Source organism: Rhipicephalus sanguineus, chromosome 10 (genome assembly GCF_013339695.2).
Source record: "Rhipicephalus sanguineus isolate Rsan-2018 chromosome 10, BIME_Rsan_1.4, whole genome shotgun sequence".
Taxonomy (NCBI): domain Eukaryota; kingdom Metazoa; phylum Arthropoda; class Arachnida; order Ixodida; family Ixodidae; genus Rhipicephalus; species Rhipicephalus sanguineus.
Window position 1 is genome coordinate 57,798,885 of NC_051185.1, and position 65,750 is coordinate 57,864,634.

The 65,750-nt window shown below is 43.8% G+C and overlaps 1 protein-coding gene across 1 annotated transcript; it reads right to left on the bottom strand.

The window, feature by feature from the left end:
* Nucleotides 1–24,566: 24,566 nt before the first annotated feature.
* On the bottom strand, nt 24,567–46,927 carry LOC119406403 (zinc finger protein ZFP2). The gene is made up of 3 exons (XM_049420081.1): nt 46,504–46,927; nt 35,134–35,423; nt 24,567–27,635 (listed from the first exon to the last, which is right to left on the bottom strand). The coding sequence occupies exons 1-3, from the start codon at nt 46,673–46,675 to the stop codon at nt 27,318–27,320; spliced, it is 780 nt and encodes a 259-aa protein (XP_049276038.1). The 5' UTR covers nt 46,676–46,927; the 3' UTR covers nt 24,567–27,317.
* Nucleotides 46,928–65,750: the final 18,823 nt, after the last annotated feature.

Consider the following 65,750-nt stretch of genomic DNA (forward strand, 5'->3'; position numbering starts at 1 on the left):
AACAACGAAGATGTATTTCAGGTTTAAAATTTTTTGTGCTTCACTCACAGTATATACGCCACATTCAACTGATTTATGCAGCTGCACTTTGTACAGACCCTACTAATGCTTCCCCTTTGATCATTTCCATTTTACACTTTTCCTAGGCTCAGAAACTCAGGACTGGCGTATGTGTGTTATGTACAGCTAAGCATTAGCCTTTTGTTTTTTACAGAATGTGCTTTCTTAATACTTCAGGGGAATAAGAGAAATGTTAGCTGTGCATCAAAAAAATGTGCAATAGATGATGCAGACAAAGAAGGTGCAGACACTTTGTGCGTTCTGTAACTAGTATTTCTTTGTTCATCAAGTGGTGGAAATTTTATGCGTAACCAACTTTCCCAAATTGCTGCTTTTACTGTCTGCAGTACGTTTTCCCAATGGCAAACTGCAAAATTTCAGAATGTCAAGATATTTATACTGTGTGTATAAAAATATGGTACATTGCAGCCATTTCTTACAAAAAGATCTGTGAATTGTTGCTGTTGTTTAATACGAGTCTCTGTGATAGTAAACGTATTACAAGAATTTTACCAACCTAGGATTTTCTCAAGATGCATCTAAACGAAATCACGCAGGCATCTCTGTGTTTATAACCTGTTACCATGCAGGTCATGAGCTGCTGAAAACGGCAGCCATTAAGCCACGATAGCAGGTTTGGAAGTTGAGAGATGTACAAGCTTCAACAATTTGTTAACATGTTAATGCATAGACTGCCCTATAAAAATTTATTGTTGCATGTTCTCTGCATTGCTATTGTATTTGTCTTTGGCTTAAACCTCTCTTTATGCTTAATCAAACTCTTATTCTTTGCAGACGGCTCAACCACTCTATAGGCAAACAGAAGGAGGATGGCACTTAAGGAACAAAGCCAACAATTACAGAAAAACAATGTAGACATCAGTGTATTAATGAACAACTCTACTGGCTGTAGAAACTTTGCAATTTCTTCTATGGGCTTCTTTTGCATTTTTACCACAGTGCTGAAGCGAGCAGTTTGAACTGATCTGTGAGACCTAGGCATTGTGGCAGTGAAAAAGATGTTAAACATGTTTCCAAAATTGTCACAGCGAACCTCAACACAGAATTGCCATTCGCAGCCTTTGCCAAACTTCCTGGTAGTGCATAGTTTATGGCCCACTAACAGGTAATACGAGAACTTTTAAAGAAGAGTGAACACATTAAAATTGTTGAATATGACATTGTAAAGGCTTGGACCCCTTTCAGCTTTCTCACAATACTGATAGCTGTGAAACTTTGTTGATGTGGGAAATGCAGCACAACCTGGTATCACCTTATGTTATGTTACGGTACTTTTGAGTGGTTGTTTCAGAGGCTCTGAAAAATTGATGTAGAAGAGCAACTAAGCATTACCATTAGAATAAACAGGTCAATACATGATAAGGAAAGAGGAACATGACTTGCATACCTCCTTGTTCTCGTTGTAGATCTTAAAGCTGTTGAATTCACCAATTGCAAACACGATCACAGACCACCCGACCACCCGGCTCAAACAGCCAACTGAACGTACCACTGACGGAGCCAAATGAATCAAGCAGACAGTAAGACTGAGGAAAGTTATGTTATAGTTTGTTATGCTGTGTTGTGTTGTGTTATGTCATGTTATGTCATGTTGTGTAGATTCTTCCCCTTTCCTCAAAAGTAGACATTTACGTATTTTTCTTTGTTACAGTTTATTGTATAGTTATGTGTGTGCATCATTGTATAATTTGCTTCCAACACTTTTTGTGGTACAGTTCACTGCACGGTGTAGAAAATGTTAGATGAAAGACTGGTGGATAACATGTAGCATGGTGGCACAGGACACAAATAAGCAGACATGCATGTCTCCATTGCCTGTCGGCTTATTCGAACATGGTGTACCATGCTTTAGCATCATTTATTAACTTTCCCGTTAATCTGGAGTGCTCATAGCTTTTTTTCTCAATTCATTTTTCCGATTATGTAAAGGAGTAAAACTAAATAGGCATAGCTCACACAAGTAACAACTGTTTATCATAAACAGTGTACCTCTTGCAGCTTTATTCTTTTAATTGATATTGTATTTTGGTTAGAGCTGTGCGAATAGCAAAATTTTGAGTGCGAAGCGAATTCGAATAATAAAGATTGAGTTTGAATTGAATCTAATATTTTCGAATAATTTTCAAATATTTCTCAAATATTTTTCAAATAATTCGAAGTGAAATTACAGAAAAAGTTGCAGAGAATCCCTAAGTATGTTCTTGTGAGATAGCAACATGAAAGTGTTTCTTTTCGCTAGGTTGATGAAGCGCTGGTGGGGTCATATTTCATAGTTGTCTTTCTTATCAAGAGTGAGGCAATGTAGAGGCCGAATTGTATTCATGTACATGATTTGGTGCAACCAAAGTGTTGCCTACAACACTTTACACGTGATAGGCAGGGATGCCATTTCCTCAGCCTCTTCTCCTCTTTCAACTGCTGTGGAAGGCCAACTGATGTGGCGGACAAGGGTGTGCTCCCTTCAAGTCCAGAGTTCCCAAATCTGCCTCGTAGACATCGATATATAAGAACATCTGAAATTTTGGATGCTAAAAAGCTTTGGCGTCCGAGTTTTCGGACTTCCTGCCCAAATTTCAGGTCCAAAACAGCATTAATTGAGCCCCCAACTCTGCCACATCTTTCATCTCCATATTGGAACCAGCGTTTTCTTGAGTTAATACATTTGCGACCGTAGCGGAGCTTGAAAGGCAGCTTTGCCGCAATACGGGAGTGTGAGGAGGTGAAGCATATTGAACATCTAGGGACCACTTCTAATCAGACGTTGACTGTCTCTTGCCTAAGTTCAACCGTAACGGAGCTTGAAAGGCTGTAATGAGGTGAAGCATATTAAAAATCTGAAGGGGTCACTTTCAACCAGACGTTGACTGCATTTGTCTTTGGGAAGTTCGAATAGTTCGAATAGTAAAATTTCAGTGCGAATCGAATCGAATAGCAAACACTATTCGAAAAATATTCGAAATTTTGAATATTCGCACACCCCTAATTTTGGTCCCAATTATGGCCCTGCTTGGTAACATTTAGTTTATGGACACAACTTGTTTTATTCATTCACTCATCATCTATGTATGTTATGCTCCATATATTTTAAAGATGATTCAGGCAATGAGTGGTCGTTGGAAACGATATAGGTGAATTCGCTACAGAAAGCTCTCCTGTCTGTATTTGGCTTCCCTCTGAATCACAGAAAAGCTGTGCATGTTGTAAATCCCATGTAACACACAAAGGAATTTTAAGGGCTTGTTTCTTTGTTGATACATTTCTTGTTGACACGATTTGTTATTCCTTTATATGTTGATTCATTATCTGTTTGTTTTCATTGAACATGTAACACATATAACAGGTTTGCCTGCAGAGGTAAACTCTACCAGCGTCTTTTGTAGTTGCTTTTACTACATTTATGGTCGTGCTAAAGGACACCTGTAGAGTTGCCCCCATTAACAGAAATCATTCTGGCATGTACGTGCAGATATATATGTGCAAAAAAGCCAATAAGTGCATCACCACTGCTCTTTCTTGAAAGTGTACTGCATCGCAGGTTATAAGCATTGTGCACTTCCTCACATTTATGTGCAAGTCCCTTTCATAATCCCATCCCTCTCCCTATTCCATTGCATAGAGTAGCATGCTGCACCTTTTGCTGGCTTTTTCTCTTTCCCTTCAATTTCACCCCGTCCTTTGCTGAGAATGTTGCGATTTTACTTATGCAGGCTGGGTAGCTGTGCCTCGCCGCCCACGCCAACCACATCCTCAGCGCTCTCGCATGGGGAAGCACCTGAAGCGGTGTCTTCTATGTGGCTACACCACACCTTACACGCATTCCATGCAGCATCACCAAAGGATACATACGGGCGAGCGCCCATACAAGTGCGAACACTGCAACATGGCCTTCAAGCAAATGGGCCACCTGAACAGGCATGTTCGCACCCACACTGGCGAGAGACCTTTCCAGTGCCACCTCTGTCCCATGGATTTTATGCGAAAGTACCAACTAACGAGCCACTTGGAAACTCACATGATTTTGCCTGATGGTGTTCGCAAGAGCAGTGTGTGAGAAGGAAGTAATGTGTGTGTATCATTTTGTGGCCTAAAGTGGCAGGCTAGAGGGGCTAATGTTGGGACTTGATGGTGGGGACTTGGCGGGACAAGTGAAATGCGCCACCGAGCGACTAAAACAAACTTTAGTGACGAATCTACTACCAGGAAGCGTACAAAATGGATGCAGATCTTCTTAGAGCTTATTATAAAGACTGTTGAAACATGGCTACGTATGCATGTTGGTCTGTGTGGTGTGTATGGTATGTGCAAGCGATGACGTATTCTTGTCCTAAAGTTCTCTTGAATGAATTGATTTCTGAAGTATTTTTTCATTGATGTGTAGGATTTATAGCCCCTTAAGAACAAGCCATCTTATGCCTTGCTTTAAAACCCAATTCGCATTGTTCCGCCTGTATACCTTGTTCCTGAGAATTACTACCGTATATAGCCTATTATAAGTCGACTTCGATTGTAAGTCGACCCCCCAACTTGCAACCCCTTCTAGGGGAAAAAAAAGTTGACTCCGAACACAGGCTCATGCTGTGGCCATAGCTCACCAATAAGTTTTTCAGAAGAGGGAGTGATGCAAAGAAACATTTATTTGCCCATGAAACATTGCTTACAACTTGTCGTCGCTTGAGAGAAGGATGCAGTCATGGTCATTGCCATCGTGTGAGCCACTGCTGCTGCTCGCCGTCGGAACGGGTGCCGGTGGTACTAAGATGCCGCATGTGACAGTACATGCTTTTGCTTCAATATCATCGTAGCAAACACTCAGGCTCTTGCTTCTCTGGTCGTGAACCCAATCTCGAACCACCTCCTCAATGGCAGGGTATCGTCCAGACTTCGGTCCGCGAAAGGAACGGCGTGTAGCAGCGCACACAAAGATCTTGGTCCTTTGTTTTCTCCATTCCCTCATGCACTTTTCCGACACATCGAACTTGCGCTCTGCTTCAACGTTGCTTTCCGACTCTGCATAGAGGATCGCTTGCCTCTTGAAAGCAGCGCTGTACTGTTGCTGGCGTAGCAGTGGCATCTTGGCGTCCGTTTGGCAGCTCGCAAGCGAAGCGAAATGCCAAAACGGCGAACAGGCGTGAGTGCAAAAAGACGCGAAGAGGCGAAGACACTTGTGGGCACATGTGACTGGCCATGTGGTTTAGTTCCCCGCGAAGTGTTGCCAGCCCACACAGCGCTGCCAGCTTTTCTGTGGAACGCTGATGGTTTGTCAACGAATCGTTTCTATTGTATGAAAACAAAACTGCAGGGTGCATCGCAAGATAAATTCCCTTTTATTCATAGAGCATCATTCGCCCTTTATCAAAGGGTCGAAATGCTGCTTTCGAGACCATGTTTCCCAAGCAGTTCGCATTAATGCCGCGTGGCAGTGATTTTTTAAATGCGCTCCGTAGTTTCACCTCGCATGGTTTCGCTATAGTTTTGCGATTGTCGTGACAGATCGCAAAAATGTCCGGCTCCGGAAGCAGCGTGCGCGCGTTGGGAGATAGCAGTTGCCACGACTCTGCTGCTTCTGCGGCTGATGTTATTGATGCGTCGAATAGCAGGAAATCAGAGGACGACGACCTTTCGCCGGACCCCACAGATAAGTCGACTTTACGATTCCGTGTATAGGTCGACTCCGATTATAGGTCGACCCCCAAACTTTGGAAGGTCATTTTATGAAAAAAAAAACGTCATAATCGGCAATATACGGTAGTTTTACGACTTCATTCGAGAGCCCATGCCCACTTGTTTTTCTGTGATTTGTTCCCTGAAGCGATGAGCATAGTTATAGTTTGCTTTAGGTGTTGGCATATGCTTTTTTATGGTTCACTTTTTTCTTTCTTTGTGATCAAGTAGCTCACGGAGGGTTTTAAGATGAAATGCCCCGTCTTTTTCTCTTCTTGAGTTGTAGTGTGCCTTGCTAACATCTCAAATGCGATGCTATCAAAACACCTGTTGTTATATTGAAAGCAAAAGGCTGTAAGTATGGCACACCATTTGCTATTGTCCATGCCAAGTACAGTTTATCTCTTTACTGTGATTGAAGCACTTGCTTGATTATACTGCAAATTTTCACAGCCTTAATCTAAGCTTCGCGATTTGAGGCACAGGTAACTTTTAAGTGTTGCAGCAGTTGTTTCTCTCTTTATTGTTACCGTGATTACGTGTTATTGACATTGTTGTATTTTCACAGTTGCGTACACCTTGCAGTAAAGATATTTTGGTACCATTCATGGTTTTGGTGTGTTATTGCTATGAGAACAATACAGTACAGAAGTGAGTTCACCAATGTTTAATGCAACACAGTGTGTTCTCTTGCTGGTGTTGTCACTACCCTTTGGAACTCACATTTTGTGTACCTAGGAAAGGTATGTTGTATCAAAATGAAAACCGATTCTATCGCACTTTTTCTTGACTGAACAAATTGCTCTGAGAATGAAATGTGGGGGCTTGGACATCGCCTAGGTTGAAGGGAATTCTTAGGGACAAACCTCTTACAATGTTTACACCACTAACTAGGACACTGGGGCTACCGAGTCAGAATTATCGTACTTTGCGAGAGTAACGTTCTGCCGGCCACTGTGCACTTGCACTGGTTATCCACGACATATCGCAGGCAAAAAAGAGATGTTCATTGGCTGCCATTTCTTTTTATTGCGATAGCAATTATATGGACAGTCTCGGCTGGATTTTGCCGTCGCCGTCGCCGTCATGCACCGTATATGTATAAGTATGTATATATCTATAAAGTCCCCACAGAAAAATAACTCAGAAAAATGCTTCCGAAGCGCGGAATCGAACCAGGGACCTCTTGTTCCGCAGCGAGCGGCGCTATCCACTACGCCACGAAACGCCGATCCTCCACGTAGCTAACGGCGAGCGTTATATACACACCATTTAGCGCTGGACGAACTCAGAGACAGCAGGCGATAATAAGCGTTTCTTCAATACCAGCGAGGTGGCGCTAGGAGCCCCACGGGCGCATTTAAAAGTAGTCGGCGAGCTCGCTCGCTTCTTCTTATATTTGCGCATGGGAGAAGCTTGCCCTTCCGCCGTCTGCTCGCGCGGTTTTCTCGTGGCGAGGGGTAGAGGAATGTTTCACCCTTTCACCGTGATGTACGCGCTCATGTTACGGCGCGTACGAATGTCACGCGAGCTCAGGGACGCCGCTAAACGAACAAACAGAAGATGAGCGCGAACTATCAAGTGTCACAGCTCGACACTTGAAGCACGCTAGTTTCCTTCGCTGCTTCGGCCGCCTGTTGCAAGGCGGCCGCCTTCGGCCGCCTTGCAACAGAAGCGCTGTTCAAACTGAGAGTATCCATTGGCGAGCCTCACTTCGTATAGCATTAGTTCCTTGCTATCGCATTCATTGCTTCGCCCTTGCGGCGAAACTGTGACTTTTTTTTACTCTCACTGTAGTTAAAGCACCATACATACGTGGAGATAACCATTAATTAATTGAAAATACGTGCACAATGGCTTCTCGTACCTTCAATAAACTTTTAGCAGCACTCATTTAATGCTCAATTGTTTGTCGCAACTGTGGTTTGCTACCCCACAATTCCAAGCTGTGACTACAGTTCAAGCCATGTGTTGCAAGAACAAGTATCAACAAGAATTATCGCTCATATTTCAGGTACAATTCTTTTTGCTTTGCTCACAGGACACGTACTACACCCAACAAATTTCAGCAGCTGCACCAGATTTAGGCCTCCTTAGTACTTTCCCCTTTCATGCTTTTTTCTTTTTGTATGCTCAGAAACTCAAGGCTGGCTAATGTGGGTTACATATTGTTAAGTTTTTTTTTTACGCAACAAGCTTTCTTAAAACTTTGGGGGAACAAGAAAGAGAAATCTCGTCTGCTGGGTATTGAAAAAATGGCCAGCAGATAATGTGGACTATAATGTGGAGCAGGACACACTTCATGCGTTTTGTACCTAGACTTTGTCCATGTCAAGTGATGAAAATTTTGTGCATGCATAACCAACTCTCCCAAACTGCCACTCTGACTGTCCCCATTGTGTTTTGCCAACTAGAGTTGCTGTACGTAAGAATTTCGCAGATCACAGTAATTTACTTTGTAAAGAGTATTGTTACTGTGGTCTAGCATGCGTCACTGGGTTATCAGAGGCATTACAATAATTTTAGCAACATGATACTTTCTCGAGATGTAGATAAATGATGGCTTAGCGATGCGCTTATATAAGGGTAACACTACAAAGAACATACGGGACACAGTTTGACAGGACGAACTTCGAGCTGTGTCCTTTGTGTTCTTTGTAGTGTGACCCTACCATAAGCCTATTGCTAAGCCATCATGAACCAACTACCCCGCAGGGGCGTCTGCGCATGCAGGCGTTTGGTGTGCAGCGACACCACGGACCCGAGCTAATGGGGGGTTTCGACCCCTCCCACGCTCAGCCGTGCGTGGAATTGCCGTGTCCGGGGAAAAGGGGATCCTGGGGGTTGAGCAGACGCCGGGTGTTTGAACCTTTAAGGCAGAGGCAACACACCCCTTTGGCCCTGGCTTCACGTAAACGGCACCCCTGGGCTGACCCACCCAGGGGAAATCGGCGGTCGCCCTTTCCTATCCCCCTCTCTTGTCTGTTTCTTTCCTATCTTCTGTCCTTACTGTCCTGTCTCCTTTTTCTTCAGTTACTTCCCTGTTTTCATAGGCGGCTTGGGTTAACCGTGTATATGCGTCCTCTCTTGGATGTGGTATATTAGGTTATAGCGGCATTGCACTGCCGGCGTCTGCAGTCTAACATGTTAAGTGCTGCAACGTCCCCTAGTTGGACTCCATGGTGGGTGGCCACCACTGCTGCCGGAACACACACATTTATCATGGAAACAACTCCATTCCCCCGCCTCCTTGATCGTTACCCTCACAAGAGGGTGCGCACCGACGAAATACTTCATTCTTTGACCCGACCAACAGACACGTTCCCTAAATTCCATGTACTCCACAGCCAGAACCCTGAAAAACTCGCAAGAACTATTTCCCCTTTCATAGTTGCCATATCCTTGACCGAAGCCTTTGGGCCAGGCTACAGGGTAACCAAAATGGCAAGAGGTGACCTTCTCGAGGTCCCAGCGAAACTAAAGTACCAGAAACTCAGCAGTCTCGTAACACTTGGAAACATACCCATTTCAGTGTCACCCCACAGGTCCATTAACAGGTCACACAGAGTCGTTTCAGAAGTCGGCCTCATTGACCTGCCTGAAGCTGAACTGCTAGAGGGATGGAGGAACCAAAACATAACCTATGTAAAACGGATCATTATTAGGAGAGGAGGCAAGGAAATCCCAACGAAACATCTCATTCTTACAATTGCATCCAGTGTTCTTACCCAAACCATCGAAACAGTCTACATTAAATTAACTGTCAGACCATACAGTCCTAATCCCAGACGTTTTCAATGCCAGAGGTTTGGCCACGGATCACTGAGCAGCCGTGGTCATCAAACTTGTGCTAAATGCGGTGTACAGGGCCACCGACAACTGTGCTGGCACACTGCACTTTGTCAACTGTAATGGCAATCATCTGGCATACTCACATGCATGTTCAAACTGCCAAAAAGAAAGAGAGATCATCACACTAAAGTACAAGGCAACATATCTTTCCACGAAGCCCGTAAAGGGTGCCCGTCATTCCACACCACACCCTACGCTGATGCGGCGCCCCGGGGGCCACACCGCATCGGCCTCCGCCACTCCCTCGGTCTGCGCAGAGCGAACCATCAGCTGTGGTGCCTGCCCCCAAGGCAGCAGTAGTTCAATCTACTCCGCCAACTCGCAAAGAGAGGCCGTCGACTACAGGGTCATCGGGTCTCAAGACCTTGTCTTGCCAGGCGAGGCCCGAAATTCAAACCACCAGCCCGCACGTGCAGGCATACAGTGCTTCCAGTGAGGCAATGGACACTACTTCGGAACCCCTGGTGCCGAAAGATCGGTGCCAGAAGAGTTACTCATCTATGGATCTTAGTATTGCTTCACCCATCCTTTTACTTTATTTTAACTGGGACGTCATTAAAAACCCCTACGGGAGCGATGACTTTCTTATACTGTTAAGCACGCCAAAAGAAAACGAATCTCCATCGCAGGCTCCCCAGTCGAAGGCTGATGCAGCAGATTGGGAGTGGTTTGGAACTCTTACGCCTACCTCGTGTGTTGAAATCTCATCCTTAGACATTGGTGCTGCTGTTCAGTTTTTTACTGCTTTTATTATTGATGCCGCTTTGAAATTCATTCCTCAATCAAGTGGCATTGCTTCCGAATGTCATGTCCCATGGTGGAACGACGATTGCCAGAATGCTCGCAAAAAGCAAAGCATGGGGGGTTACTGCGCGACTCCCCCACTGCCGAGAATCTTATCAATTTTAAACAGATCAAGTCCCAAGGCAGGCGAACATGCCGACAGGCAAGAAGAGAGAGCTGGCAGAAGTTTTTATCAGGTGTTAACTCCTACACAGATGAGGCTAAGACGTGGAACAGGGTAAATAGGATAAGAGGCCGACAAACACATTCACTTCCTTTAGTCAACACAGAAGGCAACAATCTGGAAGATCAAGCAAACTCTCTTGGCACACATTTTGAACATGTGTCCAGCTCTACGCACTACTCCGACACGTTCAAAGGATGCAAATGAAGTATAGAAAGACAGAAATTAGAAAGAAGGTGAGCAAAAATTGAGGCATTCAGCGAACCATTCAACTTAGCTCAGCGCTTAACTGCTGCAATGAATCTGCCCCAGGATCTGACCGTGTTATATACCAAATGCCTAAACGCTCTGTATTCCTCTTGAACCTCTCTATTCCTTAATATGGAAAAGGCCTATGATACCACGTGGTGGTTTGGAATACTGAGAGACCTGTCACACTTAGGCATACGTGGCCAGATGTTAAATATAATTGTCAAACCACACATTCCGTGTTCAGGTTGGGAATGCTCTGTCACGATCCTTCGTGCAGGAAACCGGAGTACCACAAGGTGGTGTACTCAGCTGTATGCTTTTCATTATAGAAATGAACTCGTTGCATCTTTGCATCCCACCAATTATGTTTTATTGCACATATGTTGACGACATCCAAATAGCATTTAAATCGTGCAGTCTCGCGATTTGTGAGCGGCAGGTCCAGTTCGGCCTGAACAAGGTGTCCCAATGGGCAGATGAGAATGGGTTCCGGTTAAATCCACAAAAGAGCACCTGTGTTCTCTTTTCTAGAAAGAGAGGCCTCCACCCCAATTCCGAAATTGACCTGCATGGCCAGCGGTTACCTGTAGAGGCGGAGCATAAGTTTCTAGGCGTAATTCTGGACTCTAAACTCACCTTTATATCGCACATTAAGTGTACAAAAAACACATGCATGAAGACTATAAATATCCTAAAACTGCTGTCACACACTTCATGGGGCAGTGACAGGAAATGCCTAATCAATCTATATAAAAGCCCCATTCGAACGCGCCTAGATTACGGCACCCTTGTCTATCAGTCTGCAACACTAAGCCCCTTGAAGATGCTTGACCCTGTCCAACATTTGGGCATTAGTCTTTCTACGGGTGCTTTTCAAATGAGCCTTGTAGAAAGCCTCTACATTGAATCCAACAAGTGGTCGCTCCACCTGCAGAGATCCTACACGTCCTTCACATATTTTCTCAAGGTGAACGCAAACAACGAACACCCCTCACACTCTACTGTCAATGATTTGTCAGTTCAGCCCTCTAATAATTGCTTGAGGGGCCTAGCTCAGGAAGCGGGTGTGCCAACTTCTTGAACGCTCTCTAATGGCTCCCTCTGCACGTCTCCTGTTGTGGCAGTGGACGCTTATAGATTGCAATATTCCTTTCACGGAAGTTACAAAACATTCATTGATTGCACATATCCGTACATACTTCCTCGAACTCCAGTACAAATACACTTGTCCAGAATTCTTTACAGATGCCTCAAAGTCCAATACTTCTGTGTCCTATGCAGCGGTTGGCCCATCCTTTGGCATTCTACACCCAAGTACAAGCATCTTCACAGCAGAGGCATACGCAATATTTGTGGACGTCAAACACATCAAACAAATAAAACTACAAAGTGCAGTAATATACACCAATTCGCTAAGCGTGGTAAAAGCCCTCAAAACTCTAAAAAAAACACGAAAACCCTGTACTCGTCACCCTCTACTCACTCCTATGCACGGTCTGCACACTCAAACAGCATGTCGTAGTGTGCTGGGTGCCAGGGCACTGCGAGATCCAAGGCAACGTGTTGACGGACCAGCTAGCTGCATCCGCCCATGAAAACAGTCCCAATACATCCATAACTATCCCTGCACAAGACTTAAAACCCATCCTCAAGAGAAAGCTCAGGGCCTTTTGGCAGAGCACATGGGATAGGCACACACAAAATAAGCTACACGCCATCAAGCCATACCTTGGTAGTTGGCCACCAGTATCAGTCATGCCACACAGACGTAATACAAGGCTAAGAACAGGACACACACACAGTACACACTCACACCTTCTGTCCGGTGCTGATCCACCCATGTGTGAGAAATGTGGTGAACTACTACTCGCCATGCTTCACATTTTAAAAAATCTAATGCAAAGAATGAGACGTTATTAGAAGAAAACACTTTCCATTTCCCTACCGAAGACAAATACCACTACATCCATCGATGTTCTGAGATAGGGAACCGCTTTTTAAAGCTTTCACGTCATCTTTCCAGGCAATCCGTAGCACGACCTCTGAAGAGAGTTTGCTGCTGCGGTAGCTACACTATAGAATGCACCTGTCTCCCGGCCTTTGGGCTCAAAGGCCTTGAGGAAGCATTCGTGCTCACATCATATCCCCATTATTTTATTATCACGACCACTTGTCATTGATCCGCACTGCACACATTTCACGTCACTCTCATGATTTTAATACCTATATGTTTTACCCGCCTTTAGCGCGTGGAATTTTAAGGCCCTTATACAGCCACTTACCATAATCATTGTTCACATCTTTCGTCCTAAGACCTGGCACTCTTTGGCCATCAAATGGCCCTTGCGCCATGAAACACCATATATCGTCATCATTATGAACCAACTAGCCCCATTCGTTGCATTACTGACATTAACAGCTAAATGAAATCGCACAAGCGTCTTTGTATTCATAGCCCATCACAGTGCGATTCGTGAACAGTTAAAAACCATAGCCATTGGGCCACCATAGAAGGAATGGCAATCAGTGGTACAAGCCTCAACAACATGCGTAGCATGTTAACGCATAGTCTACATTATAAAATCTATTTTTGCATGTGCCCTGCCTTTCTATTGCAGTTATTTTTGGCTTGAATCGCTGTTTAAGCTTCACACTCTTCTTCTTTGCAGATGACTCGACCATTTTGTAGACCAGCTGAAGGAAGACTGCATGATGGGAACAAAGCCAACAATTACAGAAATACTCTTTAGGCCTTGGTGTTTCAATGAATATCTCTACTGACTGTAAAGCGTTGCAGTTCTTTCTGTCGGCTTCTTTTATATTTTTGCCGAGGTGCTGAAATGAGCAGTTTAGACTGATCTGTGAAACGTCGACAATGCGATAGTAAAAAAAATGTTTATGCTTGGAGTTATTAGCATGGAAAAACTGGAGACTGAGAACTGCGCAATATTGCAGTCCTTGGCAAACCTTCTGGTAGTAGTTGCCTGGTTCGTGGCTGGCTGACAGGTTATATCACGACTTTAGGAAGAGGGGTCACGTTAAAATTGTGAAACGTGAAGTTGGTTTACCTACGACTAGGTGGAGCTCCGTTTACCATTGTCACGATACCGAGTAGCTGTGAAAATTTGTTGGTGTGCAAAATGCAACACAATTTGGTAAGACTTGAATTATGTCGTGTATATTTTCCCCCTTTCCTTAAAGGCAGACTTTTAGATATGTTTTAACATTTTTCACCTTTGACGCTCATCTGTCTCGACTTGGATATGTTTTTGTGGTACAGTTGTACAGTACAGTAGGTACAGTGGGACAGTATGGAAAATGCAGCATGAAGGACAAAGCATTTTGGCACAGGATAAAAATAAGCAGACATGGGATGCCTGTGTTGCCTGTCGGCTTATTCAAACATGGTGTACCATGCTTTAGCATTATTTATCAACTTTCTGGTGAATCTGAAGTGGTCACAGCTTTTTTTTAAATTTTCTTTCAATTATGTATACGAGCAAAACTAAATAGGCATAGTTCATAGAACTAGCAGTTCTTTGTCATAATAATTGTTAGTTCATGCTGTTTGCGGTGTACCTCAACCAGCTTCGTTCTGTTAACAGTGTCTTTATCCAAACATGGATTAACAATTGGTCACACATGTGACCCTGCTTGGTGACACTTAGTTTACGGACACAACTCTTCTTAATCAGTTGCTTATGATGCAGAGTTGTTAGCCTTTCTATGCTTATACATGACATTGGCAACAATTGCTCACTGTGAATGATGTAGATGGATCTGCTACAATTATTGAACGACTAGCAATCAGCTGTCTGTTCTATGTTTGGCTTCCCTCTTCGTCTCTGACTCACGCATGTTCTCAATCACGTGTAACACGGGCTGCAAAAATCCCTTGTAGTTGCCTTTGCTATGTTGTTAGCTGTGCTAAAGGACATCTTTAGAGTTGCCCCCATTTATGAAAACCGTTCTTGCACATCTGTTCAGGCATTTAAAGAGGAAGGAGTCATTTAAGTGCATCCCCACTCTGTTTCTTGCATGTGGAGTGAATTGCAGGTGATAAGCATTGCGCACTTTCTCATGTTTATGTGCGAGTTTTTTTCGTAATCAAATCACTGTCCACGTTTCACTTTCTAGAGTGCAACGTCACCCGAGTGTAGAGTAGTGAGTTGTACCCTGTACTAGCTATATCTGTGTCTTTCCCTACACTTTTTCTCTCTCTCTTGCTGAGACTGGCAATTTTGCTTATGCAGATCTGGTTGGTGTGCCTCGCCTCCCAGGCCAAGCACATCCTCTGCGCTCTCGCGAGGTGAACTTCTTGAAGCGATGTCTCGTATGTGGCTACACCACATCTTACAAGCGGGTCATGGAGCTACACCAGAGGTCACACGACATAGACGCACGCCCACACAAGTGCAACCAATGTGACGTCGCCTTCAGGCAAGCGAGCGACCTGAACAGGCACGCCCGCATCCACACTGGCAAGAGACCTTTCCAGTGCAACCTTTGTCCCGCGAGCTTTAATCAAAAGGGCGGCCTTACGCGCCATTTGAAAACCCACAGTGGCGGGACGCTTTTGCCTGCTCGGACATGCCCTGAGAATAATAAAAATGTCTGAGAAGGCAATTGATACGTGTATCTCACTTTGTGGCACGAGGCTAGAGGGGCTAATGTTTGGAGCATATGAGAAAAATAGGTTTGCCACAAAAAGGACGGGGACGAAGTGAAGACGCGAACTGACAAACACAGGTGCCAACTTCCAACTGTTTATTAACAGAAACCACGCTGATTTATACATGCTGCCGAACAAGGTAATCTCATTACAGATATAGTAACATGGTTGAACTAAAAAATCATAATGAGCCACTGATCTAACACAGTTGAAAGGCATGCACCAGAAACTGCATTGACCCAAGCTGTAGAATCATGCCAGCACACAAGAACAAATGTCCATTACAGGATCAATGCGAGTGATAGCCAAAAAAGGCAGCACACAACCTAAACTTGACACGTCTACAGGCTATCTTTCAAGAACATCACTTCTTCGCCACTTAAATCTAGTGATGGCACACTAACTCACTGACTGCCTGCCCTTTTTATTAGGAACACCTTAATAGTCTCCTTTTCAGTGTGGCTGCTTGCTCTCCTTAGAAATGTGGTTTGGCTGAAGTGTGGTGCTGATCGTCCCTTTTGCGTCATACCTATTTTTCTCAAGTAATGAACCAACTAGCTCAGCAACAAGACTTGTTGGGAATATACTCGTGTACAACTTTACAAGGCAGCCACATTTTCACCCTAAAGGCTGATGCATGCAAGCCTGCACAGATGGGAGAACACTCCAGAGTGATGTCATAAGATGAACAGCCGGTGACCCTACTGTCAGAGCATATCGCTGAATACATGAGTGAGACTGTTTGAAGTCGTGGAAGCAATTGGCAGCTGTGTTTCAGTCATCAGGGTAAGGCCTTTCCTGCGTTTTACGGTGAAAGCTGTTGTGAGATTGCAACAACAGCTGATTTTGGTGGCGTAGTTGTCCGCCGGTGTTCGTTAACGTTATTGCACAGAATGAGAAAGAAATCAAGGATTGAGTGAGATTTGAACTGAGGTCCTCTACGTGGGTGTCCAGTATTCTGCCACTGAGCCACGCCAGTGCTTGAAATTTCTTCACAGCAAGACCCTATACAGACATCATGTCAGGCAAGATGCAATATAGCACATGGCAGAAGAGTAAAATAACCAGGCGTAATTGCATAATGAGTGGGTGGCTGAATGTTTCCCACCCATTACAGAGTGCTCGGCCATAATTCTTTATCGTCATCAGCCACAGCATCAACAAAGTGCACATAATGCCTTAAAGATGTGTAGTGGGTACCTCGCTTCTGTGCAGGATGATGAATAATGTCACAGTAGATACTTCCCTACTTCGCAAAATTGGGATCATTTATGGCATAGTGGGTACCTTGCAAGTGCATTTGTAGTAGTAGCCCTAAAAGAGTTTCAATGGGCTCTAGAAAGGCCGCTCCTTCAGCTTTTGCTGTGACAGTGTTTGAGTGTTCTGCACAAGCCCGGCGTTTTTTTATTTCTTCAGAAGCACAGCGCAATTAAAACAGGACAAAAAAAAGAAACTCGCAAGAACATCACAAGACCCGACTAATGAGTGTTGTTAGTCAGTGCTTGTGATGTCATGCGGTTCTTCTTCCTGTGCTGGTTTATTTGTGCTACACTTTTCAAAACTTTTGAACGAAGTCACCCAAATGAAAGTCCTACTGCCTTCATAAGTTGTATCCAGTGCTGGGCAGTATCGAAGATACATGTATCTTAGATACTATCTTAGATACACTTTGGGTATCTTGTATCTGTATCGCGATACGTCTCGAAAGACGAGTATCTGTATCTGTATTTCCGATACATTCGATAATGTATCGTGTATTTTAAGATACAAGATACTTCCATCGCAACACAGCCGTGCGAAACAATCATCGCTGGCCAAACTCCGCTTCTCAAGCTGGTACTGGTGCCACTAAGCAATCTGAATAAGTCTAAGGGCAGTGACGTTATTTTTACGCCAGAGTCGTCCAGTGAGGGTAGATCAGGAAGACAAGCAAGCGGACGTCTACGCCCAGCCCACGTACCTTTTGTTTTCTCGATTTCTTTTCTTTTTAGTTGCTCCAATGCCGCTACACTTGCTCATAACCACTGTCCTGCGCCGCGTACTCCACTGCGTGCGGTGTCTATCGCGCAAATTCTGATGTTGTTACAGTGTCGTTATTGCAGATTCTTTTGCGTCTTGATCCGTAACGAAATGTGATGCGTGCAAGAATCGGGTTGCTTTGCGTCACGTGGATTTTACATATTAGCGATTTAAAAGATCTCGAGGATATAAGTTTGACTTGCATGCAATGAAATAACTTATATTTGCAAATAAGATTCTAACAACTTTAGCACCACAGGTACTGATGCTAGATCTAATAGAGCAAGCGTTTATCTAACAGAAAATATCTTGGCGTACGGTATTTTTCACTTCCATCTGCATTTATTCAAAGAATTTATGAAATCATAATTTGATTACTAGCACAAGGCACAAGTGCTTTCTTAGCTGTAAATTTGCGTCACATGCATTACCTAGGTCTCTGCACTGTTTTTTCCGGTGTGGTATCTGCAGTATGTCTTTTGTAACGCGCGCCCAAAAAAAGATTGCTGCTTTTATTCTTCTGTGTGCTTTATTTCTACTACTGTTTACACATTTACATGTTGCCAAGGCGATTTTGAAAACAAATATATTATTATGTGGGCGTTGCTTGAGTATACAGTACAAAATATTCTACTTACCGCTTAAGAAAATAGCGAAATTGAGTTTGCATTATAAAAATGAAGAGCCATCTTAAAGATGTTAGGAAGGGGATTCGAGAAATGTATTACTGAATGCTCCGTTTTACTCATGAGCGTCCCAACGAGCCGTTTCAGGCAATTTTCCATAGGCACTGAATTTCACATTGTCTCAACCAAGCCCTTAGCCGGGAGGGCGGGGCGGCTAAGGGCTTGGTTGGGATTGGGGGGGGGGGGGGGGGGGGGGGGGGGGAGTGGCCCGGGCCACTCCACCCCCACCCGAAATTTTGGTGAAGTAGGTGGTTATACCAAAAATAAATAATGAAAATAGGTGTTTTTCTCAAATAATCAAGGTTTTCAGCAAGTGCCCCCCAACCCCCGAAAAAAATTTTTGGCTATGAGCCTGGTCTCAACAGGTAAGTTGACGATAATTCGTGATCATAGCTGTTAAGGGCGCCGTCTGTATCGTGTTTCTGTACTCATTCAATGTGAATGTTTGATAAACAACCACCTCTCTATTTAACTTATATTTGTTGTCCGGTTTTAGGCCTTCTTAAATATTTTTCTTATTACTAATCGCTACGTAAAGCGAGCTATAAGCGGCAATAGCGCGAATAGCGGCGGTGTCCTGCGATGCTTCGTGCAGCTACGCAATACGTCTGAGACATTTCTGTGTTGCACATGTTCTCTCGTTCAAGAAAAATTGCTATAAACTTGCACGTTAGTGAGTATATCAACAAAGAATCCCTTACGCCAGCAGCTAAGGAGAACATGGACATTCATTGCAGGTTTACGTCATCTACATATACAACAGGGGTCTCAAACTCAGCTTATAGCCGGCGGGCCGCAGTCGCGAAATTTAGCTCCAAAGGCCCGGGGACAGTGAAGATGGTGGGGTCGGAGAGAGTTTAAACAAAAAGACGTTGCCATTTGAAAGGAGGCCTTTGACATATCTCATATATAGGTCATTTCTGAAGGGGATTTTGAGTCCGGATTCCAGAAACAACGATACGGATGTACATAACGAGTGAAATCTGGACGCGGATTGAAATATAGAGTTTTTGTTCCACGGCTATGTTTCAGCACATGGTGACCACGTGCTTCCCACGAAAGAAATGCTTGAGACCAGTCATGTCTGTGTAGCTCACTAACATACTTATTTAGAGAACAAAAACAAATGGAACGGAGACGGTCATGTGTGCCGGCCGGGCCGCTAGCAAACGGTCGCAAGCCCCGTATACACCATGCGTTCCCATTGCCACTCCCCCCCCCCCAGGAAGAAAAAAAGTCGCTATTAGCGTTTTTGCTGCTTTACACCTGTCCGGATATACGGTATTGTGCAAACTGTCTTTTACGGACAAGGTAAAAGTCCACACCGGTATTTGCGCCGTCGTGCGAAGGCTTCTTATTGACGTTATTGTGATTACATGGCAACCCCCTAGCTGGTCGGCAATCAATTACTCCCATCAATTACAAAAATGACAAGCAAGAACCGCTGTCAGCGAAGTGGATAAAGAGTTGTCCTGTGAACAAGCTAAAACAAGCCCCAATAAGTTGTTTTGGAAGGAAACTAATGTACTTTGAGCAAGAAGGGCAAATCTTTTGAGATACTAACAGACATTTCATGCAAGTGAAACTAAATAGGTCACACTTCAGAAATTTTCAAGTAGACATCTTTGTGTATAGGTGTTTGCTGCTACATTGTACGAATCTATAATAACAAATTTGAGAATGTATCGAAGTATCTTAAGATACAATTGCCAAGTATCGTATCGGATACAATTAGTGAGGCAGTATCTTGTATCTGTATCTCCAATACTTTTTGCCTGAGTATCTTGTATCGCATCGCGATACAATTTCAAAGTATCTTTGCCCAGCCCTGGTTGTATCTGACTGTACGTGGTTGCAGATGCTGTGGTGAAATATGCCACTAAAACAAAGAACTGAAGGAACAAACATATTACCAGAAAATGTAAGAAAAAGGATGCAAAGCTTTTTGGAGTTCATTATGGAGACCTAAAACATTCATTCATAATGTATGTATACCTTATAATGTATGTATGAATATGGCTAAGCATGTGGTATGTGCAAGTGATTGTGTATTCTTATCCCAAAACTGCAGCGAATTAAGAATTTTGTGCAGTACCATTTCACTGATGCATCGGATTGCATCACTAAGCACTTCAAGAACATGCACCCTTACGTTTTGCTTTAAAACTTAATTCATGTCTTTAATGACGTATACCTTGTTCCTGTGAATTATTAGCTTTAAGACTTTATTTGAGAGCCCACACCCATATTTTTCTGTTTTTTCCCTTAAGCAGCGAGTTTAGTTATGGTTTGCTTTAAGTGTTGGCACATGTTCCTTGGTAACCTTTTTTTTCTTAATATGAGTGCAGCTTGGTAATATCTTAACTGAGATGCTGTCAGAAGACCTATTTTTATGTCGAAAGTTGGAGGATGTACTTCATATTTGTAAGTACAGAGCACGTCAGTTGCTATTGTCCTAGCTATGCACAATCCATCTCTGTAATGTATAATTAAAGTGCAGCTTGATTTTACTGTGTTGAATATGTCTGGCCTTGCTTCACACCCTTAATCAAAGCTTTGAGCTTTGAGGCACAGCTAACAATGAGTGTTGCAGCAGTTGTTTCTTGATGCATTGTTATCGGGATGATGTGTTAGATTGACATTATTGTATTTTCACAGTATCTTCCAGTAAGGATATTTCAGTACCATTCATTATTTCACTGCATTATTATAATGAGATCATACTGGTGCAGAAGCGAGTTCACTGATGTTTAATACGACACAGTGTGCTCTTTTGCTGGTGTTTCCACTCCCCTAAATACTCGCATTGTATGTGTGTACAAAGTGTATGTTGTGTTGCATAAAGATGAAGCGCATCCCGAACATATTTTCTCGCAACTGCCAAATCGCTTTGAGAAGCATATGTGGGGAATTGAAGCATATTGTCTAGGGTGATGGGAGTTCTTAGGCACAAACCGTTTATGAAGTTTGTGGCTCGCACATTGGTGTTGACTGTGTCAGAATGCTTATACTTTATCTGATTAAGGCTCAGTGAGCCTAGAAACAGTGTTATCTTTCATGTAGGAAAACTGTGCACTGCGCTGTTTCTCTGCAACATTGTGAAGCTTCATTGGTTTCATTCATTTGACTTGCCTTGCTTGTAGTCGTGGTTGACAACCTTTGCAGTCTAGATTACAAGGCTGAGAACATTTTGGGGGTGGGGGGGGGGGGGGCACTATGGTTAAGCCTTTCTTACAGATCAAGCTTTCTTCATATACTTTAGGGGAATAAAATAGAGAAACCTTGTCAACTGCATATAAAAAAAATGTGCACTACACAACGGGGACGAAGAAGGTAGACTCACTTCATGTGTTCTGTTCCTAGTCCTTTGTTCACATGACCAGATGGACATTTTCTTTATGTGTAACCAACTCTCCCAAATTGTCACTTTGACTGTTGGCATTATGTTTTACCCATAAGAATTACTGTACCTAAGAATTTCGTAGATTGCAGCCATTTCTTTTGTAGAGGGCTATGAATTGTCAAAGGCATTGCAATAATCGTACCAACCTGGGATTTTCTCAAGATGTAGCTAAATAGTATCCTTGTGTTTACAGCCCATCAGATTATGAATCATAAGCAGGTGAAAACTGTAGCCATGAAGCCACCATAGCAGGTTTGGCAGTTGGGAGGGTTACAAGCTTCAACAATATGGCTAGTATGTTATTGCATAGTCTACATTATATAATCGATTGCATGTGCTGTACATTTCTGTATTTAAGCTGTATTAAAACAGATTAAAAAATACTTCTTTCATATAAAATGATGAAGGATGTTACAATTACATGTTTGTCCCGCTTTTACATGCTTAGTATGAGTGAAGAAAGACATGCATTGCCTTTTGCAGCAATACATCGTGTCGCTTGTTTTCAAAGGTGCTGAACTGGGGCGACCCGTCATGTAGATGATTAAGCACTTCATAGAGCACTTTATTCAACACAATGTTGGGATATGCATAAATGCACAAGCATGTAAGCATACACATTTTTATGTACAAAATGAATACAGCTGAATTCCAACATAAGCATAGGCTTCCAACATTTGGTTGTAAACTCAAAGAATCCTTGCCTCTTGTTTGCACTTGTGCAGGTGTCAAGCAAGTCATGTACATCATTTTTTTTCTACTGACATGGTGGCATATTTCACCACATCATGCGCAACCAACTAGCCCCAGCCCTTAAAGCCCAGCACTCGATGCCACAGAATGAGCAGCACACATTTGCTCAGCCTATTTGTGTTGTAGTACTACTTCACGTGAGAAACACCATCAGACAAACGTTTCCCGCCTTAGTGAGTCCGCATGTGGCGCTTGAGGCTGCTCCGCTGCGTAAAAGCCGTGGGGCAAAGGTGGCACTGGAAAGGTCTCTCGCCGGTGTGGGTGCGAATATGCTTGACCAAGTTACACTTCTGATTGAAGGCCTTGTGGCAGTGGTCGCACTTGTATGGGCGCTCGCCCGTGTGTCTTCTCTGGTGGTTCTCCATGTTGGTGCGGAAACGTGTGGTGTAGCCGCACACGGGACACTGGTAAAGACGCTTTCTAATGTGATGGCCCTGAGCATGTGGTTGGCCAGGATGGATGCGCACAGCAGCCAAGTCTGCACAAGTCAAATTGAGACAGTAAAAGACGGGGAAGCTAGCCAGTATAGCTACTCTACACTGGGATGAGAGGGTGGAAACAGCGAAACATGCAATGGGATAATGTAATACAATACAATAACTCAAACCTCAATATAGCGAACACGGATATAACGAATTATCGGTTATAACGAAGTAAATGAAGAATAGTCTTGTCACAGAAAGTGTTACATTAAACGTCTATAACGAAGTTTCGGATATAACGAAGTTATTTTCATGGCAGCTGTGACTGTTATAATGAGATTTGAGTGTAGATCAATACAATAGATCAGTACAATAGTTGAGAATAAAAAGAAGAAGATTAAGAAGATGGCTTTTGCCTTCAAGTCATCTTAGGTGAACGCATAAGAGATCGTGTGAAATTTTAAAATGATTTCACATAAACAAGCTAGAGCTTCCCTTGCTGATACTTGTTGTGCAGCTTCAGTGGCAAAGCAAGTAGCATTTCTAGTGCTTGAGGCTTTTGAGAAGACCCAAAGTACCAGTGCGAATCGACAGATGGAAACACACAGTGCTATGGAGGTTGTCTGAACAAGAATGAGTGCCTCAGACAGGTTGGCCGACGTTTTGATAGATGGTCCTACCTCCATCAAAGGCATCTCATCATCCTCAGTGTGTTAGTTTTCAAAGGGTTAGTCGTTCACTTCGCATCGTGGTGTGCCTGTTGGTACTGGTCATTTATGACAAGTACCATCAAGTACCTATCAAAACGTCAGCGTCCAGCCTGTCCGAGGCATTTATTCCTGTTCAGACCTCTATAGCACATTGAGAAGACTTAACAGGCATTCTTGAATGCAAATTCTATTCTTTCGTACTGGTGCTTACTGTTCAAAATCATATTCAAACAGTGTTGCATAATTAGGTTCAAAGGTTGATGTCGGTGACATCCAAGAGAATTCTGTATTGGCACATGTCATGTATACTTTTTACACACTATGCAAATGTTAGTTTGACTGCATCTTTTGCCTGCCAGTGTTTTGTTCAGAAGACGAATAACCATCAACCATGGCACAGCAGAGAAATGATACACGTGAACTCCGAGGCAGCTCGCTAGCACCAACTCGTCAACAATGCTCTATTACAGACACTTGTAAACGCAATACACCATCATGAAATGTAGTCTGGCATTTGCTCATTGGACAAGTAGCAACCTGCGACAAGCGAGAACAGCATTGTAATGACTGGGGTGTTCTTATTACACACAGACTTCTGATTCTGTGAGAAAAATCTAATCAATACACAACGTCAGTTGACCCGCCATGGTAGCCCAGCAGGTAAGGTGTTGTGCTGCTCAGATCAAGGACACGTGTTTGATTGCTGGCCATGGCAGATACATTTGAATGAGAGCAAAATGCAAGAACACCAGTGGACTAGGATCTATAGAAGCATGAAAAAGAAGCCCAAGTGATTAATATTACTCCAGAATGCCCTATTACAGCATGCCTCATAATCATATGGTGGTTTTTGCACAAGAAACCTCACAAATCCTCTTACTTTCCATTTAAGAACAGGTGTTTCGATAGCATCTCGGTAAACATGTTGCCAAGGCTCACTCTTTTTTAGGGTAGAAGGATAAGTGGGGCATTTTATGTTGAAATGTCCTGTGAACTACTTCATTGCACAGAACAAAGAGGGCCACCAAATATGTGTCAACTCTTAAAGAAAACTATAACTCATTGCTTCAAAAAAAAAGGGGGGGGATAAAAAGCTGGAAGGCATTGGATGGATGGATGAAAGAACTTTATTGGTCTCAAATGAATTCGTTAAGCGAGTAATTAACAGGAAGAAGGCATAACGTGAAGAACAATGTGCATCAATTTCTAAAGCAAAACATAGGTGGTTCATCCTCAAAGAACAATACCGAGGCAATCCTACATATCGGTGAAACAGAACTTCACAAATCACTTCATACAATAGAGCTTAGGGATAGGCATAAACTCCTGGGTAAGAATACATGATCGCTTGTAGATACCACACACTTAGCCAAATGCATAGATAGCCCAAGGCTTCAACAGTCCTTATAAACTCCAGGAAGCTGCACATCCTGTTTGCACTTCTGGCAGCGTGTGTGTTCCTTCAGTTTATTTTTAGTAGCACATTTTGCTAAAGCATGTGCCACCTAGAGGTCGAAATTCAGTTGTGGTGTTGCAGTTGTGCGCGAGTCTACAACAAACACGTAGCCATGAGAATTTTTCGAAACGGTGCCATAATGGCAGAGTTACACGCATTTGATGATCCAAAAGAGGCCCTCGCTCGTCTCGCTCTTTCCTTTGCTATGCTCCGTTCGTCGGCTCGTCTCTCCTGCCCAAGTGCTCCTGCTCACCGGGCGAGGAGGAAGAGCGGTGAGGGCACATACCTGCGAGCAGATAAGCAGGTTCTCTTTATAGACGACATGGGCAGACACGAACGTTGAGATGACGGCGAACGCTGGGGATTAATGATAGGCCCAAAGAGGAGAAGGGATTGTTTCTTGGAATTTGTGGTGCGCCGATGGCTCGTAGCTCCGCTGTGTTTGCCATTGTTGATTGTGACTGCGTCCTGAACTCAATGCACACATTTACTTCAAATGTCAAAAAATTAGCAGAGGTTGTTTAGGGGCCCTTTAACACAAAAAGAAGGCCACATACATAAATAGTTACGACCCGTTGGGTTAGAATGTCTCACTTCTGTGAACCCTATCATTGTCCTGTTTCGGACATGTTTGTACCCATTCAAAATGACGTGCGATGTTGTAGCCTCTATCTCTACAGGCACTGGACACCACACCAGATACATTTATGATGTACTGCTCATTGTTTAGCCTTATTTCAATGTGACTGTACACCAGATGTAATCCTGCCGATGAACATGTGCTGTGCATGTACCAAAGTATGTAAAAGAAATTTGTTGCTGAACAGCCTTTACGAAACTTTTCATTCTAAATCATTTCGACCGATACTCAACAGTCACTTTTTTCTGACCTTCCTATTCGTCTCTACTAAAAAAAACCTCACTACTTGAATATCCTTCTAAACTTCTACTGTCTTAGATGTAATCAGTGTGGTTAGCAGCAGAAAAAAATGCTGGAAATGGAAAGCTTAGGGATGGATGCAGTGAAAGGTTTCGCCCGCCCACCTTGCCAAGCCAAGCTCATGTGATGGCTAAGTTTATGAGTCTGCCTGATGTACCTATTTTCACTAAGCTTCACAGATATATAATATGTAAAAATGTTGATCTCCATTTCCAGTCTAGCAAGTGGCATTTATTTCACCTACTGACAAAACTTGTGCATGTATGAAAGCATGGCACACGTCATGTGCTCAGTACATGATTGGAAACGAAAATGAAATAAATGTAAAATTGAAGATACCACACACTTCGTGATGAACGTGTGAGTGCATTCACACGACCAATGCTGCCATGAGTGTTTAAGCTTACCATATTTAAGTCAATAGCACTGCACAAGTGAACTTGTTGAAGATAAAGTTTATTGTGCCAAAGCAATTCGTCACCTGGTTCACAGTGTTGCAAAACTCTCCAAGAATTGCTAAACTCTCTTATTCATCCAAACTGGAACTGAACCATCGTAAATTGGAGCACATTGTTGCTGAACTGAGCTCGTATTTTTTTTTTTCAGTGCGTCAACCCGGTTTATACATCGTAAGAATATGTCCTCTTTCCATAAAACAACAGTTGTTTTGCTAGCATCCCTGCAAAAATGTGACAGTTCATGCCCTAGTTAAGGCACAAAATGAAAGGTGGCATACGATGTCAAAATGTGCTGGAATCCACTAGATAACAAGGTAATTGAAGGACTATTTATTTATTGATTGATTGATTGATTGATTGATTGATTGATTGATTGATTGATTGATTGATTGATTGATTGATTGATTGAATGAATGAATGAATGCGCATCAACTTTTGAAGCAAACGGTAAGACAATTCATCGTTACAGACAAGGCATCTCAGAAAAAAGAGAGGGCCTTGGCTCTTAAATGAAATAATAAAGCAGCAACACTGTATAAAAGGACAATGTGAACTGGGTTTTAAATCAAAACGTAACATGGAGTGGCTTGTTCTCAAAGGAGCATGCTGAGGCAATCGTATGAATTAGTGAAGCAGTGCTTCAAAAATAGATTTATTCAATACAAGTTTGGGATATGTCCAAACGTGTAATACATATTGCCTTACACACAGTCAAGTGCATACATAACTGTAGGTATAAACATTTATTATAAGCTCCGAAAATCTTTGCGGCCTGTTCTCACTTCTCACAGTGCCGCATACCTTTTCCGTCATTTCTTCTGGCCGCTTGGCGGCACATGTGACTACAGAATGCACAACTAATTAGCCCTAAGCTCGGCGCCTCCAGCCTTGGACTCGATGGCATAGAATAGGCAGCACACATCATGCGTCTTCTCAGCCCTTTCTGTTACAGCTTACTTTTTAACACCGTTAGTCGAAAAATGTCCTACGTCTTGTGATTTTTCAGGTGCCACTTAAGTTTGCTTTTCTGCACAAATTTCATGGGACAAAGGTGACACTGGAAAGGTCTCTCGCCGGTGTGGATGTGGACGTGCTCGTTCAGGTGGGCCACCTGCCTGAAGGCCTTGTTGCAGTATTGGCACTTGTACGGACGCTCGCCCGTGTGTATTCTTTGGTGGTACTCCATGCGCTGGCTGAAAGGCGTGGTGTAGCCACACACGAGACAACGCTTCAGGTTCGGCCCCTTGCGAGGGCCCCGAGGATGCGTTTGGCCATGCACAGCAACTAGCTCTGCACCAAGTAAGATTTACACATTCTCAACAGAAGACCAAGTGAAATTGAAGGGAAAGACGCAAAGCTGTAGTCGGCTACAACCCAAGAAAACACAAGCTCAGCGAAAACGTTGCGCGCCTGCTGTTTACCTGTGAAAGACGGTCGTACTAGCTGGTTTCCGCTCGAACCAGCAGTATTTTTTCAAGGCTAATGTAAATACTACGCATATTAAGAGTTAAAGGTTCGTCATTACTACCTAAACATCATGCATGGCTGAGCAGCGATGTCAGAATGTGTCTGTTTGGGAAACAACTATATGAAACACTCGAGAAGTGCTTCACATCACAATAATGTGTACCTTAAAATCCCGAGCAAGTGCCCCCCCCCCCCTCCCCCCTACGGTCAAAGATAATCAGACAAGGTTTGAAGGGGGGAGCCCTTGCTTGGTTGTGGACCAAAATTCAAGATTGTGGGAAAGAGCCTCTAAGAAGAATGCACACCTGTGCTTCTAATGAAATGCTTTATTGAATACGCATGCATTTACTGTTTTTACTGAACCAGAGGGAATCGTCGTGTCGTGTGAAATTTCATGTGTTATGACGAGGGGGGAAAGACGTTCTTCAAACATTCTGACTGTTCGTGACAACTCAGAATGCAACCCTGAGACACCACACCGTAAAAGTACTAAGAAATCGTGCACATATCTAAGGATACTCAGAAGTTGGGTTTCTAGGAACCGCTGCTGCAAGATTCTGTAGCGGAGAACAGGTTGAAAAAAAAAAAACAATGGCAGAAGAGGAGCAAGGGGGGGTGGGGCTTGCTCCGTCATCGGCGCATAGTATTTCAAATTTCCCGGAAAGGGGAAAAGGGCGCTTGCTCGGGGCTTTACGGTAGGTGTTATTGGATAGAGTGTTTATGCAAATTATCTATGGGAGGGACAGCAATGGCTCTGGGCAGAATTGACATTTTTTCTTGTAACGCGACAATTTTACAAGGTGCAACTAGCTACTGTATGTAATGAAACATGGAGAGGGATGGGATTATGAAAGGAACTGGCATATAAACAGGAGACATTTCCCAATGCTTATGACCTGCAATGCAGTCCACATGCAAGAAAGAAAGCAGTGACGTATTTGAAAGCCTTTTTGCTTATAAACATTAGCACAGGTGCACCAAAAAGATTTGTCTATAGGAGCCATCCTAAACATGTTTAAGCATGACTAACACAATATCAAAGGCTACCACCAAGGATGATGGCAAAGATTATTTTTTGCCGCCAATCTAGTCTGTGTTATCTTTTAATTTTTCTGTTTTTTGCAGCCAGACCTATCCATGTTACTTATTAAGTGATTGACCACAAGCATGCCTGCTCTATGACCTACAGCGAAGCCAGTGTAGAATGAAGAGCTGATTGATATTCCATTAATAATTGTAGCGGATTCGTCTATATCATTCTTAGAGAGAATTTGCTGCCTAGTCATCTCTAAACATAGAAAGAATAACAACTTTGCATCATAAGCAACTGAATAAGACAAGTTGTGTCCGTATCATTAAAAGTGATCAAGTAGGGCCATAAACGGGACCAGTCGATCATACATGTTTTGATAAACACACTATTAAATAACACAATAAAGCTGGATGAAGGAAAGCAGATTATTTTTCAAGGGCTCGTTTTATCTTTGTTAGACGCAATATTAATGAGAACTAACAGACAATAACGCCAAGGAAAGTACAGGGGGTGTTATCTGTAGTATTTTAGAATATAAATGTGAAGAAAGTAAAGTGGACGAAAAGATGACTTGCCGCCGGCAGGGACCGAACCTGCGACCTTCGAATAACGCGTCCGATGCTCTACCACTGAGCTACGGCGGCGGTCATCCTCCCGTCCACTTTCTGGGGTATATATGTTGATTTAAACCTAGGAGTGTTAGTCAGCGCCAATCGCCGCCATGGCTGCGATTGGCGCTGACTAACACTCCTAGGTTTAAATCAACATATATACCCCAGAAAGTGGACGGGAGGATGACCGCCGCCGTAGCTCAGTGGTAGAGCATCGGACGCGTTATTCGAAGGTCGCAGGTTCGGTCCCTGCCGGCGGCAAGTCATCTTTTCGTCCACTTTACTTTCTTCACATTTATATTCTAAAATACTACAGATAACACCCCCTGTGCTTTCCTTGGCGTTATTGTCTGTTAGTTCTCATTAATAAAGCTGGATGAGGTACACAACACACAGCACGAATTAGCAGTTGCTTATGGCAACACTTGCTAGTTCTGCAAGGTCTGTCCATTCCGTTTTGTTCCTGTACATAATCACGCAAATGTGAAGGGAAAGCTGTCACCATTTCAGATTCATTGGAAGCTTATAAATCAATCTAAAGCATGCTACACCGTATGTAATTGGACAAGTGGAGACGCAACAAACATTTGCCATATCTGCTTATTTGCGTCAAAAAGGTATAAACCGTCTTTCTATATTTGTTGGCCTTGCTCTTTTAATGATGTCTTCCTTCTGTTGGCCTATAGTACGACTCGAGTCACCTGCAAAGGATAAGAGAATGAAGCTCGAACAGTGATTTATGCTAAAGAAAACTGCTACAGAAATTCAGAGGACATGAAATGACTGATTTTATAACATGCACAATGCATTAGCTTGCTGCGAATATTGTTGAAGCTTATACATCTCCCAACTGCCAAACTGGCTATAGTGGCCTAATGCAGTTTTAAGCCACTCACAAATCATAATCTGATGGGCTGAAAGTGCAAAGATGCCTGAGTGATTCGGTTTACCTACACCATGAAAAAAATTCCAGATTTGTAAGATTATTGTAATGCCTTTGATAACCCAGTGATTCATACAAAACAGCAGTGACAATTCATAGCGCTTTACAAAAGGGATAGCTGCGATCTGCAAAATTCTTATATACAGAAACTACTTGATGAAACACAATGCTGACAATCAAAGTGGCAATTTGGGAGAGTTGGTTACGCATACAGAAAATTTGCACCACTTGATACCGACAGAAAAAAGACTACCACTTAGGTACAAAACACATGAAGTCTGTCTGTCTGCTCTGTATACATTTTTGTACATTTGTACATTTTTTGAGAGCACGATTTCCAGACTTCACAGATCAATTCAAAGTCGATATTTCAGCACATCAGAAAAATTTTTTAAAGGAGCCCATGGAAGGAATTGTAATGTTTACAGACAGTAAAGTTGTTCATTAAAATACTATGGCCTAAAGCGTTTTTCTGTAATTGTTGGCATTGCTCCTTTCATGCTGTCTTCCTTCTGGTGGCCGATGTAATGGTTGAAGCATCTGCAAAAAATAACCAGATTGTGAAGCGTGAACAGCCATTTAAGCCAAAGAAAATTGCAAGAGGAATGCATTTCACATGCAACAATAGACTTTATAATTTAGTCTATGCATTAATATGCTACGCACATCACTGAAGGTTGTATCTCTCCCTCTCTCCCAACTGTCAAACCTGCTACACCTTTCAGTTGCTCATGATCTACATTTCGATGGGCTGAAGATATGAAGACGTTTGGGTGATTAATTTGATTTAGGTACTATCGCGATGGAAAGAAACACGAACAGTGGAAAGCGTGGCTTTCAGCCCAGTCAAACACCGACATGCCTTGAATGTCACTAGGTGAACCTAAAAATGGCAGGAAGTGGAAGATGGAAGCTGCAATGAAAAAATCCGTAAACAGGGGGTGGGTGCTCGAGTCGACGTTTCGACAAGTGGACTTGTCTTCTTCAAGGCTGGAACTTTCCAGTTCCAGCCTTGAAGAAGACAAGTCCACTTGTCGAAACGTCGGCTTGAGCACCCACCCCCTGTTTACGGATTTTTTCATCACTATGTGAACCTGCGCTTTCAGTTTTTCTGATGATGGTAGCGTGGGTATTTGCCATGTGGATGTTGTCTTCATCTCAATGGCTCTGCACACTTTGATAGGGTCTGTTGAGGGAAATTTTGGCTGACTGCAAATTTGTTTCAAGATCTTAACGCTTTCATTTTTTCAAGGTTGTCTGGGCTTTGGGGTTCTGTTGCAAGGTTTGACATCGAGAGCTGCAGTTTCAAGCCATTCTTTGTCAGTTCGTACCCATTCTTCACTTTCTGTTTTGGAATATATTCGACCATTTGGATGCCACTGTCAAAGCACTCAATTTAGGTAAATGAAATGGCTTGTTTCCAGTTGATGCCCACTGTGACCTCATATATATATATATATATATATATATATATATATATATATATATATATATATATATATATATATATATATATATATATATATATGCTTCTTGATTACGGATGCTTCCACTGATGCACAAGCATCACCAGTAGCAATCACTTGATTCACACTAGTAGGTTTGCACACATTGCCAAATGGACCACCCAATACACAGCCTACGTGCCCTCAGCCCCACAGTTGTGGTTCTACACAGTGTTTGCCAATTAACGTTACTGCAGAGCTCGTGCGTTAGTGTATGTAACGTGAGACCTACGCCGCGTCGCGTAGGGTAGTCTATTTGCACCTTAACATTACGCGGTCACGTGACCTGAAATGAAACGACACGTACAACGTCATCGGTAGAGCGGCACGTCGCTCTCGGCCCTGGCAAAATGGTGTGAACCGCGAAACGGCACGGTGTAGGTTTTGTTGGCAGCCCCAGTGACACGGACCTAACCACTAATACTGGCAACGTAGTGACACTTGTGCAACTTTTCCAATCTTCGCGCAAATAACCACTTCTGGTGTCGCCGTACTCCGAGTGTGTCGGCAAAATTTCTGTTAGGTCCGGTGTTGTGATTATTTGCGGTGGAACGCTGGTACCGTTGTCGTTCGACGTGCTTGATGGTGTTCCCAACAGCCTTTCGGGAATTCGTGCCATCGTTTGCAGCGATGAACATGGACATCGTGCTCCGTAGCTTCGCTTGAGTTCGGCATGTTTTCGTTTTTGATGTGGTCCATTCGCGTCGCCACGTGTGTTTGTTGTAGAGAGAGAGTCTTCGAAGCTACCCAGTTGCGTCGTAAGTTGCTGATCGCTGGTGACTGAGTCCGCTTCGTTATCAGCGCGGAGTTCTTCACTTCGGTGCCCACGACCTCCTCAGAGGTTGTGATCGCTTCCCATCGTCGCTGGCTGCACCTGGCTGCACTTGCTGCGCCTCGCCTCGGTAGGGACAGCCTCAACTTCTCGCTTCGTCCAGTTTTCCCTTTTTGTCTGATTCATCAGATTCGTTTCGGAGCCCTCGTCGACATGCCGGCCGGGTGCGATGACGAATGCGCGCTTCAGTCGGCACTATATGTTATTTACTCAAAGGAAAACTAGAACTGTACTATAGAACTTAGCGGTTCCATTTTCATGCCATTGCCATGCACTTTCGGCTCATGCATGCGTCGGCTGGACGCGTCTCCCCTTGCGGCAACGACGCAACCAACACAGCGCTTTCGGTTTCAGTTTCAGGCTCGTGCAGCTTGAATCCTACGGTGTACTACACCAGCAGTCCTGCCTGGAGTGTTTTTATCTCAGCACATTAAAGTCAACAGCACTTTACTCGTTAACATGTTGAAGTTTTTGCTCATTGTGCCTAACCGGTGAAGTGCTGCGAACCATAGTTGTGTCGCCACCGGATACACCGCCCGGTGGAACAAAGGAGGGCCACCCCCGTATTCTTATACACCACTATCGCGGAACGATGCCTTACGCCATATTCTATGCTATTCTTATCATCCACCACTCGCGGCTGGCTGATCGCGTTGATAACGCGGACGGACCGTTGTGACCACTGCAGCCAAGCGCGAAAAGCAAGAAAGGCATTGGAATCGGAAATAGCATCGTTCCGCGATTGCACCCCACGCCGAGAACGGGGTGGGGACTCTCTTTCTTTACAGAGAGCGTATAAACATTGTTTACAGAAATGATACAGGAAATGCCCGTCTTGTGGCGCTCCGTACCATACCTTGAGAAACCGAAACTGGGCAAGAGCATGAATGCGCGACACCAATATATATGTATATATATCTTAGCGAACTAGCACTGAACTAGGAGGGAAAAGGACCACGTTGAACCTGAACGGAACCTGTATTTTTTTACAGCGCAGCTGCTATATGCTTGTCGTTATCCCGTTTTGCGTCGACAGATAATTATCATCATCATGAACCGGCATGCGCCATCTTCGTCCTCTTCTGCTTCGCTCCCCGAAAGTGTGCACCGATTTGTCCGGCGTGGGATGCAGTAACTATGATGGGTGAGAAAACGAGTACGGAGAGAGAGAAAGAGAGATTCTTGGCGAGGTGGGACTCGAACCCACGATCCGAAGGCAAGCATCGTAACCACTTGGCTATCCTGGCACGCTAGCAGACCATAAAATAGCCTTGTATAGTATAGTATAGCAAGACGGTGAGAAAGGGAAGTGAGGCTGAGAGAATAAAACATTGCATAGAAAGAGAGAAAGGGAAGAAAAACAGAAAGAGCGAGAAAGAATTAGAGAGAAATATATAGACAGAAATAGATAGAAGGAAAGAATGCGAGAAATATATATAGAGATAGAGAAAGGAAAGAGAGAGAAAGAAAGAAATAGAAATCAACAGACTAAAAAGACAGAAAAAAAAGAGAGAGGTGAGAGAAAAGGAAAGACAGATGAAGAAAGAGAAAAAGTGAGAAACAAAGAAGGCCACCCCGCTCCGCACTTCCTTCAGGCTTGGCACCACTAGTGTGAAGCTGCTTTTAGGTTCGTCTCCCTGCATGCCTTATATGTCGTAGATCATGTCCCCTTACTTTTCATAGTGTAAAAGGTGTTTTGATAGTGTCTTATCACTCATGCGGCAGGTGCCCCCTTATTGAGGCATAAAAAAAAAGTGGCATGTAACATCAAAATGTTCAGGAAGCCATTAGATCACACAGAAAAATGGTGACTAACAAAACATGTGTCAGCAAACCATAATGCAATTCACTTCCACAAGGTATTAAGGGATCTTTGAAAAACACAGGGCTTTGTGTCTCAGATGAAATCGCAAAGCTAGTAATTTACAGGAAAAAGGTAAGGTATAAGTGAAGGACAACATGAATGGAGTTTTCAAGCAAAATGTAAAGTGTGTTGTTCTCAGAGGGTCATACTGAGGCAATCCTATGCATTGGTGCAACAAAGCAAACTGCTTTATTCAACACAACTTAAATAGGATATGCATAAACACACAGATAAGGATGTATTGCAAATAACACATACTTGGCCAAATGCATACATAACTTTAGGCTTCCACGTCCATTATAAACTCCAAGAATCTTTGCATCCCATTTGCATTTGTCCCGGACTCAATGGCACACTTGGCTGCACAGGTCACAGCTGCTTAGCTTTAACCTTTACACTTCTAGCCTTGTACTTGATGCCACAAATCAGCCAAATATGTCGCATTTTCTTGGCCTTTCATCTTGCAGCTCAGGTTCGAACACCCTCGTGCAAAGGCCTCCTGCCTTTGTGAATTTTCATGTGACGTATAAAGTTGTACTTCTGTACAAAATCCTTGGGGCAAAAGTGGCACTTGAAACGTCTCTCGCCGGTGTGGATGCGGACGTGCAAGTCCCGGCTTCCCTTCCGCGAAAAACTCTTGCCGCAGTAGTTGCATTCGTATGGGCGCTCGCCCGTATGCTTTCTTTGGTGTCTCTGCATGGAACTCCTGAATGCTGCCGTATAGCCGCACACCGAACACCACAGCATACGCATCCCATTCTGAGAGCCCGGTAGTGGTGGCCCGCCAGGGCTGGAACTCTCGTCGACAGAGTCCTGGCAAGCCAGAATGGTGGATTCTAAGCAAAGCGGAGAAGAAAGTTCACTTAACAAAACACGTTGCAGGGCTAGTTCCTAGTGCATACTTTCCTCCATGAAAGTTATCCAGCGCTCATATCTTTCTGTGTGTTTGTTGCAAAATTTAGCGCTGGATAACTTTCATGAAGAAAAATAAGCAGGAACACTGGAGGAAAAGACGACAACAGATAAGGCTAAGTACAATGCACTGTGTTCCACTCTGCAGTGGGTGAAAGGGCAACTATGCTGCAATGTGAGGACATATCAGATTATTAAAACAACTTGCATATAAACATGAGAAAGTGCTGAAAGAACAACGGCGATGCATTTAAGGACTCTTTGCTTGTCTGCAAAGGCATACCAGATTGATTTCTGTCAACGGGGTCAATTCTAAAGGCATATTTTAGCATAACTAACACTATATCAAAAGTGCATCACAAAGTATGTTAGCAGATTATTTTTGCAGTCAAGCTTGTCCATGTTTTGTTGCAGCCAAACCTACCCATGTTAAATGTGTGATTGTCAATATGCATGTCTGCCCTGTGATTGAAAGGGAGGCTAAACACAGACTGGGGAGCTGATTGGTATTCTGTCAGTAATTGGAGCAGATTTACTAATATCATTCCCGGCAAGTACCCCTTGCCTGAACCATCTTTAAACAACAGAGAAAAAAAATCTGCATCATGAACGACAGAATGTGACAAGTTCTGTCTATAAACTAAATGTGACCAAGGCGGGCCAAAATTTTGACCAGTTGTTTATACATGGTTGGATAAACACACTATTGACAGAATAAAGCTAGATGACATACACGACACACAGCGTGAATTAACAATAGCCTATGACAAACAGTTGCTACGGTAAAGCAAAAAAACGAAGAAACAAGCGAGAAACAGAGACACAAGACAAGCGCTAACTTCAAACTAAAGTTTGAAAGAACATCTCATCCCGGTCCCACAACGATAATGAATAACAATACGCCACACTATCTTAATCGGCCCTTCTAACGAAAATCATACAAGGTAATAGCGACACAGTTAAAAACGCTAAAAATTGAAAGCTTGCGATAATGTAATGCATGCTCAGACTCGAGCCTTTATCACAAGGAAAACGAAGGTGCCAGGTTAGATGCAAGGAAAACTAACTCACGGGGGTGAAGGAAACTTTAGTTTGAAGTAGAGTGTACTAGATTTGAAGTTAGCGCTCGTCTCGTGTCTCGCTTGTGTCTTCGTTTTTTTGCGCTACCTGCTCATATATGCAAGCTTACAAACTCGCCCAGATTTCAGTTCTCGTAAACAGTTGCCAGTTGTGCGAGGTGTGCCTACTCATTTTTGCTCCTCTACATAATGAAAAAGAAAGAGAAAAGAAGGCTGTGATTGCTTCAGGCGCATTGTAAAGTAATAGTAATCCACTGCGCAGCATGAGAAACAATATCGGCTTAATTGTGTCCCATGACACAATGTAAAATGTTCCCTCTGCTTTTTCATACAGCATTTTCCATGCTGTACAGTAACATACACTGTAGAAACATATCGGAATGTCCACCTTAGGGGACAAGAGAACGCACACAATGCAAGGTGTTACAAAATTATGCTGAAGTTGGTGCGCCGACCGAATTTTACAGCTGTCAGTATTGCGGCAATGGGAAGAGGAGTAGTGGCTCGCCAGTGATGATCCAATTTGCTGCTTAACATTTTAATAAGAACACTCTTATTCAAAGTCTCGATATCACCTATTAGTGGGCCACAAGATATGCAACTGGATTGTTCGTAGAGGGCTCCAATATGGCATTTCGGTGCCTAGCAGTTCTTCATGCCTTTATACTGTCAAGAATATTCCTTTCTTTTTTCAACCGCACACTTCACACACAGTTCACAGATCCCACATTTCCCTCACTGTGAAGTCTGGCAAAAATGTATAAGGAACTGCAGAGGAATTGGAATGCTTAATAGTCAATGGAGTTGTACATTAAAACACCATGATCTAAAGTTCGTTTTTTTTCTGTAACAGGAGGCTTTGCTTCTTTGATCTTCCATCTGCTGGTCTACAGAATGGTTGAGGCATCTGCAAAGAATTGGTGTGTGAAGCATAGAGATTTTAGGTGAAGAAAACAAGAATAGAAATGTAGAGCACATATATTTATTTATGCTATGTATTAGACTTCATAATGTACCTTATCCATTGACATCTTAGTCATAGCGTTAACACTTGTAGCTCTCCCCTTTTCTCAGATCCTGAACCTGCTATCTCAGTTCAATGGCTGGTTCTCAGCTGCTTAGCACGAGTTCAAGGGCGGAAAATGCAAAGGTGATTGTGTTACAGGTCTTGGGTACATGTCTAGAGAGTACCATGTTGAGAACGTTAGTCGAGTGCCATCGATAATTAAGCATAGCATTACTCTCGATAAACCGCTATTATAATTTATAGCCACTTCCAAAAGAAATGCCTAAAGTTTATAATTCATTATATTCTTATATACAATGCCTGTAATAAATACATGCTCTGTAAAATAGTTCATCCACGCATATACAAAAGTCCCATCTCTCTGCATGTAGCAATCTAAATGTAAAGCAGGAATGATCAACGGGGAAAAGTTAGTGGGGCATAAAACAACTACAGCTGCTGAACTCAGTCCAGATCCAGTAGGAAGCTCTAAGGTATGTACGTTTTCTGATACGTTAGTCACGAGATGCTCTGTAATGCTGCCTGTTACTTCCCTCGTTTGCTGGGCATTTTTTTCAGACTAAAATTGCGAACCTAATCTCTGTTTATACTTGCGCTTTTTAGACATGACTGTTGCTGCACGGGAGTTCAATGTCAAGTTTTCACAACAGGAGCAACTAATTCATGGCTCCTCCCTGAAACAGCATGAAAGATTTACTTGCACTCGCTACCCGGAGTGTTACAGGTACATCAATGAGAAGTAGGTTCAGAATTTGCAAAATGGTCAGGGAAGGGGGAGCAGATTCTCAGTTAATGTGGTCTCATGGCCGTCTGTGGCATGCGCATCAGACTCGTGTTTTGTACTGCCCAATCTGATGCAACGTCACGTGCAAATGCTGCTTTTTGTGGCCGGAGGCATCGCTTGCCGCATCCTTAATGGCATTTCAAACATTTCAAAAGATTCACACTGACAAAAAGCAAGAATCCACTGCTGCTTTCCATTTCTACTGAGATGAGAAAGGCAGCTGTTCATGTCATACCTTTTAATTGGTCTTTTTCGATTTTAACTACCCCCCACTTTACGCTTATTTTTCTAGCAAAATAATTGGCAATTGCTTTAGCATTATACAAATTACCGATCTTTGTTATGAGAGACCATATCTAACAGATTGTCTGTCAGTTATAATTATTATGAGCAATTACTACTGACATTCATCAAGCAACATTTTCTTTGCCCAATTTGCCAGTTGTCTTATCTTCTTCAGACCCCTTGTCCCTCTACAGGGACATTGCTTCTCGGGTACTGATGTAAAACCGAGTTTTCGTAGATGATAGACCCGGTGTCCCTATTGGAGGACTAGAATTGTGGCAGCATCTGAGAATAGCATATAGCATTTTTTCTCTTTCTTAGGAGGGTAACATGTCAACAATCTGCACAAGTATGTTTCACGTCTGACATTGCTCTCAGGAAGTTATAAGCATTCTATTCTCATTCACCAAAACATTGACATTGCATTTGTTTGATGTGGTTACAAGGCTGGAAATGTCTAACCTGTTATGAATGTGCAGGTACACATGCAGTATCATGCCATGATGGTCTTGTAATATTTATATTGCTGACATTGACGGGTTTGTTACTGCAGCACGATTCAGAAAGTCTGCCACTAACTTTCCAAATATTCTGTCATGATTTAACACCCACAACTAAATTTTCCTTGAATAATTGACGGCGTTCTACCAGAAAGACCCAAGTATCAATTACAAGTCTATATTGACAAGTTCCCCCACTGAAATTTTGCCTTCATATGTCCAGCCTTGCTCAGTCAGCTCTGTGCCTTTATTGCAACAAGACTGAACTTCTATATATCCTTTTAACAAGTCAGCGATTCACAATTCTGAGAGTTTTGCAAGAGCCTCTCCAAAAGGAAGTCCTGAGCTCATCACTCCCGGTGATCCTTTTCTTTGATGCTTCTGTACAAGGTTTTAAGCAAAGGGGCATTTGTGATGTTTCATGTACGTTTTTGTGCTAGATGAACAGAATTATACATTAAAATTTACCTTATCTCGTTTTTTTCTTTTTAATTCAATAAATTTCTATTTTAAAAACTTTAAGAGCAATTACTAGAGATATCTATTGAGTAACGTTTTCGTGCAATTCACAATTTTGTAATTTTTGTTCAATATTACATAAAATTATCGTAAACCTCTGCACCGCACAATTCATAACCAATACTCAGAAGTGGGCTGTACCAGGTCATTCAGAAGTTAACCAACTAATCCTTCCTTAATCGTGTGCCAATTTGTGGCTGTGTTGAACAGATTTTTTTTTCAAGAAATACAGAATTCACAGGTACCGCCCACGACAATAAATTTGTCACGTGGGGCGCTTTCAATCGCGATTGAATTCCTCGCTTGCTATTGGCTCATTCGCAAGCTGCGGAACAAAATACAATGGCAATGGTAGTCGAAGAGTTCGAAGCCCGAAAGCAATCGAAATTGGCCACATGACACTGATGTTTGATGCCATGGTAAGCCGCACCTTACGGGGCAAAAAATTTACACGGCCCCATTTAAACAATGCGCTTACTGCAACATATCTTGCGTGCATACCCGAAAACTGCAACCGATTTGCCCGATACGGACAGAAAACTAGTTTCTACGCAGCGAACTTTATGCATTTAACTTTTCTTTTCGGTTTACTGACAGCTTACGAAAGTTTACCGACAACTAGCGCGCGACAAACGCTCTATCGCACCACAATTCGAGACCACATCAAAACTACAACCAGTCATAAAGAGCATTGACCGCAGTAGATCACACGCACTAAGACAAAATTTGCGGCGCTATTCAGCGAAGTTATTCAAAAGCCTTGTCTGCTCCTCGTCAAAGTTCGGACAAGCTTCACTGAAATTCGCCGTCGACGACACAGCGCACTTGCGTAGTGTGTAGTTTGTACCACGGTGTCGTGAAACCAGCCTTTCCCGTAAAGACTGCATCCCCTAATGTCGAAAAGCGTCATGAACACTTCAAAGACATCATTAACAACACAAAAAACAACAGCGAAGGCTACACTGTAGCGAAAAGTGCATGGTGCTGCAGTTTTAATGGTTTTAATACGACGATATGGTGGCTAGATACGACGATAATAAAAACTCGTGACTGCTCGCGAAGACGATGATGATAGCTATAGAAAATATTAATGAGCGTGAGGTCTCAGGTTCAAAACTCGCCGCCGCCAGTGTTTATTTTTCTTTCGAAGTTATTCTTCTTTTTTTATCAAAGCTGGGCTTTTTGAAGGTAAGTGGCTGCCGCGGCAGAAACCTCCATGAACGTGTTCTCGGGCTTTTTGTGCTGCCACGATCAAAAAGATTTCTGACCGTTGCTACCAATACTACTCCAGGGGCCGTAGCGATACGATACTCCCTAATGCGAAATGCGAGCGCAGCTGTACGCGTGTTTTCGTTTGGCGATCTATTAAGGCAAAGAATTTCAAAGCCACGAGATCGTTCGCTGCACACGTTCGCTCGCTCGGCGCCTAAAAATGCACTTTTCACTAGCTGCTCAGAACCCTACCTTCATTGAAAATTCGGCTCTCGCCACTTTATTATCAATGATTTCTTCTTTGATTAGCGCAAAAGGCTCCCGAAACAAGGGACGAAAAGAATGCGACACACACAAGCGCTAACTTACTTCCAACTGAATTTCTATAGTTCGTACACATATTTAGAATGGTAATAGCGCGCCTGCGCCTCCTCTTTCACAAATCACACCATAGACGTCAGACTCTGCCCAGGCGGCGCTGCGAAAAACACCGCCACCAGCGCCCTCATCGTAGCCCTGGCACTAACTGGGTAGTGCAAAGAGAGCCGCCCGCAAGCGAATGTGCATAGGCCGCAATATAACCCTCTTCTTTCGTTGGTGTCGAGGCGCGGTGTCCTGAAAATCAAGGACCTGGAAAGCTTCTTCCGCCAATCCACGCTTCAGAAACAAAGGAAGCTGATCAAAGCGAACTGCGAGTACAATGCAAAATAAGTTTTAGTTATTCCCGCTCGCTGCAACTCGCAAGTACAAGCGAGCATCACACGACACCGAGTTCGAGGCAATCCCTCCGACATCCGTTCTCTAGAGCCTAAATGCGTTAAAATCGGGTATATACGTATGCCACAGCGATAAAGTACCTACATACACGATCAATTTACTTAGCTATGCATCTTACGATCAGTGGTGCAAAAGTCGGTTCATCAGGGGCGAATGGCTCCGGCGATTTTCGCCTTTTCAGTTGCATTCTCCCTTAATTCATCTCTCGCTTCCTGTGCATTGGAGTGTTTTATTACGCATCCTCAAATGGTCTCTTGATGGTCGTCTTCCGTTTGTATGTACTGCAAATGGGGATACGTGCGTGTCCACTTTCGCGGGGCGCAACCAAGGGCAAAACCGTGGCCTCCGAGATAGCTACGGCAACCGCGGAGGACACGGGCGAAACAAACCTGAAGGGGGTCACGACCAACATTCTGCGATTTACTTGTATGACGCACGTGGTGTTAGCTAGTTAGAACCAGAACTCTGAGCCTTCAAAACGTACGTCCGCGATGCTGTGTTGTGACGACCAACTCGTCGCGGTGTGCGTATCACGCGTCTCCAGTCTGCCTCTAGCTGCTCACTTCGTGTTACACGACAAGCACCGCGGTCAGAGCCTCTGCTGAGCTTCATAGTCAAGGTTACCACGGTTTTGCATCAGGGCTACGCAAGACAACAGCAGAGCCACACATTCATGCCACCGGCTGTGGAGAACGCGGGTACTTCGCTTACCCAACACGCTCGCAACGGCCCGTATCCAGCGCTCTCGCCTTTCTTCTTCGTACGACAACTATGGAAATCGGTAAAACTGAACGTTGTTATTCAGTCTTTTACGTCCGTGGCAATTCACAACGCAACAGTTCGTCTTTTGCGGAGTTTCTTCGTAGCGTGCGGAGGGCTCTCGTCTGCTGCTGTTTTCGCCGTCGTTCAGGGGTTCAGGCGAGTGATCCAGCAAGCACTTCACGACGGCTCGGTGGCGCGTCCGACTAGCGGAGAGCAATTCACAGCTCTCGTTCTGAGTGCTAAATGCGCAAACACACGCGATATTAAGCTCAATCGTTGTTTCGCACTCGCTAGTTGCACCTGGTCCCATAGCAAACTGTGCGAGAGAGTCGGTCTATGCACTACTCAATACTTCTCCGACAGGTGGCGCCACACATCTTGGAAACTCCAGAGTCTGACGTCTATCGACGCAGGCAGTGGTGTCGTGATTTTTCAATTTTGCATTTACATGTGTACGTGTGTATGTATGTGTATATATATATATATATATATATATATATATATAGAAGATTTCGAAAGGCTTACCTTTTTGCTGGAAATCGCCCCAAAATTTATTTTGTCCAAACGCGACAAAACCTGAAAAAGTCGAATAACGGAAGATTTCGAAAGGCTGCAGGCTTACCTTTCTGGCCGGAAATCACCCGAAAACTTATTTTGCTCAAATGCGATGAAACTTAAAAAAGTCGAATATTTGACATGACGTCACATGATGCCGTCATCACATCGTAGCTTGGTCAAAAGTGGGCAGATCACAGAGGCAGTGCAAAATCAGGTGAGGTGCCTCCGGTCCTGGAGGCAATGCAAAGCCACGATAGGTGCGCAAAGCTTTTGGAGGGTGGCGAGGCAGGATCAATACATCGACTAAGAAAATGATGGCTTTCGCCTCCGAGTCGTCTTATAAGGGACCCAGTGAGTTTTTTTTTTTTTTTTTTGTCGAAATGTGACGAAACATGAAAAAGTCGAATGGAAGATTTCGAAAGGCGAGAGGCTTACCTTTTTGGCCGAAAATCACGCAAAAGTTTATTTTCTCCAAATGCTACGAAACTTGAAAATGTTGAAAAATGGTAGATTTCCAAACACATGCAGCATCTTAGATTTTAGGGCTTTTTTTTTTGTAGAAAAACAAGTTTGCCCCTCCTGGGATGTGAAGAGCATACAGCTTTTCATTATAAAAAAATTAGCTCAGCTTGCACTTAGTCACGCAAGGCTGGGTCACAGCAGAACTGGTAGGCACATTTCCACTCCTTTTGTTAACCATCTGTACAGAATTTGGGCGGTGACTGAGAACGTGCCGGTTCATGATGATGATAACTTTCTATCTACGACACATGGCAAACCTCGACCATAAGAGCTCTACTGTAATAAGCGTGATAAAGTTCCACATTTTGCTTAGATTGTGCTAACCGCGGCAGGCTGGTTGCATCGGGCCATAACTAGGTTAGGCGCTGCACGCCAACAGACAGCTCTCCAACCCTTTTCAAATTTCGAAAAAAAAGTTTTAATGAAGATCGGCACACCTTTTCCAACTTCAACCTAAAATTACGCTGAATTTTATCCATACTGTTCGTTCGACGAGTGGATACACTTAGCATCGCATTGCCATAAAATAACGAGTCCTTTAGGCACGCAAGGTGTGGACACATGTGCAGTGGCTGTGGCTGCAACACACGACAAAAAGCTCACGTGCGTATACCATGATATGACTGCTCTCGTAAAAAATAAACTTCAGTTGATGAGGTTTCTTTCTAATGTGGGTGGCTTCTAATTTCAATGTTCTCCAAACACTGTCCTTGAATTGTAACAGTATGAACACTGCATGCCTTGGCGCTAAGGCAAATTAGATAGCCATGCCGCATTCAAAGTTTATTCGCCTTCGATAAGACGCTGGATCCTTTTTTCGTAGGTTTCAAGGCGTAGTACAGTGTTTCCTATACATATCGCTCTGCAAGAAGCATCACACCTTGTTTGCACTTGTCCCAGTCTCTTCCGTCCTTTCTTCTGCATGGTGACTTAGTGGCACAAGTCACTGTGGCATGAACAACGCACTCCCAACATTAGACCTACTAGCCTCCATACTTGATGGCATATACAAGCACAAGCGCATGCCACATGTCTCCTCAGAACATTCTCTTGAAGCTTATGTAGGAAAATTGTCAGGCAAAAGCTGCCCACCCTTGTGACTTTTCAAGTGGATTGTAACGTCTTTCTTCTGCACAAAATTCCTGGGTCAGAGGTGGCACTGGAAAGGTCTCTCGCCGGTGTGGGTTCGGACGTGCGCGAGAAAGTTGCTCTTCTGCACGAAGGCCTTGCCACAGTAGTCACACTTGTAGGGGCACTCATCTGTGTGTATTCTCTGGTGCTTCTTCATGGCATTGCCGGAAAGTGTGTTATAGCTGCACACGACACTGCCGCAGATACCTTTCCTTGTGAGAGGCCAGACGAGGTAGCCGGCCAGGCGGGCGACGCACAGTGGACAAGTCTGCACAAATAAAATCGGAACAGTTGTAGCATTATCATGGACGCAGTTTCTCATTACATATGACTATTATAATGGGGCATGAATGTACTATTTCCATACATTGAACAGAAACAGCAGTACGCAGCAAAAACTGGATAATCATGTCAGCACGCATGCTGAGAACTTGTTTCTTTCACCTCTATTCTTGCATATGATAGTCAAACATCAAAGCAAGAACTAACTACAGCTTTGAAAAAGACATTGCTGATGAGAAGTTGTAAACAAGCCTGCCTGCGTCATTACTCTTCCTTTCAAGACTATCGAAAACTACATAGATACCTGTTTATGTACTCGCATGAGCACAATATGCAGGAACCAAGTTTGTATAAGCATACATAGGACGATGCCACTTGATCTGAGATAAACATTTATCATCCAAAGGCCCTGCAGCATTTTTTAAAAGAAATTAATGAAGTCTGCTAGTCATTTGATAAAGTGGAGGTGAAAACTTTTGTTCAGATATCACTTTGCCTACGCACGTGATATATTTACTTTTGTTATGTAATTATTCTTTATGCCATAAGAAAAGTTTCTTTACGCGCAACTGTAAAATGCCCCATTTATCAAACTGCTGTCGTGGAGTGTGTGCAACATAGGCAAAGTGGGAGGAAGAAAAAGAAGCAACGAAGTGTTGTGGCGAAAGAGATGCTTGTGAGCTAAGAACAACAATGCACGTAGGCAGATAAAACATTCACGCACTAATTACATTAACTACCATGGCACTTGCAGAAGCAAACACAAACATCTCATTTGATGGCACCGAATATTGGATTTCTCAATGCTGAGGTCAAGGGGTAGCGGTTCAACCCCTTTTACGCACAAGCATAAATCACGCATTTGTGAAATTGCCATCACGAAGTGTGTCAAAGCCGTCCTGGTTAATGTAAAGAGATGCTCTACAGGCAATGGCAATGTACCACATGGGGACAGCACCAACTTGCTTGCGCATTGCTTGCAATCATCAAGTGCTATCAGTATTTGTGTGCTACTCTTCCAGTGAATCCAGAACGGCTTTCTGCCATAGGTTCAACCAGCTTTGGAAATTTTGTATGTTTTGCACGAGCACCGTCTTGCGATAATTGATGCTCTCTCAATTGCAGGCTTGTCGGTGATCAGCCGTTTCCGATATGGCAATCTGTCTTTTATCAAAGTGACTTGTCATTTCACGTTGCCACACTTCGTTGTTGCCTGGATATGATTGCATGACCGTCGTTCTTGCCTGTAGCAATAGAAGTGTTGCGCTGCTAAGCACGTGGATCAAGGTCCAATTCCCGACATAGTGGAATGAAAAAGTTAGGAGGGAGCATTGTACAATGTGATAGAAAGAAAGGAAAGTACTATGTCAGGCACGCACACACCAAACTTCGCTTGTCCCCATTTTATCGATAAGGCAAGGGCTCCTGAATTTTTTGCTACCATTTATGAGCAAACACTATCCTCCGAGAGCCTCCCGTCTTTGTGATTTTGCAAGTGGCACATAAAGTAGTATTGATTCAGCATAAAATCTCAGGAGCGAAGGTGGCACTGGAAAGGTCTCTCACCAGTGTGCAGGCGGACATGCTGTGCCAGGTGGCTCGTCTGCTTGAAGGCCTTGCCGCAGTGGTCACACTTGTATGGGCGCTCATTAGTGTGTGTTCTTTGGTGTGTCCGCATGGTATTGCCATGAGCTGTAGTACAGCCGCAAGTAAGACACCGCAGCAGGCGCCCCGCCATGAGAGAGTCCGGAAGGGGTGGTGCATCAGAACTGTAGCTGTAACGCACATCGATAATGTCTGTGTGAAAGAAAGCGAAAGTGGCATGTTCTTAGCAATACGCAGAGAACAATTAGAGGAACTGGCAGGGAGGCAAGCTCATATAATATACACAATTGCTACTCTACGCTGGCCTGTGAGGCTGGCGAGAGTGAAACTTAAGGCAGCATGGTAATATGAAAAGAACTTGCACATGAACGTCAGAAAGCGTAAGTACTTATTACCTTTGATGTCATTCGTAAGCTAGAAAGAACCGCAGTCATGTGTTCAGGCTCATGATACCTACTACAGTCAGGAAAAAGGCAAGGATATTATTTGCAATGATGGTGTGGATTCTAAGCCATTAAGCACAACTTTGCATATTATATAGTGAATGCAACCACGAAGGATGTTGCCAGAGTTTCTCCTTGCAAACAATGATGCCAAGTGTGACAGAGATAGAGCACATGGCAGTCAGAGAAATTGTTGGTTTGCTGTCACACCTGCTAAACCCTTCAATGTTATGCTGCCAGTGACAAGGTGCATCCTTGTTCTGTGGCCTAGAAGGATGACAAATGTGTAATAGACAGGCAATTTATATTTTTTGAACAATTGCAGGAGGTCTGTAAGCTTGAAGCCCCCTTGCTGACAATTGGATGCACCCTTTCCAGCATTTGTCATTTCAGAAACTTGCATCGAAAATATGGTAAATTCTTTAGAAGTTCTATATAAAATTATATGATATATCGAACTAATTGCAGTTTTTTAGCGAGTTCGATATATATGGGTTCGGCTGTATATGAAGCAATACATATTGTAATGCTCATTATACATAACCATGTAAAACATACCATTCGCATTTGCTTGTGTTGTAGTACTGGTCAAAGCTTGTAAATAGTGTTATGCGACAAGAAAATGTATAAACATTTGCTGGCATAGCAGTATCCATCACAACCATAGGTCGGCAAAAATTGTGGAGCTCACTCAGACTCACTCATGCAATATATTTTGCCCTTAGGGCTCACTTGGACTCAGACTCACCAAACTTTTCCTCATCCGGACTCACTCGGACTCAGACTCACTATAATTTTTTCTCAACCGGACTCACTCGGACTCAGACTCACCAATATTTTATTCACTCGAACTCACTCAGACTCAGACTCACGGCTCAATCTGAGTCTGAGTGAGTCGACTCGTGAGTCCGTTAGCATTAAATTATCCTTTTTCTACCGTAATGTCAATGCTCTTTAACGCCATTATCTCGCATAATCGGTGCGCTACTTAGCACATTTTGATCTCGTACCTTCAAATACGAGTTATCTGAGTTTGCAGTTCAGTAAGGACCTTTTTATTGGAAGTCATGACTCACACGAGATAGTTTTATCAGTAACTTCCCGTGAAAAAGTTTGCGAGGGGAGGTCAAGGCACCTCCTCCCCTCTCCCTCCTCAAATCACGCCTCTGATCAATAAATATTGAGCTGACGTATGAACGGTAGCGCGTAGAAGTATGCAGGAGTATACACGTCAGCTGACATAGGGCTGATACTAATGCTAAAATTGAGTAGATAGGACCATAGGTCGGCAAAAATTGTGGAGCTCACTCAGACTCACTCATGCAATATATTTTGCCCTTAGGGCTCACTCGGACTCAGACTCACCAAAATTTTCCTCAACCGGACTGACTCGGACTCAGACTCACCAAAATATTTCCCAACCGAACTCACTCGGACTCAGACTCAAAAAATCTTTACTCACCCGGATTCACTCAGACTCACACTCACGTCTCGATATGAGTCTGAGTGAGTCTGAGTGAGTCGACTCATGAGTGAGTTTGCCGACCTATGATCACAACCTTCTTAACCAATTTTTTTTCTTTAGTTTCATGATGAGCTGCTTGTCAACCAGCGTGACAAACACTTCATCGAAAGAAAGGGGTGTGTGCTATGCCAGAATGATGAAACTCTCAGCTTTTTTTTCTCGGGAGCATTGCTACACCACGGCTCGTACATTACAGCTCGTATTGAGCGTAACAGTACTTCAGTACAGTCAGCATAACGCGAAAAACGGTAACAAAACACACCGACGCACTTGAGTGATGTTGTTGACAGCTTTTAATCTAGAACTGACACACTAAAGGACGTGTAGAGGTCCCAAATTGAATTTCTGATCACCAGCAAAACGGTACAGAAAATTTCATCAATATCTAAGAAATCACACTGAAGAATTGGAATTGGTGTGTCACCCAATGCAACATCACAGGCGATATTGGATTTGGCAAAATTACCGATATCCCATTCCTCCCACTGTAACCAACTGAGGGCTGTGTTGTACGGCAAAAGGAAACTATGTGGCCAACACAGGTTCCAACTTCTGCTCCCCCATTGAAGGTACAGTACTGGAACTCCTGCCTGTGGTTCACCCACACGACACAATGTTAGTCACTCAAAATGCAACAGAATTGTCTTTGCAGTGCAACTGCTGCCTTCATTCATGTTTTTGATGGGCTATTAAAAGTTTTTCTTGCCTATTACACCAGGGCTTCGTGTGAGTTTGCATGTTTCTCACCAACTGCAGATGGATGCAGTGGTCACATGACATTTAATGAGTGGAAAAAGGTATAAGATAATAGACAACACCCACAACAAAGCTTGCTGCGCCATGATAACTATTAATGAATTTTATTCTGAAATGGCCTCTCGTAATGGCCAAGTGAGCGCCTTTGTTCTCATCAAACAGATGCAAATAAACATTGAATGATACCAAGAAATCTTTACTGCTACGTCTACAGTGTCAAGGATATAATACTGTGAATCTAATACATGATCATGAAAATATGCCGAGAAACAACGGCTGCAGCACTCAAAAGTTAGCTCTACTTCAAATCTTTTTACTTCAGTTGGCACTGTGAAACAATGCTGCACAACTCTGCCTCATCAAAGCGAGGATGGACAACAGGAATTCTTATGTTGCGGAATGTGTGTTCCTACTTTCCATATAACAAAAGGACTTGGACACACTACCTGTAAAGACAAGACCAATGCACATACCTATTGAGGTTCAGCATGGGATGTCAAGAAATGCTGCAAGCAACTCAATTATACAGAAAAAAAAAAGCTAAGTGTGAAATGGGACACTTTGCACATCCCTTAGCACAGCTTATTGCCACAGGGATGTGAATCCCGGATAAGCCAAGGACTTTAGGCCTTGAACAGAATCACAAAGCCAGTCATTCACGGGGCTTCCCGTCTTCGTGAGTTTTCAGGTGCCTCGTAAGGTCTTTCTTTTGCACAAAATCCGTGGGGCAGAGGTGGCATTGGAAAGGTCTCTCGCCGGTGTGGATCCGTAGGTGCACGTCTAGATGATTTTTCCGATAGAAGGTTTTCCCACACAAGTCACACTTGTAGAAGTGCTCGCCTCTGTGTTTTCTTTTGTGTGTTTCCATGGCAACGCTGGAAGCTGTTGTATGGCCGCACGTAAGGCATCGCCATATAAGCTTTCCCATATGAGAGCCCGAATGAGACGGTCCGCCGGAGCAGCAGGCCACAGAGACAAAGTCTGCGTAAGTCAAATTGGAACATTCTCAGTAAAAGGCAGTCTAAAACTAAAAAAAAAAGTGCAAAGGCCGGCTAGTACAATGTGCAGCTTGCTACTCTACACAAGGGGGATGTTTCACACTATGCAGTGAAACATTTATAATCAGATTACGAAAAGGAGTTCCACATCAACATCAAGAAGCACCCACATGCAAGATAGAATAGCAGTCATGTGTTCTAGGCACCCTTCGCTTAAAACAGTCTGGACAGGTACACCAGGTTTAAAGGGACACTAAAGAGAAACAGTGAATTTGTTTAGATTGATAAAGTGTGCTCGGAGAACTCTTGTGTAGTTTATTTCACCACCATAGGTTTATTATTAGAGGAGAAAACCAAGTTCAATGTTTCAATTTTAAATTTCTCGCCGAACTTTGTAATTCGTGACGTAAAAGACTTCAAAGAGCATTTAACGTATTTTGGCGCCACTGGCTTGACGAAATTTCCACAAACTCGTTATGTCAAGTCTTTGGCCCCCTCAGAGGACAATGTATTTCGATTTAACCGATTAGGAACTACGTAGGCCCAAGCAGGCGCCGTCAAAATTATGTGACGTCACGGCAAATGGTGCGGGAATTCCAAGGTGGCGTCGCCAGCTGTATTTTCTTTTCGCGCGTTTTCTTGCTTATTAAGCGTCTTCGCGCAGAAAGCGTGGTGTTTTTGGCATCGTGGAAGACTACTTTACTAATGCGAGAAAAATCGTTTTGCTCTTTAGTGTCCCTTTAATTTCGTCAATGGAGAAAACTTTAAAATATTTAGCTCATCAACATCTCATCTTTCCATGCTATAGTGAAGGCAGCCTTGAGAGGTGCTGCCATAGTTTCTTCTTGCAGCCAAAGCTTCCAAAAGTGACACACATGGAGCCCATGCCTGCCTGTGAGAATGTTGGCTTGTACCCCAAGGTGCTTTCATTTGAACATGGAATGAGGCATTCATCTGCTAAAAGATTTATAGTCACTTAGGAAATGTGTGTATGAGTGACAAGATCCATGCCTGCTTTGCAACCTGAAGTCAAATAATAGACAGCCAGTTGGTATTTATTTTTAATAATTGCAGCAGATGCGCAAGCTTATAAAGACATTCGTTGTGAATACTTGTCGTGCAGCCCACATCTCAAAGCAGGTAACCTCACATATGTTCCTTGAAAATAGTAAATGAAATCTTCTCGTTATTTAATAGTGTAAACACAATGTTTAACTTCTGTTCCGATACGGCCATATATGGTCTATAGAAATGACCATAGAAACGGAAATATAAAAATACAAAATAAATAGAACCAGAATGAGAAATGCAAAAATTACACACACTTTCTGAAGCATTAAGAATCAGCGGTCAGTTTCTTTTGACATGAAAATTATAGAATATTTGCCGTTGTCCACCACCTGAAAGAAATCACAAACAAAAGCCGTCAGAGCAAGAGAGATTGTGAAAATAAAAGCTGAGGATAGTCACACAACGGGCTCAATCAACAGTTTAACATTTCTGACTGATCATGATGAGCCTGAATGATAAGAAGAGAGATACAAAGCACAAAAGCAGAGAGAGTAACCAAGCACGTGCTTGGTTGACTACCCAACAAATGAACGACAGCAAAGTACACTGTGTGCATGGGCTTCATTGACAAAGATTCAGTGTTCTCATAGACAGCATTTTTAGTATCAGTTGCGTCAATCTGCTCTACAAACAACGGAAAACGAGAGAAATTTGCATCATATATGACAGAATGTGAGAAGCTGTGTCGACGAAGCTAGAAGTGACCAAGTACAGTGGCATTTAGGGTAATGTGTTTATACATATTTACATTAACACATTGTTAATCAATATCAGAAAACTGCAGAATTCATGCCACAGAAAGTGTGAACTACCAACTGAATTAGAAACAGTGGTTCAACAGTTGCTGGTTCTGACTCTTTGTGGTGTGCCTTCTCCAGTTTTGTCTCTGTACATAATAGTGGCATGTGTCAAAAGGAATATTAAAAATGGATAGTTTTATATGCCCTGGAATGCTATTAGCTGTATATCATAAAGAAACAGGTCGAATCAGCCAAGAGGCAACAGAGTTATGCTCCACATTTCCGTCTGTTTGTCCCATGCAAGAATGCTGTGTGTTCTGCCCCACAGTTCTTCCTTTCAGCTTTTTCGACAATGAACAGTGAACTGTACAACGTTAATCATATCTGAATATCTGCTTTTAAGAAAAGGGGAACAATGCACGCAAGTGAAGGTCACAAATGTATGCTGCATTTGCCATACTAACAGAATTTCACCACTATCTGCAATGTGAGAATGGTGATAACACTTGTGGCTCAAAGTGGTGAACCAATTTCATGTCGTTCCTCAATACCCTCATACAACCTGTTCGTGGGCCGTAACAATGCAACTACCCGAAAGTTTGTAATATGCAATATGAAAATTTTCTATCATGATCTTCTCCACATTTAACCTTCTTTCTCGCAGCCACGGTGCCTGCATTTCACGGACCAGTTCAGTGTGTTGATTTCGGTATTATGGCAAAAACAAATAATGACAATGATGATGACGAGGCTATAGGAGGTAGAGCACTGCACGGGTAAAGGATTGTTGGATCGGGCCCGGGCCGGGCTCGGGCCCGTGATCGTCGGGCTCGGGCCTGAGCCAGGCCCGTATTAGGCCCGGGTCTCCTACGCATCTGTATAATCACGCTCCGGACACCCGACACGTCACGTGGACGGGGATCGCTAAAGAGGCCGCCGGCTGGTTCACTTCGGCGCTCTAATAGACAGTTGTTTTGGAAGCCCTTAGTCCGGTCTCGCTTTAAGGCGTAACATTTTCAAAGATCGAAGGCGGTCACACGAAGACGACGAGACAGCCATCTCCGGGGAACAGCGAGGACGGTGGCTCGCGCTCTAACGGGTGTGCCTCGCTTTGACAGATCTATGGCACTGCGGTGGCGGTGACTCGGTGAAGAAGGGTGGGACAAAGAACGTTCTTGTTTTGAACACGAAAACGTTGTGTACGTTGGGTGCAGTTGCCTGCCGAGGAGTCAACACGACAGCTTTAATTTATGTAACGCTGCCCAGCCTGGTGTATTCCTACCAGAAGCAGCTAGAGCACGTTTTTAGGGGCGAAGCTCCTTAAGGCGGCACCCGTTCGTCCCTCGCAGTTGTAGTAGTAGTCGTAGTAGTAGTCGTAGTGCGTAACCAGTCTTACGCTTTGACCTCCAAGGTGGTGCCGGTGGGAGATTTTTCCTGTGCGTTGTTGAACAATAAAAAATTCGCAGCGTGCGCGTTAACTAAAAGCCGAATTCTTCTGTCTCTCTTTCCCCATTAGCAGCCATTGGCATGTTCCAGTAGGAAACGTTAGTAGAAGTAGAAGTGTAAGTGTTAGCTAAAAGCCGACTTCTTCTGTCTCTCATTCCCATTAGCAGCCATTGTTTACCTCCAAGGTAGTGCCTGGTGAGATTTCTCCTGTGCGTGATTAAACAATAAAAATTTTGTTCAAAACGCCGTTGATTGATGAAATAAACCAACGAAAGACGCCAGATGTTTTGTAAAAGCAAAACGAAAGAACGCCAGATGTTTCTAAAGCAAAACGAAAAGACGCCAGCTGCTTAACGAAAGACGCCAGATGTTTTCTAAAGCAATGGTTTTCTAAACAATGAAAATTCACAGCGTACATGTAAAATTAAAGTGAGTTGCAAGTCGTCATAACTCATCGAACCTTTAGTATAAACGCGCCCGATCTCACGTCGGTGATGATGTACTGGGCAGAATTCACGGAAGATTCACGGTTTACCGATGAACCTCCGCAGCTTCGCCCACTCATCATCATTCACTCCGTGGATATGCTGTGATTTTTTTTTTTCATTGCATTGTGCAATAGATGAAGTTTGCAGACTTGCTACTTTTACTCAACAGCCCTAGCTCGTGTGCAATTGATGTAAAACTTAAATTACAAATGTCTGCCATGTTTTTTTTTTTTTTTCAGTTTATGGAGGTATATTTTGTATACGTTCTTTGAAATGCAAAAATAAGATTGCATGGTTAGCACTGCCTGCGTACATGAAACAGCCAGCTATTACTCCAATTATATTTTATATTGCCCTGCAATTATTTTGCAAGAGTGTTACGGGCGTAATTAACCGAAAGTATACACAGTACCAGTGAAAGTCGTGACACTGAAAGAAGTTCCCAAAACAATCTCTAGAAAATATCTTGTGTGTGGCAGGTATCTGCACAATAACCGAAGGTTAGACGGTGCCTCCTTTATGCTCAAGGCATAACTAGCTGAAACGGGTCGGGTCGGGCCGGGCCGGGCCCAAACCTTTCGGGCCCGGGCCGGGTACGGGCCACATTTAAGAACACCGGGCCGGGCTCGGGCGGGCCGGAGCATGGCGTTTTCGGGCTGGGCCGGGCCCGGGCCGGGAAAATCGGCCCGTGCAGTGCTCTAATAGGAGGAACTGCACTGCTGTGACATTAGTGGACTTGTTCATTAAGACGTCACAGCAAATTGTAAAGTTTTTTTTTCAGTGACTGTTCGCTTTCCTCCTTTTATGCTGTCTTCAGTCTGCGGGCCAGCAGAATGGTCGACACATCTGTAAAGAATAGGAATGTCATGGGTATATATATTTCAGGTAAAAAGAACTGCAATGGAAATGTGAAGTATGTGCAACAACAGATATTACAATGCACTTTATGCATTACCATGTCAAGCATATCATTAAACCTCACCATCTCTACCAACCCCTATACTTGCCATGGTGCATAACAGTTCTTAAAGGGCCCCTCACCAGGTTTGACAATTTTGAGCTGACTAGCGCAATGCATACACTGGGCGTTCACGATCACGTCTGCCAAAATTTGCAACGCTACGCGCCGCAGAAATGGGTCAAATTTCAAGCTGAACGCTGCTTGCCCTTCTTCTCGCAAACGCGCGCCCAGAGAATGAGGGGATAACGTACATGAGAGAATGGCCCTGCGTAGATGGTAGTGCTGTGACGTCGGTCCTCTACGTAGACGACTGTGGTCTGACGTCGCCAACAGTAGCACGTGACACTGCGATAAATATTTCACACGACGTGTAGTTTGTGTAATTTGTTGCTTGAATGGATGAATAAAACTTGAGAATAATAATAAAACACACAAACAGAATGTGCGTTGTCTTTTTTAATTTTTACTGCGAATCGCAGCGAGATTCGAGACTAATCTACCTCCGTTTTGCACGCGTTCGTGTTCTCGCGCTTTGCGCATCGTGCAGACGCCACCCCTTACAACGAACTAATTTTCCACCGCGCTCCAGCGCTTATTAGGCTCATTTATCCTCCCGCGTCTAACTAGATGTTCATGCGGCACACCGCTAGTCTCGCGTCCGTACAAATGTCGCAGCTTTCGCGTTCAGTATTAGGTTGAAAGCCAAGTGATCGGCGAGCGTGCATTCGGCATAACTTGCAGAGACGAAGCGCAAAGAACGCCGCCACAACACCGCTCGCGTCTCGGGGGCTCGGGCTGGTTCGGGCACGTCATGCGTTCGTGACATTGTGTGCGCATGACGTGTTCATGCGTATGCGTTATGTGATCCTCCCGCTCGCGTGCCGAAGAGGGCAGGGAAGGGATTTGGCTTGTGAAGGCTACACGGGGCGAGCGGCAAGGGTTTGCAGCTCGCCTCCTCGCATCATGGTTTCGCGCCGCTACAAATTATTGGTTTTCTCGGCTTCCATCGGACCGATTAGAAAAATTCTTGTGGCATAATGCTCCTTATTGGGCTCGCAACAACTTCCAATGTCTAACTAAAATTCGTTATGTCACCTGGTGAGGGGCCCTTTAAGTGGGCTCGTTGGTTCATGAACATTATGGCAGAACAGCGCAAAATATGAGACAGTTGATGGTTGGCACTGTCTTCTGTGTGTTTCACTGTCCCATATTTTGTGCTGTTCTGCCATAATTGCCATGGTCAATGTGGTTCTCAGGCACTCAGTGAGGGTCAGGGGCTGAATCGCCAATGATGTGTTAATCATCTTAAACATCACTCATCAAGCACTCCAATATAATCACATCTTATACACAGTGTCTCTACTTAAAAATGTACATCACGAAGAGTTCTTTTCTTCCTTGTTTCCCTGAAGTATACTGCAGCAAACTTGTTCTGTAAAAATAAAAGTTCCATTAACATATACAAATGCGAATATCTGAACAAGTAATAAAGAGACCCTGAAACAGTTATGACAATTCTGTATAAACGCATTGAGCCGGTAAAGCAAGCCCTAAGAATCATTTGCAGACCAATGGAAGCTCTCCGAGTCAAGCCTGTAATTTATTACAAGTCTTTAAACATGTGAATTGCTACAGGTTGCAGCGGGCCAGCTGAATGAGTTTTCAATTTCTCACACCCTTTCTACGTAGCATTGTTCCATGTTACATAGCACCAGCAACCAATCTTATTGGATATGTCAAGTCTGCGTCACTAAACCTCCGGTGGGCAGCGAGCGTCATCTGCCTGGGTTACAACGTGCTTCGTGTTGACGTGAACTGCGCAATAGTGCTCATCTCAAGGTTTCTTTACTCAGAGACAATGAATTGTCTTAGCTGAGTTGTGTGCTGCAAATCTAGTGATTGGTGACTTGTAAAGCTGCTACAACGTGTAAGGTTTGTAAGGCATCTGGCAAGCAGAGTCGCTTCAACACGTCACTGCAGTGAGCGTCGGGCTCTCGCTATCCCCTGAAGATATAACTATAGTGCCTGAGTTTACGCTTATCAATGATTGTTCTCAAATACTTCGTTTGCCTGCATGCCTTTGCAGATTGTCGCTGTACAGGAGAATAAAAAAAGAATGGCTGGTAGTGTGGCGACACCTGGCGGGGCAGATCTCAACCACTCCGCGCGCTTCGTCTTTGTTGCCAGATGGCGCATGCCGGGCACGCTCGACCAAGCTCAATCCGTCGAGTGCACTTCGGTTGGAACTGATCGTAGACTGTTCTGGTGAGTTGAGGAGGCAAAGCAGGAGGAGGGTATAACTACCATTGCCCGCAGCTGCCTTGATACACGATGTGTCGCTTAATTTGTGGGGCGAACAATTTGACGATGCTGTAGCCTAAACACTGACAAAATTTCGAAAATCGTTTCAGGGTCCCTTTAAGAAAGTAAATGTAAATCAGGAACGATCAAAGCAGGAGGATTAGCGAGGCCTAAACCTACTGCAGCCATTGAAATTAGCTTTAGAATTCTCAGCATGTTCGAAAAGTGTTGCAAGGCCCCTTTATGATCACATGCTACATGACTCGGCCTGGGAAAAAAAAATGTTTCACATTTACCTCGATGGCTATGAGTGGCGCTGGCTAAAACTCTCAGGGTTTGTCATGTGTGAATGTTCCCTCTTAGTCTCTGTCTATTAGCGCTGCATCAAGGATACTTTTGATCCTGATCAGGACTGTTCCAGATTAGGCTCGATCCGGATCAGATGCTGCTACACAATCACTTTTAATCGCCATCAGTCCAGATCGGGATCAAGAAGATTGCGATCTGGCTCCGTGATAACGATTAGGCTGACATCTATGCCAAACTCGATCTGGATAAGGCTGTACCATGTAGCAGCGACCAATTTGGTGATCATGATCAAGAAGTCCAATCCGAATCGGCCCTGGTCGCGATCAAAAGTACCCATGTGACACCGGTATTACTATTGTTCTGTCTAACAAGAAAACAGCCTTACAATCAATCCCCCCCCCCCATTTTTTGCTGTTGTTTTCTTCCTATGGAAAAGTTTGTTGCACTTGGTTTCAATGAAGTTCTACAGGTTCACAAATTCATAATAGGCTCTTTTGCTAGCTGCTCTGGAAACAGGAAGCAGTTCTTCAACATCTGTTTTCTCATTTATGTCTGCTGCATGCACACCAAGCCTCATGTAGTGTATTGCACAATTTGAAACAGCATCAAAGGCAAAAATTACTCGAGCTTTGTGACTCGATACACAGTTTAGTGGTTTCTTCTTGACATTTGAGACATCTCAAAGGTAATGTCGCATCGCACCATTCTCTTTCTACCGCTTGTTTCGTTAGGAACACGGAATTTCAACACACTGCCCAGGGCAAGTTTTAGCAAAATGCAGTACGCAGCTCCTTCTCAAGAAAGATTTATCCGGCAGTCGCAAAGCATGCCGCATTGTTCCAGATCAAAGACCGTACCCCCACCCGATCATACATTAAATGTAAATTCATGAAACATAGCATTCGCAAAGGCGACTTTCTACGCAGCGCAAATAACTGTGGTGCATTGGAATGTATAAACAATCTGGTAATAGGCAGTTTTAGAATAGCGTACGCAAAGCTTCGCACTAGAGTTTGTCACCAGTGCGCATGCGTCATACGCTAACCTTTTGGATGCGTACGTATTTCGAAAACAGCCCGCGCACATAAGCAGCGCTAACGCTGTCTAATGACAGTGCACGCAACAATTCTCTATCAAAGAACGCCACAGGACTACTACAAAACTTCAATCAGTGGTGGGCCGCAGTAAGCCAAGTTCTGTCAACCATTCCTGCACTGTTTTGACTACCCCTCGTCAAAGTTTGGAAGGGGTTCACTGGCTTTAAACGTCGTCGATGACATAGAGTACATCCGTGCAACGTTCCGCTGTTGTCGATTCGCCCGTTTTTTCTACACACTGACACTCGGGTACATAGCAGCAACTGAAGGCTGTATCTTCCACTGCAGCAGGTAGGCGCCGCGAACACTCCCACGACAAGCACAATAAGGAATATCACCGGCGTTTGTGGTGTCTTGACTTCTCTCGTGTCCGTGTTTGCACGCCCTCTCTCTTTAACATGCATCGAGCTTTTGTCAAACACGTCATTTTTAAATCGACTGCCGAACCTTTCTTTCTGCACAGTGGCTAGTCGGGCTAGTGTACTTTCTACATTTGTCGGCATTTGTGCTGCTGCTGACGATGACGATGGAGCCTCCGAACACCCATAAAGTTTTGGTGACATATATATCACTGAACATGAAGCTGCGAAATAAATTTGAACGATTAATTTGATTATTAACAAACGCACTTTTAAGATACCCTCATGGCATGCAACTTCTAAAGATAAAAAAATTCAGAGCCATTCTACTCTGTGAAGGTGGGCGTACCAGAGGAGCTCTGTGGTGCGGTATGGTGCAGCCCTAGCATGAAATCGCCCCGGTGCGCACCGGTGCAATTTCACGAAGATGCCATTTGTTTTCTGTTTACATTTCGCCGCTCCCGCGAGCGCACTTTGAACGGAAAGCGGTTTCGTTTTACGCGAGAATGGCCGCCCGTCTCCGCCGCGCGCTGTGACAGCCGATTGCTGTGGCAAGCACTTCGGTCGCTCTACCGACGATTTTTTTTATCTTAGTAGTGAAGACGACTCGAGTGACGATGTGGAAGCTTCAGAATCGAGTTCCGACGATGACAGTCCAGATCAGATGCCTCAGACTTCGACAAGTACTACCTGGTAAGGTTCGTTTTTGACTTCGCGCTCACTTGATATTTGACGACTACGGTATCCTTTCTTTGCTTAGGGTCTCAACAACGTACGGCAAGGATGTTTTGCCAAATGCAGCACGCCGTATCAAGTTTTCACCCACAAGACAGCCTGGTGCCCATGTTGCAGCAGCGCTGAGTGACGTGCGTCGCTTAATTCTCAAGTGCGCTTGATTTTTTTTCCTTTTGTTTTTTACGACAGAAGTGATCCAGACGTTATGTGATAACACAAACAAGTATGCCTGGATGCATATTTTGGACAAGCAAACGTACGCTCGCCGGGACGGCTCTGCCACTTGAGATGCTGAGGTTCATCGGACTTATCCTCTACATGTGTTGTTGATGTACCACGGCTCCACATGTACTGGCGGACGACGGGAATATTTTCAGGCCTTCTCCCACCAAATATTATGAAACGGGACCGATTCTTTGCGTTGTTATCATTCCTAAGTGTAGGGGACCCGGAAGGTCTTGCGGCTGCAGCATCTGATGGGAAGACTTGGAGGGTGTCATGGCTCCTGTATGAGGCACATAAATCTGCAGTGACGAAGTTTGTTTCAACCACGGCGCAACCTTGCGGTGGATGAACGCATGGTGAAGTCAAAAGCCAGGTCAGGAATCGGGCAGTACATTCGGGACAAAGTGATGAAATTTGGATATGGGTGCTGGCGGATTTTTTTGTGTACACTGGAAAACGTGAGGTACCAGGACCCCATGGATTAGCGTTTGACGTTGTGACTCGGCTTTGCACAGAGTATCGCCATCAGGGATATAAAATTTTTATGGATAACGTTTATACGTCGGCAAAACTGTTCGAACACCTCCTTGAGCACAATAAGACGCTTTCCTGCGGGACCACTAGCAAAGATCGTCGGGGCTTCCCAAAAGAATTGAAGGATGCTACGTGGGAACGAAGGGCGCAGCGTGAGGACGTTCGCTGGATTCGGGAAGGCAACATCCTTTTCATGCAATGGAAGGATCGACGTTCTGTGTGTCTGATGTGCACGATGCACACAGGAAATAAACACGTTGCTGCTAAAAGGAGAGAGAAAAGGGGGGGCCAGTGGGTTGTGAATACCATAAATAAGCCCCTCCTTGTTCATGAGTACAACACCGGAATGCTCGGCGTGGACAAATCGGATCAAATAATTGCCACTTACAACGTACTCAGAAAGTGCGTACGTTGGTGGAAAACCGTTTTTTCATGCTGTGGACATTGCGTGCGTAAACAGTTTTATTTTGTTTCAGGAGCACCAGAAAGAGAATCCAAATGTTGAAGAACTTTTCAGAAGCAGGAACTTCGACCAATTGGCGTTCAGACAAGAACTGATTCAACAGATATTTCAATACGATGAAGTTTCTCAAGGATGCGCGCCCCTTTCTCACCTCTAGATCATGTTCAGCACCAGCCGAAAAGAATGGAAAAGAGAAGGAACTGCAAGCTCTGCTACGAAAAAACAAAAACGCAAAACAGAACAAACGTATTCTGCTCGACCTGTAAAATTTACCTTTGCTTCCTGCCTTCACGAGACTGTTTTGCCGAGTGGCACAGTCGTCGGAGCCAGTAGGTTGATGGGCCGAAAAAAATTGACATGCTGCACTAGATTTGTGTTTATACTAGAATGACAGCTAAGAGAACTAGTAACAATTTGTACATTTCAGATTTCTCAAAGTAATTTTTTCGCTCTCTACATTCACCAACTTGTGAAGTGCTTGTATAACTTTTTGTTCGTTTTTTGTTATTTGACAAATTTTACAATTCTGTAAGTCTCATACCAGTGTGTTATATGTATAAAAGGCCGAATCAGTAAGCTACCATTTCATATATTGCAATGTTATATGTGCCTTTTTTTTTCAAGAGAAATGAATTTTATTGTGAAAGCACAAAAAAGTGCCGTTTTTCCGCCATAGCGAAAGAGTTAAGGAGATAAAGAACGCTCATTTCTGCAATCCATCTGGAAGCATGGCGCAACATCCTTGGGATGAGGAAAATGGGAAGTGAAAGAAGAGAGTGGAAACGAGAGGACACCTCTGAAAGAAAAGACTTCGCAGCGTCAGGCCTGGGTTCCCCTCTCCCTATTAAAAGAGTTGGTGGTGGTGGACGGCGGCACTGGGAATCTGACTCAGCACGGTAGCAACTCCCGAAATGGAGGCGGGTGCTCTAAACACGAGACTGGAAACAACAGCGAGGGTTTGGGATGTAGGGTCTGATATGGGTCTTTGTGTACCCAGTTTCTATGCTTTGTGGTAGTACTCACTTTGCAGTACTGACGTTGCTAAATGAAGGTGGAAGGGTTGAATGCCCCTCCTAACCACATCTTCTGTAAATTTGTTTGGCACTCATTAGGTTGTGTGTTCACCTCTAAAATGGGAGGCACTGAGTGCCAACCGTGCACTCGCTGGTTGTCTAATGGGAAGAGACTAGCGCCTGGGACGAAGACAAGCTGCTCTCCCTCGTAACTGCTTTGGTCTCATCCCAGATGTAAGACTTGCAAACACCTCCAAAACGACGTTATAGTTAGAGGCACCAGAAGTAATTATGTCCATTATGTAAAACCTAGTTTTACCTGCACTAGTTCAAACGTTATTTACATGGTCGAATGTTCACTTTGTCACCAGCAATACATTGGCGAAACAGGCCAACCAGTTAATGTTAGATTAAATGGGGATCGTGCAGACACAGAATAATTTACCGAAACCAATGGCACAGCATTTTAATGTGGAAGGTCACAACATCAATGAACTCAAACTTCATATACTTCAAACATCCGGTCCCCGAGAGACAGAAAATATAGAGTTGTAGACTTATTCACAAGTTTAATACACTCCACCCATGATGTATAAACATTTCAAAGGGCACTCTAGAACCTATCCGATATAGCAGGCACATGACGACAACCAGTCATACTTAAGCCTTACTTATCATACTTATCTAAGCGTTGCAAAATGCTGACCAGGTAAATCGCATGTTCAGTTGCTGCTGACATGTGATATGTATGCTATGGTGAAATACAATAGCGTGATTTTTTTTACCCATAGCTGATATATGACTCAGCGCAAAGTCCCCTCCCCCCTGATCTTACCCTATCCACGTGAAAACCCATATACATTCCCAGTAGATCTTCCTCTCACCCTACCTGTTTTCTTTCTTTTATTTAGGATTTTTTACGTGTACTCTCCCGATACGACATGCCAAGCTATCTTAACAGCCTCTATTCTACATTCCTTGCCCCCCCCCCTTTTTTCGCGCTTGCTCTCTTCCCCACCTCCCCTTCTTTTTTGGGAGAGAGGAGTGAAGGCATACACATACAAAGTGCTAAGGAAAGCAGTTGTTGCCTTGACAAAGTCTGCTTGTCAAAACGTTGGCTCCAGTAACACCCCTGTGCAAGACTTTTTCATTTTCTTCAAGTGTATAGTTGTGTTATTCTAACAGAACGTTCTCATGATAATGATATGCCAATAAACAATGACTGCAAATTCAAAGTTATCTTTGCCTCTATTCTGTGGAGCTTGCCTGTTACAAAACAAGACTGCACTTATCACCGTAGCAAAACCAGGCGGTGCTTCAATACCATTATGGTGATAGGCTGCGTGTGTCATGGACAATGGTGATTCAAGCGTGCAATTTAGACCTCATGGAATATGTCCCATTTCTTTCAATATAACATGTTTTGATAGTGTGATAGCAAAGATGTGACCAAGGCAACACATTATCAAGGAAACTTAGCATCAAGCGCTGCAATATCCCGTAAGCTACTCAGTCGTATCGAATAAATCTGAACTACACATGTCAACTCTGAGGAACACCATAGCTAAATTTACTGCTACAGAAAACCGATCACAGAAGAATAAAGGACTTTCTTATTTGAACCAAATCACAAAGCCAGTCTATCACACAACAGGGCTTATGAGAACAGTGATGTGTACCTGCTTTTGCAGCAAAACAAAGTGGCTTGTTACCGGAGCACTGCACTGGCTCAAACCTAAACATCATCGAACGAGTACTTCACACATTAATTTATTCAGTATGTCTAGGGATATCAATAAACACATAAATAGGAGTACGTAATCGCATGCACATACCACACACACTTAGTCAAATGCACACGTGGGTGTCTTTTTCAATATTCACTACAAACACCAAGAAGTTATGTATCCAACTTGCACCTGTCCTGGCCTCGTGTGTGTCCTTTCGGCCATTTAAGTGGGCCACTGGCAGGCTTCGCTGGAGCATGGGCGCACACCTCTCGCGCATTTTCAACCTTTTCTGTCACAGTTGAACACCATCAGTGAAAAGCGTCCCGCGTCTGTGAGTTCGCAAGTGGTGCGTAAGGCCCGACTTCTGCGTAAAGTCACTGGGACAGAGGTGACAACGGAAAGGTCTCTCGCCGGTGTGGATGCGAATGTGCTCGGTCAAGTTGCCCTTGCGGTTGAAAGCTCTGCCACAGTGGTCGCATTTGAATGGGCACTCGCCCGTGTGTATCATTCCGTGTTTCCGAAAGTCGCCACTGTTAGCCGTAGAATAGCCGCACACAAGACACTGTTGCACAGGTCCTTTCCTGCGGTAGCCGAGATGAGGTGGCCGGGTGGGGCGATGACGCGCAGCGACCAGGCCTGCGCATGCAAAATTGGTGCATTTTCAGCAAAAGATGGAGTAATAATGGGGTGTGCGGCAGTGAGTCTAGCCGGTACAAGCACACTACACTGGTGTGGGATGGGTGCAAGAGTGACAAATGGAAAGATGAAATTATGAAAAGAACATGCGCATAAATGCGAAAGCTATCGCGGCGTTGGGTGAGTGTTTGGAGCATCTGCCTCCAATGCACAAGGTACCGAGTTCAATTCCCAGTGCCACAGGTCGCACTGGTTTTCTAACGGGAAGAGAGGTGTCCTGATCTAGCACTTGGTGTTGTGGGTGCTGCTTCCTTGAGAGGGTGGCCTCCCCTTTCCACTTTCACTCCTCTCCCAATGATGATGATGCATTTTAGGAAAGAACCGTTATGCGAGAAAAACTTAGTACATATTGTTCACTGGAGTAGCCGCTAGTAAGTCTTTCATTGAAAAGATCTTATTATAATAAATATTGTAACTCAACAACTACTCACATAATTACCTAAATGTCAATGAGGCATATGTAGGCACATTTTTGTAGGCAGATATTTGTAGGCAAATAACTGCATTACTTTCAGCAACTTAATAACTGAGTGCTAATTTTTTCCACATCATAAAGAAAGCCCATGAAATGTGACAAATACCACGTGACTACACACCCAGCCGCATAAGAAAGCAGCACCCTCAAATAAGCTCTTTGGAGGCAACCGCATTGCCTGTTGTCCGCTGCCAAAGATGGTGTTCCGTACCTTGGGAATGGTATGGGACGAGCGCAAACAACATGTGTCGCCATTTCACACGGATACTTCATGCTCGATTGTACGCCACTATCATTATCCATATTTCACAGAAAACTGATCCTACTGATAACACGACCTGAGCGCTGCTCTGACTATGGCCTGACTTAGGAAGACCAAAGCGACGCGGTGCTTCAGCAGAGGAGTGGCACATGGAGCACTAGGGTGATACTTTTTTAAAAGCGGCACTGTTTAAGGGACCACCCTGTCATTGTCTCAAGTATAGCGTCGGCGTCACGTCGGTCCCACGTTTGATACACATAAGCCGAGCAGGCTGCCCGTTTGGAACGCCAGTGCGCACGCGCTTGCGGGTGAACTCCAGCATCACACGAAAACAAGAGAAAAGGGCAGACAAACACATACAACAAAAAAAATAACAGAAAAGAGCAGACGAACACAAGATAAACACAGGCGAAGTGCTCTGCAGTTCATACAGCTTTCACTTGGAGTGGAACTGGTTTAGATTTTTTTTTTCCATTTCTGCATTTTCCCCTTGATACTCGCTACCTCGCAGTGAGCCTGGTTGAGGGCACTGGTTCTTGGTGCATATTGCAGTTTAATCACATGGTATATTCATATTTCGC

Coding starts and splice junctions, on each gene's coding strand:
- LOC119406403 (XM_049420081.1), bottom strand. CDS start 46,675: ATGGCGGGGCGCCTGCTGCGGTGTCTTACTTGCGGCTGTACTACAGCT. Junction 35,424..46,503: donor GCATGTCCGCCTGCACACTG/GTGAGAGACCTT, acceptor CGCTTTGCTTAG/AATCCACCATTCTGGCTTGC. Junction 27,636..35,133: donor ACTTTTGCCCCAAGGATTTT/GTACAGAAGTAC, acceptor AATGTGTAAATC/TTACTTGGTGCAGAGCTAGT.